Source organism: Periplaneta americana, chromosome 6 (genome assembly GCF_040183065.1).
Source record: "Periplaneta americana isolate PAMFEO1 chromosome 6, P.americana_PAMFEO1_priV1, whole genome shotgun sequence".
Taxonomy (NCBI): domain Eukaryota; kingdom Metazoa; phylum Arthropoda; class Insecta; order Blattodea; family Blattidae; genus Periplaneta; species Periplaneta americana.
Genome location: NC_091122.1, coordinates 173529049 through 173601137, shown reverse-complemented (window position 1 = coordinate 173601137; position 72089 = coordinate 173529049). Strand labels below are relative to the sequence as shown.

General features: G+C 34.8%; 1 protein-coding gene across 1 annotated transcript; it reads left to right on the top strand.

Annotated features, from left to right (window-relative positions):
- Window positions 1-39872: 39872 nt before the first annotated feature.
- Window positions 39873-70524, top strand: LOC138702057 (uncharacterized). The gene is made up of 9 exons (XM_069829580.1): window positions 39873-40027; window positions 53842-54001; window positions 54175-54209; window positions 56059-56161; window positions 60829-60998; window positions 63518-63556; window positions 63740-63938; window positions 65745-65806; window positions 70289-70524. Exons 1-9 carry the CDS (start codon window positions 39962-39964, stop codon window positions 70310-70312), a joined length of 858 nt encoding a protein of 285 aa, XP_069685681.1. The 5' UTR covers window positions 39873-39961; the 3' UTR covers window positions 70313-70524.
- The last annotated feature ends 1565 nt before the right edge of the window (window positions 70525-72089 follow it).

The following is a 72089-nucleotide window of genomic DNA, read 5'->3' as shown; positions in this document are numbered from 1 at the left end:
TATATTTATTTACTTATTTATTTAATTATTAATAAATTTATTAATTTAACTAATTATTAATTTATTTATTTATTCAATTATTTATTTATTTATTTATTTACTTATTTATTTATTATTCTTTTCACGAAAATAGCCTTAATTAATATCACGTGAGGTTTTCAATTATTTGGATAAATTCAGTAGCGTTTCGCACCCGTCAATTTATTTACAAAATGAAAACCTTTTGTGACATTATCTGCGGTGATTAATTATTTATTAATTCATTCTAAACGCACATTATTATTACCATTATTATTATTATTATTATTATTATTATTATTATTATTATTATTGTTATTGATAGGAAACGATGGCGAGCTTATGTGAGGACGGCAATGAACCTCCGGGTTCTCTAATAGTCATAAGTAAGGGTATTATTATTATTATTATTATTATTATTATTATTATTACTCCTACTACTACTGATAGGGACCGATGGCGGGCTTATATGAGGACGACAATGAATCTCCGGGTTCTCTAAAAGCCATAAATAAGGGTGTTATTATTATTATTATTCCATCAACAAGTATAATAAATTTATCATTAAATTGAATTAGCACTATATTAGGATTATATTATTATTATTATTATTATTATTATTATTATTATTATTACTACTACTACTGATAGGGACCGATGGCGGGCTTATATGAGGGCGACAATGAACCTCCGGGTTCTCTAAAAGCCATAAATAAGGGTGTTATTATTATTATATTATTATTATTATTATTATTATTATTACTACTACTACTGATAGGGACCGATGGCTGGCTTATATGAGGACAATGAACCTCCGAGTTCTCTAAAAGCCATAAATAAGGGTGTTATGATTATTATGATTATTATTATTATTATTATTATTATATTATTATTATTATTATTATTATTATTATTATTACTACTACTACTACTGATAGGGACCGATGGCGGGCTTATATGAGGACAACAATGAACCTCCGGGTTCTCTAAAAGCCATAAATAAGGGTGTTATTATTATATTATTATTATTATTATTATTATTATTATTATTATTATTATTACTACTACTACTGATAGGGACCGATGGCGGGCTTATATGAGGACGACAATGAACCTCCGGGTTCTCTAAAAGCCATAAATAAGGGTGTTATTATATTATTATTATTATTATTATTATTATTATTATTATTATTATTATTACTACTACTACTACTACTACTACTGATAGGGACCGATGGCGGGCTTATATGAGGACGACAATGAACCTCCGGGTCCTCTAAAATCCATAAATAAGGGTGTTATTATTATATTATTATTATTATTATTATTATTATTATTATTACTACTACTACTACTACTGATAGGGACCGATGGCGGGCTTATATGAGGACGACAATTGAAAATTAACGCATTTGGCTGCCTTTCAGTCCATCAAAAGAAATATGTTCTACTCGCATTTCCGATAACACACATTGGATTTCACACTAACATCTCCAAAATTTGAAGTTTTAATGAAGCATAAGGGTGTTCGAAGCCTAATTTAAAACAAAATACTTTTAGATATGATTGACATATCTTTTAATAATTATTTTCTACACTTCAAATAATTCCAGAGCACTCAATGACAAGTTTTGACACGCATATGGTCAAAAGTAGTAAAATACGTAGCTATATTTTAAAAAATTGGATTATTGTTTACAGTTTTGAAATTATGATGACCTAGTGATTGTATATCGTAGTTCTGACACGGGAGTGAGTAAAATAATCTTCTGATAATAAGTGAGTAGCCTATATTATGTAAGTGAACGAGTTGCTTGCAGCTACAGCGTTGCATGAATTAAATATTTAGTCCATACCGCAGGAAGGGGAGCAGACTCCGTAACACTCTTGTCCCGTGTTTGTAATGTACGTTATCAGCCTATCTTCCGTGTTCAGGATTGTCCAGCAGAGCGTGCCAAGTCAAGCGATACGGAGCACGGGTGTGTGATGACGAATCGTGATACCACAACATCCGCACATGTCAACCGAAGCCGAGTTCACAGTGAAGCGGAAGCAAACGGGAAATGTGGAATTAATTCATCTCCTGAAGCAGCTCAGTCTTCGATAATTTATGCATAGTATCCGTAAAGTCATGGCGAGCTTTTAAATGATTATATAATAATTATTTAATAATTATTATTTATTTATTTAATCTGACAGGATTAAGGCCATAAGGCCTTCTCTTCCATCCTACCAGATAGCACATATAAATACAAAAAAGAAATACAAACACTGATGAAAATGATACAAATTAAGTTAAAGCCCTATAGAGGGTCAACAGAGTCAAAAGTATATTATAGTGCTCTCATCGAGCTAATACAACGAAAAGAAAGTAAAAAGAGATAGCAATGATGATATTGATAACTGACAATAATAATAATAATAATAATAATAATAATAATAATAATGATAATAATAATAGTAGCAATAATAATAATAATAAATACATCACATATTAATTTTCAATTTTACAACAGCATAGTTACAATATTTACTATATGTCATGGGTTAAGGTGAAGTTGCGCAACCTGACAGGTGTTCAACAAACAGTTCCACGAACTAGAATGTGATTTTTTAAATTTAAATTTGAATTTTGATATAATATTGTAACTAACCACGATAGAAGTGTGAAGCAAACACTAAATGAAAGAACAAGTCTCCAAGGTTTTACTGTGCATTCACTGAAGTTCGATGTGAGCCTCTTGTAGTCTGGAAGACATTTCAGGACAATTTCTACCGCACATCACCAAGAATATTAGAAGTGATGTATGTAGTTTCTCTGATTCGCTATATCATTATCAATGTCATTAATGGATACGCTATATTTCATTCTATTTACATAACCCCATAAGTTAAATTACAAATTAATTAAGTCCGGAGAACGTGGTGGCCATGGTTTTATTTGCCCCTTCTGATCCATCTCTGTGAAAATGTTTCAATTAGGAATTTTAGATATTCCTTAAATAATGAGACGCCGTCCTCTTCTCTATCTGTCTGATGTGACCTGAGGACTTTTGAAACTTAGGAACTTCACAAGGAAAAGTAGGCACAATTTTGTAATAATATTTTTTTTTTAGAAAAGCAAGTGTCGAAAATAACTTCACCGTCTCATTTTTCATTCAGAGCGAATAGCTCATGTTTCATGTAACAAAAAACTGTAATATTACATTGGTGGAAAGTTCTTTTTTTTTCTCTCAAATGTTTAACACTCTCTTTTTTGGTAACTATTGCGAGTAGGATAGTGATTTTTGTCCATATAGATAGAAAATCTAATAAATAATCATTTATCCCTCTGGCGTATTTCAATAGCGTGGACGGTTTTCGAAAAACCACTCATTTCAAGCCACTGCACAATGCGAGCAGATTGCAACGTCGCAGCCAGAGAATAGCTCACAGACCGAGTTCGTTGACATCTTACATCTGTATTACGAGAAGAGAGTGTTAACGGCGATGTTGCCAGACTGCTGAAACTTTCAATTTAATTTTCTAATTAACCGTGCATTTAATCACAAAACGTAATTTAGATTTTCTATTCATTTAAGTGTACCCTATCGTCCCTTTCTATCTGCAAGGTTATTTCACTTCCACCCTGTATTTAACAAGTTTGTGCGATAAAGAGTTTATTTTAAACATCTCATAGGATAAAAAAAATAATATTGTTTAGTTTGTTAGAAGCGTAGATTTTTTTTGTTTTTTTAATGACGCTATATCAGCTATGAGCTTATTGAACGTTGATGGACACAATATATAGGATTCCAAGAACTTAGGCTACATGTTAACTTACAGTAGTTAATTGAGAATTGAAAAAAAACACCACTTTTGTGAAAAAAAAATCTGTATTGTCAACATTCATTATAGTTTCGTCGAATTAAAAGATTTCCAATTTTATGCTACACCAGGGCCGGGCATGAGAGCGGCTCAGTCTAGTCGGCCAGAGCTGCTCTCGCTCCGCAAGGCACTTCAATTCCAAGCCAGAGCAGAACGCTCACGCAGTGGCATATGGCTTCCACTTCCCCTACTTGCTGTGGACAGAGTTCATCTGCCAATATAATTAAACATCGCTTGATGAATTCACCTTCGTTGAATGTTTTCAATTCCTTTGCAATTTCGTGGAAAATTTTGTAGCTAATTCTCATAGCCGATTCACTAAGTGCATTATTGTCATCCTGTTAATACATAATATACGATACGATGTGATATGATATGATATGATATGATATGATATGATATGATATGATATGATATGATATGATATAAGATATGATATGATATATGATATGATGTGATATGATATGATATGATATGATATAAGATATGATATGATATATGATATGATGTGATATGATATGATATGATATGATATGATATGATATGATATGATATGATATGATATATGATATGATGTGATATGATATGATGTGATGTGATGTGATGTGATATGATATGATATAAAATAATGTGATGCGATATAATATAATATAATGTAATAAATTATACAAATATTATGATATATCATAGTATAGTATATTACAATTCATGATATATAATATTATATATTATAATAACTTATAATGTAATGCAAATATCAAATAGATACTCTAATATAATGTACCTGAGAAACATTTTCTTTAAGTTGCATTAATTTATGGCGTTCATTACCAACATATTTGTCATATTCAGTAGCATGTTGTAAAGAATAATGTCGTTGGATATTGAACCTCTTCATCAGTTGGAGTGTTTTATGCCAAATTAAACACTTTGCCAATCCACTGCTCTCTACGAAAAATAACTACTCCTCCCATGATACATTAAAAGCATTGGGAATAGCGGGACGCTTTAGTGTATGAGCGGAAGCTCTGTCTTCAAAGTTCGCCATCATACTGCAGAGTCACCACTGCACCGACACTGAATGACGTACAGTATGCATACGTCACAGCGCTCGCGAGACAAGCTCTTTAAATCACACAGCGCTCATTTCTCAGAATCACGTAATGTGCCCAGCCCTGTGCTACACCTTGTACTTAGGATAATGAGAAAGTAAAACTAGTGGATAAAGGCTAAAAAATACTAATTTGCAAAGATACTGTATATAGACCCAAAGTACAGATTTTGTTTTCATATTAAATACATGCAGTAATTGAGAACACAGTGTTAAAAGCTCTTCTGCAGTAATAAAGCTGTCAGCCGGCATTCCCCACCTCCTTCTGTTCTGGAAGTTAAGAGTTGATCCACCTGTTGCTTCGGGGGTTTTGATGCGTGTTCCAATATCAGTACTTGCAGCGAACAGCACAGTGGCTCTCATTGGTCCATTGTGTCCCCTCCAAATGTCATGTTGGTTCACGTCCGATGGATGGCATTAGTGAATGTGATTCTGACAGACGGGCCATTCTGCCTCAGACCTAGAACAGGATTCAATCATCAGAGAAGTATCTTATAAATCTCAGGGCGTATGAAGAATGTTCGTGGAAAAAAAAAAAAAAAAAAAAACAGGGAAATGGGAGTACTTCGAAACAGAAATGTCTATAATGAATCTACTTTGTCCACCTAGTATCACTTGTAACAAATAAATTATGACCAATTAAAAATGAGTGAACTAAAATAAATTTGTGACCAAAAATATGCACTTGCAAAAATTGTGCGAACGAAACCTATAGTGGATATAGTTTCAGTGACTAAAAGTGACGTGGACAAAAAATAAGATAAATATAAATGTTAGTGGACTACATGTTGGGTGACCAAAAAAATTGGTTACATAATGCTTATTATCCAGCTATCTGGGGATCGCTTGCGCCACGTTAAAGAGCAGTACCAGTAGCGATTTAACAATGTGGCACCAAATAACACAACATTGTTAGCTGTCGTCGTACGGACTCAGTCTTATGTCATCTTGCATGTTATAAGCAACTGAACCCAGAATTCTGTGATTTAACTCACTGTGTTGCTAAGCAACTAACGCCAGAATTGTGTGACTTAACTCATTGCATTGCTAAGCAACTGATCCCAGAATTCTGTGATTTAACTCACTGTGTTGCTAAGCAACTGACACCAGAATTGTGTGACTTAACTCATTGCTTTGCTAAGCAACTGATCCCAGAAGTGTGTCACATAACTCATTGCGTTGCTAAGCAACTGAACCCAGAATTGCGTGACGTAACTCATTGCGTTGCTCAGCAACTGAACCCAGAATTGTGTGATTTAACTCACTGTGTTGCTAAGCAACTAACGCCAGAATTGTGTGACTTAACTCATTGCATTGCTAAGCAACTGATCCCAGAATTGTGTGACATAACTCATTGCGTTGCTAAGCTACTGAACCCAGAATTCTGTGATTTAACTCACTGTGTTGCTAAGCAACTGACACCAGAATTGTGTGACTTAACTCATTGCTTTGCTAAGCAACTGATCCCAGAAGTGTGTCACATAACTCATTGCGTTGCTAAGCTACTGAACCCAGAATTCTGTGATTTAACTCACTGTGTTGCTAAGCAACTGACACCAGAATTGTGACTTAACTCATTGCTTTGCTAAGCAACTGATCCCAGAAGTGTGTCACATAACTCATTGCGTTGCTAAGCAACTGAACCCAGAATTGCGTGACGTAACTCATTGCGTTGCTCAGCAACTGATCCCAGAATTGCGTGACGTAACTCATTGCGTTGCTCAGCAACTGAACCCAGAATTGTGTGATTTAACTCACTGTGTTGCTAAGCAACTGACACTAGAATTGTGTGATATAACTCATTGCGTTTCTAAGCAACTCAACCCAGAATTGTGTGACATAACTCATTGCGTTGCTAAGCAACTGACCCCAGAATTGTGAGACATAACTCATTCTGTTGCTAAGCAACTGATCCCAGAATTGTGTGACATAACTCATTGTAGTTGCTAAGCAACTGGCATTAGATTTGAAGTTTTCGTAACTTATTCCTTTGGCATATTATGAGCACAGACGTTTCACATTAAAACGACAGAATTTGTTGGCCCTAGGGCCGAATTTAGAGTCTAAGAAGTATAGCTAATTCTTAATTTGATCCATTCATACAGATCGCCATGTGAGTAAGCTTTGGAACGGGTGTCTGGCGGAAGGACAAGGACAGCGTGTGGGGCGCAAGGACGGAAGTAATTTCTCAAGAACTGCTCTTCATCTTGAAGGGTAATTTCATCTAATTACTCTCCATTAAGGAGCAAATGGAACTGAGTCAATGCCGCTCACAAATCTAAATTCGCAGATAATTTATTTCGGTTTGCTGACTAAGAAATCTTACGACCAGAATAAGAATGAAGGTTAGAGCCGTGGCGTCTCGCGTGTATGTGCTTGAGAAAAGATAGCAGCGCCTTTTCAGGTCAAGATGCGAAATACAACATGATATATTTTGATACATGATAATCATATATTTTTCATTGTTAATCCTTTTAGTAAATCACACCTTCTTTATTTCAAGGCATATCATCACGTGTCGCTCCTAGAATCATAATAAACGTTAATATGCTCCAATACCAATAACGGATTGCTTTATTTAGGCTTGTTTTATTAAAAACAGTTATTATTTGAATTTATTCATAAAATATACAGAAAACAGCTATAGGCCAATATGTTTATATTTTATGATAATTTATATTTTTATGCTCGACCATGCCGAAATGTAGTAATTATGCACCTGGTGGCAGTCCTTTAATGCATGTCATTAAAGTACACCTATTCATTAAAGTTCAGGTTTTCGATTATTCTCGGATATGCAATCGAAAGACAACTAGCAAAACGTCACGCAGATTGGAAATCCAATACTGTCGCAGAAGATTATGTTCTGTTACTATAATAATTAGCGTTAATTGTAAATAATATTCAAATAAATTCAATTTGTCATCTCGTTTATCAATGTCGAATTCAATTTCAAGGTTATATGAAGTTTAACGTTTATCTTACTCTCTAAATTATATCAAGGTCGTCGACATTCGTTGCCCGGAAAAAATCAATACTTTCGCGTCTGCGCACATCTCACAATTTACGAGATTGCACAAGGTCAGTTCGCTCCCCAGTCACATGAGAATAACATGAATACTTATGAATAATTTCAAGTTAGAAATATGGTCGAGCATAAAAAGTCGTATGAAACTTGTCTATAATGGTAATTAAGACGCTCGTATGAAAATTATGAAACTCGCTTGCGCTCGTTTCATAAACATCCTCGCGTCTTAATTACTATCATCATAGGCTCGTTGCATAATGTACTATTGTTTTATACTTTAAGTACCACCCAGCAGTGGCTTACGTACCACCAGTACGCGTATCATAGGTTGAGAACCACTGTACTACATATTGCTTAAGATAACACAATCTAAACACAAAAGAAGCAGATACTGAATCTCTATAAAAGCAAGAAATATCATCTTCTTGAAGGAAACAACCACAAAGATTTTAAGTTCGTAGGCAAATCTTGCAACTTGAGTTACAGAGCAGAACTTCATGTAATATAATGTAATGTAATATTACATTAATGTGGAAAGTTTAAGTAGGCATCTATTCGGGAAAAATGTCCTTTGCTATTTCTATAATATTCTACGCGAGTCTTACTCAGCGGGGGTCGCGCCGGAGCAATACGCAATCATTGCCCCTAGCGAGAGAGACCAATTCAACCCGCAACATATGTTCGATTACTGAGAAAATAAAAATGAAGTTTGGATACTAGCAGCCTGAGCAGCGAATGCTACATTTATTGTCTTGCACTTGTTACAATATTATTATATTATATTATATTATACTAGTGGCTTGTGCAGCAAATGCTGCTGCAAACTAAGTTCGTTAGACGTTCAAATAAAAATTTTTCAGATTTATTTTCAATGAAGAATACTTTCTTTTTGATAGTTATTTGCTTCCATAATAATGAAACATACTCCCTCTGAATGGATTTCTTTAGGCCAAATACTTTTTCTTGAACCTATCCAACTTCAGTTTTTGAGTTTCAATGCGAAAACGCAAGTATCAATGTCAGGACGATAGCAGTAGCTATTTCAGGTCATTGTGGATTGTAGGCGAAAGTTAAAAAAATGTCAGGTTTGCTAAGCTTTCGAACAATAGCATTTTCGTATAGCTGCTGCATGTAGAACTTGAAATGTGGAGCGTAAAATCATTTTATCCTACTAAGAGATCTTGCTGAAATGATCTTGAGACTACAACATTTTCTAGGCCTCTTATTTTATCAGTAAGTAATACCTTTTAATCTTTCCTTAGGAACTGTAATTTTTGCTCTCTCTCGAGCCAATACTGAAGACAATGACACATATCAATATCTACACTACACCGCCATTAAGTATATGAAAAAGACCCAACCCCACTGGGTTAATAAGTATAAAAATATTTGATTTTTAATAACAATATTATTATCTTACTTAAGTTTTGTAGTTTTATATATAACAGCCACTCAGTAAATTATAGAAATGAAGATTTAAATTAAGATATTCTCTACATTTACTTACATAACCTCAAAATGTTTCACTTTCATGTCATCAATATTATGTACAATTAATGAAAAATAGACGCCTCACGATATTAACTATAATAATATTTAATTTTTAATGGTAATAATGTCATCAAACCACCTCAGGTTTCGTAGATTTGAATATCCAATACACAGCTGTACTCAGAAAATTATACACTGCAGAATCAGTTTTAATAACAAATTGAATTGAGCTCTAAATATGTCGGTAATCCTGTAGGTCATGGCCTTCGTTTAATAACCTATAGTTTATTGTAGTGTGTATTTTGTTCTGAAATTCAGCCGAGTCGGCCGTGATTCAATAAAATTAGTTCTCAAAACTGACAACAGATGGATTTTTGAAAATAGGAAAATTATGTAGGAAAATTGACATTTCACTCAAAACTACTATTTTTCCCAAAAACTTTGGATGCCAGGCATGAAAATGAGGGGTCACTAATTAAAATCCGTTCAACCGTTTTCCCGTAATTTCCATTACCAGTTCAAATTATATATATAGATTATATTATATTATATTATATTATATTATATTATATTATATTATATTATATTATATTATATTATATTATATTATATTATATTATATTATATTTTATAAACTTAAGCCTATAACAAAATATTTTTGTTCTTTATTTACAAATTCGAATGAAAAATTATACAATGTAAAGAAATAGCATACGTGGTTACTTTAATTAAAATATATTTATTTATTTATTTCTCATCAATCTTGACTGGACATGGCGGATTTGATGCATTCCAGTTCGAATCCGTCATTCCCATATCAAATATAAATATAACATATTATAATTTCACTACGTAATATTATGAATAACTGATTTTAACCAGTTAGAGTTTAGAGTAGTTTTATCTAGAAATACAATACATTTTTTTCTAAATCGATGTATTATCCCTCAGCACAATGTTACATATATATATATATATATATATATATATATATATAATTTTTATTTCCAGGATTATTTCTAGGCTACTATACATTCCCATCTCCAGTCTTGTTGCCAAATTGGACGCGTTCCATGGTACACTTAGAAACTTTTTGCTCAATTTAACTCTTAATTTATCGATATTTTTTTTATACTAGTCTCTCTATTATTCCATATTTCAACATTATATAATATTTTCGATTCCATTAATGTCCTATAGTCTACACATTTAGAAAATCCTTCACTCCCAAAGAATTAAATTATATATCAAAATTGAAAAATCCGAAAAATTATTATCATATTGCCTCGTATTAAATATCACGCGACGTTTGCATTTCTTTTGGATCAAAGTTTGCAATGAGCATCAAAAGCAGTAGCGGTTAAAATAGCCTACGTAAGGCATTGTTTTGTAAGCCAAGTACTTGAGTAGTGCCAGTACCAATACCCGAAAGACTAACGTTATAGAGTAAAATATTATTGAAACTGTATAATAAGTATTTTTAGATACAACAAGGTTTCTTAATTGGAGTAGTGTCTAACACACACAGAATCAATATACGATGCCCAAGATAAGTTACTGTCTAAATTGATACCAAGTAGCTTTGCAGTGGATTGTGGATCAATATTACAAGAAATGCTTAAAATAAATAATAATCTCTGTGTTTTATCATCATTCAAGCAGAACGCATTAGCAACAAAGCAAGACTTTCCTCCTTTAAAAGCAGTGTCCATTAATAATGCCAACGCATTAATGTCTTTAGTGACGACAAAGAAGGTCGAGCTTACAGCAAATAATATGGGTTAGTTTTACATCTTACAATCACAGATTAATCATTGAACATAATCAAAATTAACAGGAGGCCTAATACAGATCCTTGGGGTACACCAAACCCGCGAAGTAGAAAAGATAGACTTTAGCAGTTATTCAATGAAACTGAATGAACTGCACTGTTATTTGCCGTTGATGGATTTGGTTATGACGAAATTTTGGTGAAACGAGTTCCAGCAGTCACAGTGGGATTAGCCCTACTTGTCATTCGCCTTACAATTGGGAAAAAACATCTGAAAAGAGCGCAATCAGTAAATCAATTCAAGTGGAATTCAAACCCATGCCCGGGCAACATGATGATGGTGGTGATTATGATGATGATGAGGACGACGACGATGTAGTCAAGTGTATGGCATGTAATGTTTATTTGGCCATTTTTCAGTCTATTATTCAATATGGTATTATTATTTGGGGTGGAGGTACAAAAATTAATCTTAGTCCGTTAAATTGACTACTAAAACGAATAATTAAAATTTGCTTGAAGAAACGTTTTGACTACCCAACTAAATTAATTTATTCTGAATTTAATGTATTTAATATTGAACAAATTTATAAATATACTCTGTTAAAACTGTATCATAAAAATCGTAATAAGTTTATATTACAGGCACATAATCATGACACAAGACGAAATAATTCAACATTAGTAGAACCTAAATGTTTCACATCTGCTGGTCTAAAGCATAGCATTAATTTTGGCCCTCGGTTGTATAATTCTTTAGCTAAATTACATCCAGAACTTCTAACATGTAACCCACTAACATATAACAAGAAAATGAGAAACGTGTTAATGTCTTCAATTTGATTAAATAAATTTATAGCCTATGTGTATGAATTAATCAGCCTACATTATATTTGTATTCTATAATTTTGAAAAAAAAAAAAAATATATATATATATATACAGTATATATTTTTTTTCTAAAATTGTCCCACTTTATTCACGTACGATATTATTCTTCTCTATGTTAATATTATATTATATAATTTCATTGCCGCTGTAATTTTAGTTTTATTTCCTATATTATTTTATTTTATTTTCTATATTCCTCATATATTAATATATTATATTATATTATATTATATTATATTATATTATATTATATTATATTATATTATATTATATTATATTATATTATATTATATTATATAATTTCACTGTAGCTGTAATTTTAATTTTAGTTCCTATTCCACTTTACTTTGTATATTCTCTTATAGACCTATTAATAATATATCTGAACTGCGACCGAACACGAGCGCTGCTCATTCGGTCCTCAAATTGTGTTAATATTACTGTATCTCCTTTTTTATACCGATTGTATTATTTTATTTCTATTTGTCTTGTAATTATATTCTGTATTCTGTATATATTTAAATTTGAATAATAAATATTTCAAATGTCCTTGAATCCTGTGGTAAAATACATACTTTATCGTTAATATCCTTGAGACTGTGGATTATCCCATAAAGACATTTTATCTACATGCCGGAACAAGGCCAATCTAATGCACTGGAAAGTGAATGTTTTTCTGCGAATGCAGAATGGGCGGGGTGCATTTCCTGTAGACCGCGGTACGCCTCACGCGAATTAATGAGAAGGATCTCTCAGAATGTGGGGCACTTGCGCGACACTGCGACGCGCAGCATGACCGTCGAATTGATTATAACGTTCACCGACTTAATTAAACTTCCCATCCGACTCTGCCACTGGATTTCAAGAGACATGTTACATCTGCACGCATTTTCATAAACACAGGGAGTTTGTGCTTAAAAGTTACGTTACAGTGTAAAGGCAAGAATGTAACTTGGTTACCCAAACCGAAACTCTAGAAAATTTAACTTACAGTTTGTCCCCTGTGGTCGGACCTCCAGCCTGTCCGAGTTCGAGTTCTGTTCAGACCTGGGATTTTTCTCAGTGGCGCTTATGGAGGACAAGGTCGTAGTTAGGGGTTTTCTCGGTGTTCACCCATTTCCCCATATTAGGCAACTACATCACTCCGTCAACATTTCGTCATCATTCCATAGTATTCTCCTAACTCCCGGCTGGCGATGCAAGGAGGGGGCTGACCTAGGAACGATGAGAGTTGCCTACTCGAAACTTAGGTATGTAGCGAACTTTAGTGTAGTCAGCCGGTGTGTGTTTTGGAATGCACCTGGCTTGAGGCTTAGCACAATAGATCGTAAAAGGCAGCAGTGCTGGGTTACAGTGTCTCCATCCAGAATATTCCATTCTGTAACTTAGGGTTTTCCAACGAACACAGCTCTACTTACAACTGCCAATGTTTAAGAAAGTACTGAGAATGAGGTGCAGTCCATATAATGTGAGGTTTAAGTTTTTCAAATAAACAACGTACGGTATATTCATTCATTGAGATGTAATATGTGAATAGAATAAAAAATAATAGGAAATAGATGGGTATTTAAACACTACGGACAGTGCTAGAAACAATGCTTGATTATTGTACGTTCATCCTATTGGCAAGTATCTATTTACGTTCATCCTATTGGCAAGTATCTATTTACGTTCATCCTATTGGCAAGTATCTATTTTACGTTCATCCTATTGGCAAGTATCTATTTACGTTCATCCTATTGGCAAGTATCTATTTACGTTCATCCTATTGGCAAGTATCTATTGTACGTTCATCCTATTGGCAAGTATCTATTTTACGTTCATCCTATTGGCAAGTATCTATTTACGTTAATCCTATTGACAAGTATCTATTTTACGTTCATCCTATTGGCAAGTATCTATTTACGTTCATCCTATTGGCAAGTATCTATTTACGTTCATCCTATTGGCAAGTATCTATTTTACGTTTATCCTATTGGCAAGTATCTATTTACGTTCATCCTATTGGCAAGTATCTATTTTACGTTCATCCTATTGGCAAGAATCTATTTACGTTCATCCTATTGGCAAGTATCTATTTACGTTCATCCTATTGGCAAGTATCTATTTTACGTTCATCCTATTGGCAAGTATCTATTTACGTTCATCCTATTGGCAAGTATCTATTTACGTTCATCCTATCGTATTGACAAGTATCTATTTACGTTCATCCTATCGTATTGGCAAGTATCTATTTTACGTTCATCTTATTGGCAAGTATCTATTTACGTTCATCCTATTGGCAAGTATCTATTTACGTTCATCCTATTGGCAAGTATCTATTTTACGTTCATCCTATTGGTAAGTAACTATTTTACGTTCATCCTATTGGCAAGTATCTATTTTACGTTCATCCTATTGGCAAGTATCTATTTTACGTTCATCCTATTGGCAAGTATCTATTTTACGTTCATCCTATTGGCAAGTATCTATTTTACGTTCATCCTATTGGCAAGTATCTATTTTACGTTCATCCTATTGGCAAGTATCTATTTTACGTTCATCCCATTGGCAACTATCTATTTTACGTTCATCCCATTGGCAAGTATCTATTATATGTAAATATATTGACATTTTAATGAAATTCTTTCGTTTTTAGATTTTTATTAAAATGTCCAAGAGAGAAAATAGCATGGTAGCGACTTCTCCAAGAAAGAAAGTGCTTGAAAGTATTTTAAGTATGCTATACATTTTAAAGTGGTGTTCTGTTTTTGGAATTCGTACTAATCATTTCACTTGATAAAACTACGTTTTTAGGTTAGGTCTCGTGAATCGTAAACTGTTTAGTTAAAGCAATGAATTTGATGTTGCCAGACAAAATAAATTTTAATATTAGATCATACTAATCCTAATTACCAACATAATATGCGAGAATTCCAGAAGAAAAATATACTATTTCATAAATTATTGAATCTTGTAGAAAACGCCTCGCAACATAAAGATGAGATGTGGTAAATAAGTAAGACATGTAATTATTGTTAATTACTGTATTATTATTATTATTATTATTATTATTATTATTATTATTATTTCAGTACGTAGCATTGTGATTTTTCCTCTTTACTGATAATTAGTATTAGTTGGCAACACTGAAGAGACGGCCAAATTAGACTTTTAGGAACTGCTCTTACGTGATCCTTACTATAACCAGAATTTGAACCTCGCCCCGCTCGTTTTACGGTCAGACATGCTAACCGTTACTTCATAGCGGTGGACATCATGATAAAGGAATTGAATTATGGCAAAATCGTATGAGAAAATGTACGCCATTTTCCTGGCAGTCTCACTTTTTAAACCCACCCACTTGGTAAGGATTTTTTCCCTCCCGTAGTGTTAAGCAGTAAAACTTAAAATATAAACGACGGCGTTATATCCGAGGAGTTTGTTAGCTGGCTGCTAATCTATTAGAAGTTGGATTAATTTTGCTAGAGTTTTAACACAGAATACAAACAACCATTCTGCTGGAAATTTAACAAGAAATTTTCAGTCAGTTTGTTGAAGGTTTAACATAGGATACAAAGTCATTTTGCAATTAACATTAAATACAAACAGTTATAAATAGGGTTATTATAACAACAGTCAACCCACTACATAGCCGATTCGAGTGTCCAGTTAACGCAGCAGATAAAGTCTTCTCAGAAGAGATCTTCACGCCCTTGTCTGTGCCTTTCGAGGAAAAGATGTTGAAAATAATAGTGCTTGAGGTCGCAAGTCCTGGAAATCTACCCCTAACCCATCATTAGATTAGTCAGTTAATTTGAAAAGCTGTTATCGCCACCACGTGTTCAGATGGCGACTGAGGGAGGAAGCAGTGAACTTAGCCAGCCACTTGCGACAATTACCCTGCCATTCAAACCATTATTGCGCGTTCTGTCCTTCATGCAAGAACGAGTCAAGAACAGTAACTCGGAGACACTGTGATGGTAGGTTCATGATCAGCCGGGAATGATATGGGAGTTATAGAGTAATTGGCCAACAAGTTTTTGGTAACAAAGACAAAATTATAATTTTTGCTTTCTCATTCGTGGCTCCATATGGGTCTGGGTAACGATAGGAGATTTTAATTGACTTTTTCATAATGGAATGACATGAAGCTTTACAGTAACTGGTCAACAAGTTTTTGGTAACAAAGAAAAAATTATAATTTTTGCTTTCTCATTCGTGGCTCCATATGGATCTGGGTTACGATAGGAGATTTTAATTGACTTTTTCATAATGGAATAAATAGAGTTATACAGTAACTGGCCAACAAGTTTTTGGTAACAAAGACAAAATTATAATTTTTGCTTTTTCATTCGTGGTTCCATATGAGTCTGGGTTACGATAGTAGATTTTGACTTTTTCATAATGGAATAAATAGAGATATACAGTAACTGGCCAACAAGTTTTTGGTAACAAAGACAAAATTATAATTTTTGCTTTTTCATTCGTGGTTCCATATGAGTCTGGGTTACGATAGGAGATTTTAATTGACTTTTTCATAATGGAATAAATGGAGTTATACAGTAACTGGCTAACACGTTTTTGGTAACAAAGACAAAATTATAATTTTTGCTTTCTCATTCGTGGCTCCATATGGGTCTGGGTTACGATAGGAGATTTTAATTGACTTTTTCATAATGGAATAAATAGAGTTATACAGTAACTGGCCAACAAGTTTTTGGTAACAAAGACAAAATTATAATTTTTGCTTTCTCATTCGTGGCTCCATATGAGTCTGGGTTACGATAGGAGATTTTAATTGACTTTGTCATAATGGAATGACATGGAGTTATACAGTAACTGTCCAACAAGTTTTTGGTAACAATGACAAAATTATAATTTTTGCTTTCTCATTCGTGGCTCCATATGAGTCTGGGTTACGATAAGAGATTTTGATTGACTTTTTCATAATGGAATGACATGGAGCTATACAGTACCTGGCCAACACGTTTTTGGTAACAAAGACAAAATTATAATTTTTGCTTTCTTACTCGTGGCTCCATAAGACGCCGGGTTAGAAAGATCACGATCGGAGATAGAATTGGCTTCTTCGTCAATGAGATGATATGGGAATGACAAGGTAATTGATCAGTACGCCTTTGATAATATGGAAAAAAATATATATATAATTTTTACTTTATCTTTGGTAGATTCATAAGAAATGTATGAAATAGGCCTATGCTTTTCACACTCATTTCCACTTGAATACTCGATTGTTTTAATAAACAATAAAAGGGAATAACATTAAAAACGACCTTAACATATTTCTGTCAATTTTAAGTATGTATGTTACATAAATTGTTAACGGATGTTAACTAAAATCTTTATAATAATTTAACAGACCGTTACAAATAATTCGTTTCATCAATCTCTGTCAGAACTTTGCTAGCCTACCTGATTATTAAATCATAACCATCATGGTGGAGTGTACGACTCTAAGAGGTCTTGAAGGGTTTCTGAAGGGCTTGGGGCTCCGGGTCTTGGGGTTTAGGTACTGGTCTGAGGATATGACTGGGTTGAAGTAAGATTGCCCACCTGTCAGCATCGCATTCACGAATGCCACACACGTCATCTATCGGTCTTGGACAATAATTGAATATATAGGGCTCACAACGGGCCAATGTAAGCTTAAGTGCAAAGAACCGTCTTGGGTTAGATCTTCGAAAACCCAAGCGAATGCAGTCTAGATAGCTGCAAAATAGAGCTTACAACCGGTTTTCATTCGACCAATCAGAGAACATACGTCAAGGTAGAGCATCCGACGGAATGTTCGAATTTCAACCGATTGCCCCTGATGTTTTGCAGGCTAGACAGAACACTGACATTTTCTGAGTACACAAACGGAGTAACAATTGAAGAAAATTTACCATGTGTAATTTAAAAAATGCATTCGCTTAATATAGGCCTACAGTATCAGTGAAGAAGTATGTTGTGTCAGTGAAGTGTGTTGTGTCAGTGAAGTGTGTTGTGTAAGTGAAGAGTGTTGTCAGTGAAGTGTGTTGTGTCAATGAAATGTGTTCCTGTCAATGAAGCTTTATGGTTTATAGTGGTAGTACAAAGTATTTGAACAGTGAAATGTTTTTGAAGTGTTAGTGAAATCAGGATAGAATCAGTGAAATGTGTCGTAGTACCAGTGCAGTGAGTGAGTTCACAACATCATACTCGTGGGTTTTAGTTCGAACTTAGGGTTAAGATACAAATTAGATTACTTTAAATGTTATTTTAAGTGATTGTGCTTCATTTAATTTAGGATGTTCCCTGTTATTAATAGTATTATTATTATTATCATTATTATTATTATTAACTATTGTTAGTATTAATTATTAGTATTATTAATTGTATTTTTTATTAATTGTGTTTATTATTGTCATTATTGAGTATAATTAGTTACCACTGTCACCGGGTATATACCCATTGCAGTATGAACACATACATACATACATACATACATACATACATACATATAATTGATTGCATACTTTATTACACTTATTTTCATAACATGTATAGATGAACAAATGAACACCGGTAACAACAAAGGAAATAAGTCTAATTTATAATATGAAATCTGGTGCATAAAGAAATTCAAGAAGAGAATAAATTACAATTACTTACTAAATAGAAGAGAAAATAAGTACATACTTCTATTGTAATGTTTACACGTTAAACTAAAAATGCATAGCTCTAAAACAGTAGTTGTCAATGCCTTTTAATGACTTTAAGCAGATACATAATTTCATTAACAAATCATTTTTAAGAAGATATGTCTTGCTCTTGACGATACCATGTGATACATGAATGAATGAATGAATGAATGAATCGATCAATCAATGAATCAATCATTTTAGTGAATCACTGAATCAATCAATGCATCAATCAATGAATCCATGGATGAGTGAATCAATTATTCGATGGATGGATGGATCGATTGATTGGCATGGTTGTCGGAAGAAAAATAAAGAAGGTAAACGTGCGAATTAGAAATGAGGCAATACAAGAAGTGGACATCTTCAAATACTGGGGGTGTACTAAGCAGTAACATGAGCTGCTGCCAGGAAGTCTAAAGGAGGATAGCAATGACCAAGGAAGCTTTTAATACAAGAAGGAGTATCTTCTGCGGACCACTGGAAAAAGAACTAAGAAAGAGACTAGTGAAGTATTTTGTGTGTAGTGTGTATTTGAATGGGGCTGAAACATAGACATTACGACGAGTGAAAAGAAATTACTAGAAGTTTTTGAAATGTGGATATGGAGAAGAATGGAACGTGTGAAATGGACAGACAGAATAAGAATAGAAGCTGTGTTGGAAAGGGTGGGTGAAGAAAGAATGATGCTGAAGCTGATCAGGAAAAAAAAAAAAAGGAATTGGTTGAGTCACTGGCTAAAAAGAAACTGCCTACAGAAGGGTGCACTGGAAGGAATGGTGAACGGGAGAAATGTTCGGGACACAAAAATTTATCAAATGATAGATATATGGATCGTATGCGGAAACTAAGAGGAAGGCGGAAAAGAGGGAAGATTGGAGAATGCTGGGTTTGCAGTGAAAGACCTCCCATTGCGCAGAAAATTAACAATGAATTAATGATAAAGGAACTAACTGGCTGCAAAAAACATAAAAACATGTTAATACCTTCATGAGATTCATTTTATACTTACTTACTTATTGGCTTTTAAGGAACCCGGAGGTTCCTCACATAAGCCCGCCATTGGTCCCTATCCTGAGCAAGATTAATCCAGTCTCTACCATCATATCCCACCTCCCTCAAATCCATTTTAATATTATCTTCCCATCTATGTCTCGGCCTCCCGAAAGGTCTTTTTCCCGCCGGCCTCCCAACTAACACTCTATATGCATACGTGCTACATGCCCTGCCCATCTCAAACGTCTGTATTTAATGTTCCTAATTATGTCAGGTGAAGAATACAATGCGTGCAGCTCTGCGTTGTGTAACTTTCTCCATTCTCCTGTAACTTCATCCCTCTTAGCCCCAAATATTTTCCTAAGAACCTTATTCTCGAACACCCTTAATCTCTATTCCTCTCTCAAAGTGAGAGTCCAAGCTTCACAACCATATAGAACAACCGGTAATGTAACTGTTTTATAAATTCTAACTTTCAGATTTTTTGACAGCAGACTAGATGACAAAAGCTTCTCAACCGAATAATAACAGGCATTTCCCATATTTATTCTACGTTTAATTTCCTCCTGAGTGTCATTTATATTTGTTACTGTTGCTCCAAGATATTTGAATTTTTCCACCTCTTCGAAGGATAAATCTCCAATTTTTATATTTCCATTTCGTACAATATTCTGGTCACGAGACATAATCATATACAGGGTGCGTCAGAAAGAACGGATGGATTTCACATGGCAAGAAAATTGTAAAGATTCATCAAATCAAAAATTTATTGTTAGCAACATATTCACCAATACATGCAGTTTATTTATGGAAAACAACATTATCCATATGATGTCCTTGGCTTTCAATACAGGCATCGAGGCGTTTTCTGATGTTCGCCATCACTTTCACAGTCATAGCTGGTGCAATTGCCACGATTTCTTCACGAATCGCTGTCTTCAGTTCGTCCAGTGTATGTGATCGATGTTTACAAACTTACGCCTTCAAATGGTCCCAAAGAAAGAAGTCGCAGGGCGCGAGATCTTACCGTAGCCTCGGACAATCTCAGTGCAATAGAATTTCGTCCAGGTGATTTCTTCTTTAATGTTGAACCTGTGATATGAAATGAAGCCTCCCACCGCAAAATTGTATTCCGAGTTGGAATCCTAGCGTGACATCCGATGTCGAAATGAGTCCTGAGTGGCGATCACAGACTCTTCATTTTTCAAAAATGTCTCTACGATGAAAGCACGTTGTACACCAGAACAACACCATGTTCTCAACTGAAACTGCATTCTCTGGCTGACCCAACAGTCGTGGTCCCCCTCACTATATCTCTCTCCTCGTTGCGTATCGATAGTTTGAAATCCATCCGTTCTTTCTGACGCACCCTTTACTTAGTCTTTTCGGGATCTACTTCCAACCCTATCGCTTTACTTGCTTCAAGTACAATTTCCGTGTTTTCCCTAATCATTCATTTTATACTACACATATAAATATCTCAGGAGTTGTAACTTTCTTGTGTGGTTTGTAAATCAACTCAACTCATCCTAATATGTTTAATCTAATTCTGCCCATTTTAACATATGCCATTTTTCCACGAGGCTGAGTGCATTGCCTTGCACGGCCCGACAATTGACCAGTCATACTCGAGAGCTCCATTAGCTGACAACTATTTTAAGGGGAAGCGATTTTGCAAAGATTTTTAAAGGAGTGGGAGAAGAGGAGAGGAGATCAGCTATTTTCTGCACTCAAATGTTGGTGCACTTAATTAATATACCTGTTCTATGTAAGACTTTCTTACCGAGCCAACAACTTCAAAATACAGTGAATGTCTTAATAGAATAAGTCGTTTATCCGTGTCAATTCCATGAAAACTCATCAACTCTAAGGAAATACCTACTAAAATCATTTTCTTGAGTGGAGATGGTTTATTTAGTATATTGCTTACTGTAACCATACTTCAATAGGCCTACGCAGGCGCTGGTACCAACTTCAGGGATTCCCACGGTTGATTGTTGTGTTGAACTTTCAGCGTGACGATTGCGTGGCGCTAGTCACTTGGAAAAAATGGTACCGGACATTAGTTTGTGGACGTCATTGTACCGATGAAAATGGTGGGAGAAACGACAATGCACCACAAGAATCTTAACACCTTTTTCACCATAAATTCTACTTGAGAATCTATGGAGTATGAACTCAAGTCTTCACCTGAAAAATACATTAAAGAAAAAAGTATTCTATAAAACAGAGTTGAATTTTAAACCCATGAGGAATATATCCCACCTTACGTTAGTAGATACATATTATTACAACCAACATTTTTACAAATGCAATATATTCCCAAAGTATAATCTACAGGGACATCATTTTATTTTTACTAACATTTTTAATATTAACCTGTCTATACCTTTAGAGAACCGGAAACACCGCTTGCTCCCCCCTCCAAGACTGGAGTTCGATGATACTGGCGTAAAACACAAATCACTCTACTAGGTATAGGAAGGAAGAAAAGTAGTTCATCCATTTACGTAAACTAGGAAATATCGCGATTTTGAGTTTGATAATTTTCATTAGGTTTTTCTTTCATCAAAATACAGTACTGTATTAACAATAAGTGTTTTTACTCACGAAGTGAGTTATCCATGTGAACGTATTCATTATGCAGTGTATATTATACTGTCTACAGCACATTAGCGTACAATATAGAGAAAGAAGTTAAATTGAAAAATAATCATAATATGAATATTTAAAAACAATTTTGAAAATGGTGGCCGTTCATTTCGATACAGGCTTCAGTTCTTTTGTGCATATTATCGCACTATAGACTATTGCATCTAATTCCAATTGCCAGTTTCGTCCTTCGTACTAGTAACTCATGTTGAAATAATTCTGTACCTACTCTACGTACTGTAAATTCAATCTTCACTTCTGCCCGACCCGAAAATATAAAATTACTCAGACATGCTATCTACTGTCCGTCCAAGTGGTTATGCCGCAGGATTGTAGAAAGGGAGGAAATCACGTGACAGTTAATTACTTAACGAGGCCCTTTTATTTAAGTTAAATTAAACAGCTGTATAATATTACGTAAACTTCCAATTCCTAAGAGAAATTAATGTTTTCAGAAAAGAGCTAAAACAGCCCAGCTATTACAGAGGGGCGAGCAGAAGCAGGTGGGGGAAATCGGGATGCGACGTAGGCAAACGGACAGTACCTGTGCGAAAATATGATTCAATATTGAAAGCTCTTTCGTCACTGGAAAACGCGAACATATTTCTGGAACGTACTATACTCAGTAACTCAGTACTGCTTACTATCTGCGGTCTTGGTTCTGTGTGGAGTTGGAACTTCCTTAGTAGAAGGGGTGGGAGTGAAGTACATTAAAAAAACTCAGGTACAATAAAAATTGAAGTAAAAATAAAATTATGACCCTGTATAAGTATTGTAACACATTTGAATTTCCATAATGAAAATCATTAACATGTCCTCCATCGGGAGGGAAGTATATCCGATATTCCGTGTTTTAGTTTTGAGAAAAATAAAAGAACGCTATTCCTGGATGAATAGAATCTAGGCAAATGTTACCGCAAGTGAATTTGAGATTCTGTGTTTTAAATTTGAGGCACAAAATGAACCATGTTCTCTTTTATTTATTTATTTTATTGGGTTATTTTACGACGCTGTATCAACATCTAGGTTATTTAGCGTCTGAATGATATGAAGGTGATAATGCCGGTGAAATGAGTCCGGGGTCCAGCACCGAAAGTTACCCAGCATTTGCTCGTATTGGGTTGAGGAAAAACCCCGGAAAAAACCTCAACCAGGTAACTTTCCCCAACCGGGATTCGAAACCGGGCCACCTGGTTTCGCAGCCAGACGCGCTGGCCGTTATTCCTCAGGTGTGGACACCATGTCTCTTAATAAATATGTTTCAGGCAAAAGTTATCGAAAGTAAGATGTGAAACCTGTTCACCACTGGGAAGTTAAGGCTCATTCAAAATGAAAATTAAACATAACGTAAGCGTTAACTTAAAAATGTATACGTTACGGTAAAATCAAGAACATTCACGATGGGAACATAAACATAACCGCAAAGATACTTAGTAACCATGGAAACATAACAACGACGCCATTTCCTCATATTCTGTCGTATACTTCAGCGCTCCACGATTGTGTACTGTTTGCAAATCACGTAAGCATAAGCATGAAAGTTTGGAGTTTGCAAACTTTCATGTTAACGTCTAACGGCAATGTTAATGTCAGTGTTTATGTGAATCATTGTGAATGATCCCATTTGATAACCTGGCCGCAAACTTGTGTGTTTATGTTACGGTTATGTTTAATTTTCATTGTGAATGGGCCTTAACAGTTAGCACTTCTAACCGTAAAACGAGAGTGCCCGGGTTCAAATCATGGTTGGGACAAGTTACTTGGTTGGGGGTTTTCTAGGGTTTTCCCTCAACAACTGAAGTAGAATTGTTGGGTAACTTTCGGCGTTGGAATTCAGACTAATTTCGTCATCATTAATTCAACCCGGACTGAGACAAGTGGTCAACAGGCTTGGAGTTCACATATTCAGTTTCTCTCAGCCCCGAACTCACTTTTTTTATTTCTCCTACCATTTCCCCTCTGTTTCAATTCAATTCAACATATCATCACTATCCATACAAAATGGCAAAATTTTCCTTTGTTAACCGCACAATAGTAGACTGAAACAGCTTACCTGCGGCAATCTTTCAGGGTGGTCCTCTTAAAATCAATACATTTAAGGAAAGGTTGAGAAGATTAGACTGAAAATTTAATTGGAGGTGCAGTGTAATTATTTAAGTTGTGTCATGTAATTAATTGAGTTGATATATAATTAATTAAGTTGATATGTAATTAATTAAGATGATATGTAATTTAGTTGATATGTAAATAAATTAAGGTGATATGTAATTAATTAAGATGATATGTAATTAAGTTCGTATGTAATTAATTAGGGTGATATGTAATTACTTAAATTGGTAATAGTTGGGTGAAATAGAAGTACTTATAAGTTAGATTTACTTTTACTTATCGTAGGCATTATTATAGAATAGTTTTTATTTATAGTCCTAGGTTTATTGCATCTACTACTTATAGATTTACATTTATTTTACTTTATTTTATTTCACTTACGTTTATTTTATTTTATTTCATGTAATTGTAATTATTGTATATTATATATCACTACCACCGGATGTATACCCAATTGTAGTGTTAATAAATACATACATACATACATACATACATACATACATACATACATACATACATACATACATACATACATACATACATACATACATACATACATACATACATACATACATACATACAATAGAACGGGCTAAATTCATGGTGCGGCGTGCTGTAGGTCCTACTTGTACAAGAGCGCGGCCGTTCAGTTATACGTATCGTTTTCAAAGAGAATGAGAAAAAAATAATTGAAATGTGTAATGGCGAATGCCAATCAACAACAAACGGAAGCCGTTATTCATGTTTTCATATTCAATTTAAGAAGAAAATTTGTTTTGATTGCATTTGTAAAACGACCTCGAGTGTGCGTAACAATACGGAAACAATATTATTGCACATCCTCACTCAATGGGCCCAGAAACCAGAACTGTTTGTCGAGGTCAATGACTGCAGTCAAAGGGGATGTCCGGCTTCATTTCCGGCCAATCGTATAGAAACTACGCACCGCAGGTCTCTATCGAAGTCAAGAGGATCACACATACTTTCTCATTGTGTTTTATGTATTTTGCAACAATCCAATTCTGCATAGTGTCATTAAAATAATTCCTGGCTACTTATGTATTAACGGTAGGTAAGCAAGCACATGATATGAATACGGTATAGAAAATGTCGAACATATGTATTACAAGGACAATAAAAGTCAGCGGAAGTTAGTGTTTTTAATAATCGATATTGAATAAGCTGTAATCGATTACCGGTATCGTTAAGATGTAAACGCTACCAAAATAAAGAAATTGAATAATATAATTTTTATATTCCTCGTATTATATTTTTGGTCCAGAGAAAATACTCATTTACGAAACACTTTAGTATTTTTGGTCCAGGGAAAATACTTTTCTTTTACGAACATACTTTCGTATATTTTGGTCCATGGAAAACTCGTCTTTTACGAAAGCAACCAAACATTGTGTTAACATGCAAATCTAGCTTTCAGGTAAAGCTCCCTATGAAGCAGACTTGAATAATTTCAAGGGAAAAATTGTTCCTTGGCCGGGTTTCGATCCCGGGACCTTTAGCTTAGCGCGTCAACGCTCTAACCGACTGAGCTGTTCAGGAACCCGAGACCGCCTCAATTTTTACCTTTTAATCCACATACCTCGAGTGGGCTAACAAGACGCCAGAAACCCACATCGAGTGCACATAAACTCTGTGTGACTTGAAATTGTGGTTTTCCCTTGAAATTATTCAAGTCTGCTTCACAGGGAGCTTTACCTGAAAGCTATATTTGCATAATATATACATTACTGTAGGTACGTTAACAGAAAACCACCATTTCAAGTCCCATAGAGTTTGTGTTTATTATTATTATTATTATTATTATTATTATTATTATTATTATTATTATTATTATTATTATTATTATTGTTTGATCGAATATTAAAATGTATTTTGTCTCGCAACATAAATTCATTGATTTGACTAACAGTTTTTATTATACACGAGACCTAACCTAAAAATTTATTAGTTTGAATACATGAAATGATTAGCACGAGTTCTGAAAACCGAATACAACTTTAAAATGTATACTGTTTATTTATTGTTATTGCATCTTTCATTAATATTAATATTATTAATCAAATTCAAATTGCAAATAACACTCGCTAGTAACTTTCGTTTCACGAATGTTTGCAGTTTCTTAAAAAAACAAAAGATGCTGTCAACTAGGGTTGCCAACCCTTCCGTATTTCCAGGAATCTCCCGTATTTGACCCTAATTTGTAACAGTCTCCCGGCTCCCGTAATTTTCTCCTCTTCGGGCATTTCTCTTTCTTATTTTTGCATAATGTAAAAATCTTTATTCTAAACTTTGATTTTGCCGTGAATGATGATTGTTTATATGATGGGTTTTATTGTTCAAGAAATGCATTGAAATGTGCAAACTTTTTAGAAGGTAATGCTTACATGATATGGGTTTTATACTTGCTTTTTTGAAAGATGGGACATGAGAGCTAAGCGGCCGAGCTTGAAACTACAGTGCTATGTTGCCAATATGGACTACCACGCTGCCAGTTGATGGAAGTTAGCAATTGACGTTAAGATGGCTGACGTTAAAACATTAATTGACAATTGACGCGAAGGTAAGAAAACAAAACAAAAATCGACAGAGAATCAAATCCGAAACGTAGTAATGCTAACATTGTGTGCACAATAAATGTCGCTAAGAGAGCTATTAAGCATTCGCCACGTGGGAACGGTAATTTTGGCAACTCAACCGTTGTTACCATAGCAACAGGCCTACCACGCTATGTGACATTCAATTGTTTTTCCGATCGCAACGCCCGTCATGCCCCATCTTTAAAAAAAAAACAAGTATAGTACCCACCTGTTTAAAATCAAACAATAGAGTCTATTAATATTATAAATTTGTTCTAAGCATACCAAGTAGTAATACTCATACAAAGAGGATGTTTTATCTTATGAACAATAATTGAACAGATGTTAGAAAGAGGAACACGATAGATTTAATCAAATCAGAACTGCAAACTGTAGTCTAATTCAGCTATTACGCGAGACAAAATCTGTCTCAAGATACTCTTATTTAAGCCTAGCTGGCGAAATGTAGAGTAAAGTTGTTTTTTAGTAACTGAACGGAATAATTTGTCAATTTTCTATATGACATTTTGTCGATTCTTTAATTTCCCAGTGGAGTAACGGTTAGCGCGTCTGGCCGCGAAACCAGGTGGCCCGGGTTCGAATCCCGGTCGGGGAAAGTTACCTGGTTGAGATTTTTTTCCAGGGTTTTCCCTCAACCCAATTTGAGCAAATGCTGGGTAACTTTCGGTGCTGGACCCTGGACTCATTTCACAGGCATTACCACTTTCATCTCATTCAGAAGCTAAATAATCTAAGATGTTGATACAGCGTCGTAAAATAACCTACTTAAATAAAAATTTAATCTCACGTATTCTCTTCAAAAAAAGTTGGTAACTCTCTGTCAACATAACAGAAAATAATTGCCATTTGTAGTATTTTTCAGTAGTACCAAAATTCGAAACAAAGTTGGTTAAAAGAAAATTCAACCTGGCAATTACAAAATCATTATGATCCACTAGCGTATGTAGTAATTGTGGGGGAAATGGTTAGGTTTCACTCTTACGGTATAAAGTGAGAAGATTCGAATTATAGAGGAAGCGTAATTCTCGTCACCGGAACCACCTTGTACCACCTAGACACTGCTATTTGGTCACCCGATATTTTGGTCACTTCGACTTTTTGGTCTCCAGTACACATTTTGTTAAAAATAATAGGCTGCTCTATTTTGACAAATAAACTATCCATAGGTATACTGTATAAAATGTTAAGTGATTAAAGTTTCAAAATTGCCACACAGCATAAAATGTTACATGATTTATGTTTCAAAATTACCACCAACATCACCATCTTCTTTATAGTCAGGGTATCATTCTGCATCCTACTAATCCTTCTATCTAAATCCTCCACTTTCTTCTTTTTACGGGGTGGGAAGTGACCTTCGCAATACGCCTAATACTTCGAGTGAATCGAAATTCCTCTTCGTGGTGCTCTATCTAATTTGATAACTGAAATAAGTAAGAACGTCACCTTACACCTAAAAGTGTTCGCCAAATACTTATATGCGTAACCACGGAAACAACCTTACAATGACATTTAAATCTCATTAAATTTTACCAATAACACATTAATACATTATTAAAAAATGTAATCGGCGACGTGAACGCGGGGGCTAAAATGTAATCCGTGACAAGAAGGCATAATGACATCTCCGGTGACGAGAATTCCTAGATCCAAATTATAGTACTAATCAATTATTAATTTTTTTTGTGTGCGAGATCGTGCGTATTTGCTTGTTTTCCGCACAGAACCAATACGCGGTAAGTGTGAAATACCACATTCAGTATTCCCAACGTAACACACATAACAATTTCCCTCTTCTTACCGCTTAAGCGCGACATTCATTTTACTGCTTTAGGCTTTTAACATATTATTTTTAGAGACGTTTAACATAGTAATAATTATAAATTGGAAACTTACCACTGCAATTTCACCTAAATTGCAATGTTAATTATTCCTTTTAAATATTTGCAAAAATTAAGTAAAGTCTATTACTCCACGAAACTTATTGTATTCCTGATACAAGTAACATTAAGGAAGCCGTGAAAAAATCAACAAGATTCCAGATGCGGATGTTATTACTGCAATATGTTATATAAATAATATTGTTAAAATATTAAAATGAAAAATAAATAATTACATAACCTTACCGTTTGTTTTAAGTTCGCATTTATAGACCGGGGAAAAATAAAGATAGACGTATATCACGGCCTGCTGGAGTATGGTAAACACAGAAAACATTTTATAGCAACAATGTTGAAGAAAGATATTTTGGTTTTCCGAAGTTGCCGTCATTAAACAGAAACCAAGATGGAGATAGAGATTTCATTAGAAATTCGTCTTTCAGGTATGTAATAAACGATCTTCGCACAAAATAATGTACGATACACGAGCGGTATGTTTGTTTTCATGTTCTCGGAAATTAAAAAAGCTCAACTACTTTTCGCTTTTTCAATCTTTTCCTCGAACATGAAAACGTCAACATACCGCTCTTGTAACGCATATTACTATTATTTGAAACTCGGGGAGAGGCAATTTGCTGTCCCTCTTCCTAAATTACGCCTCTGGCGAGAATATACCAATCTACTGGTAATCGAATCGCGTTCCACAGCGGGAAGCTATAATTTGTGTCTGAAAATGTCTCAGACATTATTTTCCAATATATTTCCTATTCCAGAAAAACAGCAAGGACACAGAATAGACAGAAATCAATCGGAAGTTGATGCTCCTTTGTTACCGGAACTGTCAATCTTCAGTGACCTTTAGGACGAGAACAAAAACAGTGGGATCGCAGGAGAACAAAAGAGTGGCCGTGGGAATCGACCCTTTCGGCGCAGTTTCCCTGCCGGCCACACCCGAGCCCGCAACAAAGCGACCTGTGACGGTGTGACGAAATCCGATCAGCAATGGAGATGAGTCCTCGTTCCATTCCAATTGCCGGTTTCGACACCTCTGGCTTCTGTTTTACACGTTTACCACGCCGCTTCCTCAACGCCATGCACGGTCCGCGGTCTTCCATGTCGGAGGTCCGGTTTCGAATACCGGACGTACGAAGGTGTGGGGCAGTTTTTCTGGGTGTATCTCCGTTTAGACTGTTTCCTTTGACCAAATTCCCAACATAATAATACGTACTAATATTCATCATCGTCATCACTAGACACTGGGTATTTATTTATTTATTTCATCAATCTTTGTTCACGTCATGGCGGATTAGATGTATTCCAGTTCTTAATCCGTCATCACTCTTTATACAAACATTACAAGAATTAATACATATTTAACCTATGAGTATCCTCTGTACACCACCATAATAATAATACTTACTTACTTACAAATGGCTTTTAAGGAACCCGGAGGTTCATTGCCGCCCTCACATAAGCCCGCCATCGGTCTCTATCCTGTGCAAGATTAATCCAGTCTCTATCATCATACCCCACCTCCCTCAAATCCATTTTAATATTATCCTCCCATCTATGAATCGCCTCCCTAAAAGTCTTTTTTCCCCCGGTTTCCCAACTAAAACTCTATATGCATTTCTGGATTCGCACATACGTGCTACATGCCCTGCCAATCGCAAACGTCTGGATTTTAAGTTCCTAATTATGTTAGGTGAAGAATACAATGCGTGCAGTTCTATGTTGTGTAACTTTCTCCATTCTCCTGTAACTTCATCCCGGTTAGCCCAAAATATTTTCCTAAGCACCTTATTCTCAAACACCCTTAACCTATGTTCCTCTCTCAGAGTGAGAGTCCAAGTTTCACAACCATACAGAAGAACCGGTAATATAACTGTTTTATAAATTCTAACTTTCAGATATTTTGACAGCAGACTAGATGACAAAAGCTTCTCAACCGAATAATAACACGCATTTCCCATATTTATTCTGCGTTTAATTTCCTCCCGAGTGTCATTTAAATTTTTTACTGTTGCTCCAAGATATTTCAATTTTTCCACCTCTTCGAAAGATAAATCTCCAATTTTTATATTTCCATTTCGTACAATATTCTCGTCACGAGACATAATCATATACTTAGTCTTTTCGGGATTTACTTCCAAACCGATCGCTTTACTTGCTTCAAGTAAATTTCCGTGTTTTCCCTAATCGTTTGTGTATTTTCTCTTAACATATTCACGTCATCCGCATAGACAAGAAGCTGATGTAACCCGTTCAATTCCAAACCCTGCCAGTTATCCTGAACATTCCTAATGGCATATTCTAGAGCGAAGTTAAAAAGTAAAGGTGATAGTGCATCTCCTTGCTTTAGGCCGCTGTGAATTGGAAAAGCATCAGATAGAAACAGACCTATACGGACTCTGCTGTATGTTTCACTGAGACACATTTTAATTAATCGAAGTAGTTTCTTGGGAATACCAAATTCAATAAGAATATAATAATAATAATAATACTAATAATAATAATAATAATAATAATAATAAACTAATAATAAGTATAGCTCTTGTATTTAAAACTCTTACTTTAGCCTTTTCACTTCTATACTCAATCTTTTAAAAAACTAGACACTGGGTATTTAGACACAAGAGATCATGCTGTATGTGCTAAAAATCGTATTTTAGGCACTTAGAAAATATTTTTAAAATTCTACGCCTTATGAAGGATACGGGAGGCAAAGAATAATTGGGATTTTCCGGTCTTTTATTAGGCCAAAAACCTGACAGAACTGATATTTAACCCTTGCGATGAATTTCGGCGAAGTCCGTAGGGCCTAATTGGTCAATGATGAAGAATCGGTGGAGCGGAGAAAAATTATCTCCGGCACCGGGATCCGAACCTGGGTTTTCAGCTCTACGTGCTGACGCTCTATCCACTAAGCCACACAGGATTCCAATTCCGATGACGGATTTCCTGCACGGAAATATCATATGTACTTCGGTACATCGCAATAATATGACATGCGTATATAATTACTTAATGATTTAAGACGGCGTTCATTCCGTCGGATCCCGGCCACTTAGTGATTCGTAATGAGTGCACCTCTGCACATAGTGTGTTCGACATTGTGCCACTGTCACACATCTGTGACACATTGCATGAGGGTTGGCCACTAAAGGGAATCTAAGAGGTGGAGCTTAAACTGAGAGGATTCAATCCGGCATCGGAATTGGAATCCGGTGTGGCTTAGTGGATAGAGCATCAGCACGTAGAGCTGAAAATCCGGGTTCGAGTCCCGGTGCCGGAGAGAATTTTTCTCCCTGCTCCATCGATCCTTCATCATATGACAAAGCAGAATTCCTGCACGGAAATATCATATGTACAGGGACATCATTTTATTTTTACTTCAATTTTTATTGTACCTGAGTTTTTGAATGTACTTCTCTCCCACCCCTTCTACTAAGGAAGTTCCAACAGTCCACACAGAACCAACCCCGCATATAGTAACAGCACTGAGTTACTGAGTACAGTACGTTACAGAAATATGTTCGCGTTTTCCAGTGACGAAAGAGCTTTCAATATTGAATCATATTTTCGCACAGGTACTGTCCGTTTGCTTACGTCGCATCCCGATTTCCCCCACCTGCTTCTGCTCGCCCCTCTGTAAAAGCTGTGTTGTCTTAGCTCTTTTCTGTGAACATTAATTTCTGTTACGAATTAGACGTTTACGTAATATTATACAACTGTTTAAAATAACTTACATAAGAGGGCCTCGTTAAGCAATTAAATGTCACGTGATTTCCTCCCTTTCTACGATCCTGCGGAATAACCATTTGGACGGACAGTTGATAGCATGTGTGAGTAATTTTATCTATGCGGGTAGGGCAGAAGTGAAGATTGAATTTCCAGTACGTAAGGTACTCTTTTATAGAGTATGTACAGAATTATTTCAACATGAGTTACTAGTACGAAGGACGAAACTGGCAATTGGAATTAGATGCAATAGTCTACAGTGCGATAATATGCACAAAAGAACTGAAGCCTGTATCGAAATGAACGGCCACCATTTTCAAAAATATGTTTAAATATCCATATTATGATTATTTTTCAATTTAACTTTATTCCCTATATTGAACGCTAATGTGCTGTAGACCGTATAATATACTCTGCATAATGAATACGTTCGCATGGTTAACTCAGTTCGTGAGTAAAAACACTAAGTGTTAATATTGTACTGTATTTTGATTAAACAAAAATCGTAATGAAAATTATCAAACTCAAAATTTCGATATTTCCTAGTTTACGTAAATGGATGAACTACTTTTCTTCCCTCCTATACCTAGTAAAGTGATTTGTTTTGTTTTACGGCAGTATCATCGACCTACAGTCGTGGAAGGGGGTAGGAAACGGGTTTCCGGTTCTCTAAAGGTATAGCCAGGTTAATATTAAAAATGTTAGTAAAAATAAAATGATGTCCCTGTACTTCGGTATATCGCAATAACAGTAATTAGTCAAATCTACTCTCCTCACCTCCACGTTGGGGCCTCCTGGGATTTTTTAAAATGCGAAAGATAGAGTGGTGTGCGGAAAGCAACGGGAAGCTACTGCATTTATCTTTCCCAAAAAAAACAGCAAATAGGAAAGACTGGAGAATGCTGGGTTTGCAGTGAAAGATCTGCCCTTGGGCAGAACACTATGACTGAAAATAAATGAGGGATAACCAGCACGAGGAAATTGTACTTATCAGCACTTGTTTCCTAACCAGTTTTAACATTTAGTAAAACAAATGTGACAATGGCGCTTGTTTTGGAGCCAGCGGCATTGACACAACTATCAAAGTTCAGTCTATCTACGGCTTTCGTTTGATAAGGTGATGGCTAATGGGAATACTGTATGAATAATACAGGGACATCATTTTATTTTTACTAACATTTTTAATATTAACCTGGCTATACCTTTGGATTAACGGTTGAGAACCGGAAACACCGCTCGCTCTCCCCTTCCACGAATGGAGTTCGATGATACTGGCGTAAAATACAAACAAATCACTTTGCTAGGTATAGGAGGGAAGAAAAGTAGTTCATCCATTTACGTAAACTAGGAAATATCGCAATTTTGAGTTTGATAATTTTCATTAGGTTTTTGTTTAATCAAAATACAGTACAGTATTAACAATAAGTGTTTTTACTCACGAACTGAGTTATCCATGCGAACGTATTCATTATGCAGTGTATATTATACTGTCTACACATTAGCGTACAATATAGAGCATGAAGTTAAATTGAAATATAATAATAACATGGATATTTAAACACAGTTTTGAAAATGGTGGCCGTTCATTTCGATACAGGCTTCAGTTCTTTTGTGCATATTGTATCACTATAGACTATTGCAGCTAATTCCAATTGCCAGTTTTGTCCTTCGTACTAGTAACTCATGTTGAAATAATTCTGTACCTACTCTATAAAAGAGTACCTTACGTACTGTAAATTCAATCTTCACCTCTGCCCGCTCCGCACAGATAAAATTACTCAGACATGCTATCTACTGTCGTCCAAGTGGTTATGTTGCAGGATCGTAGAAAGAGAGGAAATCACGTGGCAGTTAATTACTTAACGAGGCCCTTTCGTTTAAGTTATTTTAAACAGTTGTATAATATTACGTAGACGTCCAATTCCTAACAGAAATTAATGTTTTGAGAAAAGAGTTAATACAGCCCAGCCACTAGCCTTTACAGAGGGGCGAGCAGAAGCGGCTGGGGCAAATCGAGATGCGACGTAGGCAAACGGACAACAATACCTGTACGAAAATATGATTCAATATTGAAGTACATTAAAAAACTCAGGTACAATAAAAATTGAAGTAAAAATAAAATGATGTCCCTGTACATGTGCAGTTCTTGAGGTTGTAAGCAAAGGAACAAAGGAGGGAAAAATATAGCGGAAAGTTTTACATTAAAAAAAAAATCCTTCTCTCATCACTAGTTACTAGTAGACGTTTTGAGGTGTCAAAATTCTTCCTCAAAGCACACATAAGAAGCAAGAGTTCAAGGCTTTCAATCGAGTACAGGAAGACAATTGGACGTGCAGGAACAACGCGTGCTTTTGGCTGAATCACGCTGAATTATGGGGTGTCATAATACCGTACCTTTGTGGTATATCGGGCGGGCAATGCGCAGTATTCTGTTGGTTTAACCGTTTCTAATTTACATAGTGCAACATACCGTGACGGGTCACACAAGCAATTTCCTCTGTGAATCAGATCTGTTGAAATCAGTGGCAGCCCGCCCTCCTAACGCCGCACAAACACTGGGAAGCTGCACTCGGCACGCTAGTGTCCGTCCACAAACTAATGCTGCCTATACGTACAAATATGTATATCGCTTTTCAGGTCATCCAAAACTCCTTTTTATTCATTCTCCTTTTTTCAGGTCTGGATCCAATGCCCTTCGGCGATATTGTCTTCCTATAGTATATTATGATACTAAAGTCCACGGCAATTCGGAAGGCGGGTTGTCTGCTAGCGTTTGCGTCGAGAGAGACAGATAGAGAGAGCAAGGCAGCGTACAACATTGCCACATCGTACTTCACGCACGTGTAATACAAATAGCGCAGGAGAGAATTTAAATGATCAAAAGACAATAATGACCTTAGCCGTTGATTACTGTAAGCATGACACCAAACAAACCCTCTTTCCTTCACTAACAATATTCTTTGCACGTTTCTCAATCCCACACCACATGCTTCTGCAGTCGTTTCTTGCACGTTGGCAACGTTGCTGCCAGCATCAAGATGGCCGGCAGCGTTCTGCTCGTTAACGTTTTTATAATAATTATACACCTTAAACACTATTTTCCGCGTCTGCTTGTGTAATACTTGTGTTTTTACAGTCTCTTCTTCCATTTATTTACCTTACATACACACAGTAAATGTTAGTTTTACTTATTCAATATATTGAAACACTCGCACGTGAACAAACGAACTCGGGAAGTGCTTGTTATAGACTGATTCTGATTGGTTCTACTGTACAAGCTTGTGACGTCACATACCAGAAATGCTACGGCGCATATACTGGGTGTTCATTTCAAAGTGTGTCATGTTGGGTCAACGATTTGAAGCGAGTTTCAGCTTATATGTTAGAGAAGTTGCCTATTATTTAAGGCGTTCTTCAATCTGAACTTGAGAACGTGTACGGTATAACTTGAACGTCGTAGCAACAGATGGCGGTCTGTACGGTCTGTGTGCTACCATAACCTCTTTCGAACTGTGTTTTGCGCCGGCAAGTCGTACGCAGGGTATTTGTTATCATCGGTTGCGTACGGTAACATTCCACAACACAAATCAAATGCTCCGTGTCCATGTTGACCGTCGAAGTTAATGTCAACATATACGTAAGTAATCGTCTTAACCCTCTCCCCCTTTTCCCGACAGTACGTATTTCCAAACAGTTCACAATCCTGCCACTACCGGCGTTACCGTACGTATCGGTACTATTCTTCAGAATGACGCCGTACTTGTTAGGCAACTTTTCTGCCTCTTAGGTTATACACCTCTGCGGAAGTGTAGGAAGATTGAATTCTCTAGGCTCATCGGCTATCCACATGACGGCATACAGCGAGCCATGACACATTTTGAACTGAACACCCAGTAGAAGTTAACCGCCTTCCGAAATGACGTCTAGTCTAGTGTGGTAAGGCATTACAAATAGGAATGAATTTCTAGGTGCTAAAAATAGATTTAGGACTTTATAAAATCCAATTTAGGACTTTTAGCAGTTTATATAAAATTAACAATTAATAATTTCAATTAATTTTAGTAAATATCGACGTCGTACAAAATTTTGTCCAATATTCTTTTGAGAAGATGACCTCCATATGTAGATGAGATTATTGGGGATCATCAGTGTGGTTTTAGGCGTAATAGATCAACTATTGATCAGATATTTTGTATTCGACAGATAATGGAGAAAAAATGGGAGTATAAGGGTACAGTGCATCAGTTATTCATAGATTTCAAAAAGGCATATGACTCGGTTAAGAGAGAAGTTTTATATAATATTCTTATTGAATTTGGTATTCCCAAGAAACTAGTTGGATTAATTAAAATGTGTCTCAGTGAAACGTACTGCAGAGTCCGTATAGGTCAGCTTCTGTCAGATGCGTTTCCAATTCACTGTGGGCTAAAGCAAGGAGATGCACTATCACCTTTACTTTTTAACTTCGCTCTAGAATATGCCATTAGGAAAGTCCAGGATAACAGAGAGGGTTTGGAATTGAACGGATTACATAAGCTTCTTGTCTATGCGGATGACGTGAATATGTTAGGAGAAAATCCACAAACGATTAGGGAAAACACGGGAATTTTACTTGAAGCAAGTAAAGAGATAGCTTTGGAAGTAAATCCCGAAAAGTCAAAGTATATGATTATATCTCGTGACGAGAATATTGTATGAAATGGAAATATAAAAATTGGAAATTTGTCCTTTGAGGAGGTGGAAAAGTTCAAATACTTGGGAGCAACAGTAACAAATATAAATTATACTCGGGAGGAAATTAAACACACAATAAATATGGGAAGTGCCTGTTATTATTCGGTTGAGAAGCTTTTATCAAAAAATCTGAAAGTTAGAATTTATAAAACAGTTATAGGGTAAATTAGGGTCTGTTGGACATTCGGGCATGTTGGACACTTTGTACTTTAACGTGTTACCTCGCCACTTGTGGGCACCACATTCTACTAGAAGTCAATGACGGAAATAGCCCCACTCGTGGCTACTTCCGTCATTGACTTCTAGTAGAATGTGGTGCCCACAAGTGGCGAGGTAACACGTTAAAGTACAAAGTGTCCAACATGCCCGACTATCCAACAGACTCTAATTTACCCTATTACCGGTTGTTCTGTATGGTTGTGAAATTTGGACACTCACTTTGAGAGAGGAACAGAGGCTAATATTGTTCGACAATAAGGTGCTTAGGAAAATATTTGGGGCTAAGAGGGATGCAGTTACAGGAGAATGGAGAAAGTTACACAACGCAGAACTGCACGCATTGTATTCTTCACCTGACATAATTAGGAACATTAAATCCCGACGTTTGAGATGGACAAGGGCATGCAGCACGTATGGGCGAATCCAGAAATGCTTATAGAGTGTTAGTTGGGAGGCCGGAGAGAAAAAGGCCTTTGGGGAGGCCGAGATGTAGATGGGAGGATAATATTAAAATGGATTTGAGGGTGGTGGGATATGATGATGGAGACTGGATTAATCTTGCACACGATAGGGACCGATGGCGGCCTTTGCAATAAATGTAGAATTAAAATACAGTAATAGAAAAATTGCAGACGACTATATTAATATGGCCAAGTACCAAGTCCAAAGACTATTTTTATGGAGAAAATCTCTCTTCTTAAAGCTATAGATAGTGGAAATTCTGTAGAGATGTTTATTGTTTCATAAATGTACACAGGTGACTATATTAATATGGCCAGGTACCAAGTCCAAAGACTATTTTTATGGAGAAAATCTCTCTTCTTACAGCTATAGATAGTGGAAATTCTGTAGAGATGTTTATTGTTTCATAAATGTACACAGGTGACTATATTAATATGGCCAGGTACCAAGTCCAAAGACTATTTTTATGGAGAAAATCTCTCTTCTTACAGCTATAGATAGTGGAAATTCTGTAGAGATGTTTATTGTTTCATAAATGTACACAGGTGACTATATTAATATGGCCAGGTACCAAGTCCAAAGACTATTTTTATGGAGAAAATCTCTCTTCTTAAAGCTATAGATAGTGGAAATTCTGTAGAGATGTTTATTGTTTCATAAATGTACACAGGTGACTATATTAATATGGCCAGGTACCAAGTCCAAAGACTATTTTTATGGAGAAAATCTCTCTTCTTACAGCTATAGATAGTGGAAATTCTGTAGAGATGTTTATTGTTTCATAAATGTACACAGGTGACTATATTAATATGGCCAGGTACCAAGTCCAAAGACTATTTTTATGGAGAAAATCTCTCTTCTTACAGCTATAGATAGTGGAAATTCTGTAGAGATGTTTATTGTTTCATAAATCTACACAGGTGACTATATTAATATGGCCAGGTACCAAGTCCAAAGACTATTTTTATGGAGAAAATCTCTCTTCTTACAGCTATAGATAGTGGAAATTCTGTAGAGATGTTTATTGTTTCATAAATGTACACAGGTGACTATATTAATATGGCCAGGTACCAAGTCCAAAGACTATTTTTATGGAGAAAATCTCTCTTCTTACAGCTATAGATAGTGGAAATTCTGTAGAGATGTTTATTGTTTCATAAATCTACACAGGTGACTATATTAATATGGCCAGGTACCAAGTCCAAAGACTATTTTTATGGAGAAAATCTCTCTTCTTACAGCTATAGATAGTGGAAATTCTGTAGAGATGTTTATTGTTTCATAAATCTACATATAAATACGTACTCGTATAATGGTCTCATAGTCAGCAATTCCAATGATAGCTGACAGAATTGTCTGATTACCGATTGGAGTCGAAACAAAAGCCTGCACATCTTATGCACATGACCACCCTCACCTACCATCAAGACCTCCCACCACTTCCTGTTGTATCTGGAGAATGGGTCTGGATTTGCTCCAACGTTTCAAATTGCGTGAATACAATGCCCCCTCCTACTCCCACTTAAATGCATTTAGCGACAATTGAATTGACCTGTCCACTGTAACAATGCCATGCAGAAGGTCGTGCTGCCCCCCTCACCCCTCGGAACAACAGCTGAACCTATATAAAAGCTCGCCACTACAATAAATTAGCCCTGTTTCGCTGTGTTACTGTGCTGTATAGGTAACGTGTGTGACAAATTTGCGACAACATGAAAAACCTTATTATTATAGCTTCAGTGTTGTTCCTGCTACATCTCGTCTCCAACAATGTTCTGGTAAGTGTGTGAAATTGTTAAGAAATCAGTGGTTTTTCAATGTGTGGTACGCGAACAATGCTAAACCAATATTAAAACAACAATTATTTAATTTTTTAATTTATTTAAATTTAAATATACAGAATAAAGGATATAATTACAAACAAACAAGAGAAATAGAAATAAAATAATACAAACAATATAAAACAGGAGATACAGTAGTATTAACAAAATTTGAGACCGAATGAGCAGCGCTCGTGTTCGGTCGCAGTTCAGATATAATATTAATAGGCCTATAAGAGAATATAAAATAAAATAAAATAGGAAATAGAATTAAAATTACAGTTACAGAAATTATATAATACAATATTAATATAAGAGAAATATAGAATAAAAATAATAAAAATAAATAAGTAAAATAAAATAGGAACTAAAATTTAAATTACAGCGGCAATGGAATTATATCTATACTAATAATAAATCTGTAGCCGAAATTTTTCTGGTAATTTTCGATTTTCCAAAAATAATTGGTCCTAACATATATAATTAACCACCCTGAAACCGAAAATCGCTTTTTTGAAATTTTTGTTTGTATGTCTGTCTGTCTGTCTGTACGTTTGTTACCTTTTCACGCGATAATGGCTAAACCGATTTCGATGAAAATTGGAATATAAATTAAGTTCGTTGTAACTTAAATTATAGGCTATATGGCATTCAAAATACTTTATTTAAAAGGGGGGTTATAAGGGGGTCTGAATTAAATAAATCGAAATATCTCGCTTATTATTGATTTTTGTGAAATATGTTACATAACAAAAGTTTCTTTAAAAATGATTTCTGATAAGTTTTATTCTCTGAAAAATTTTGATAGGACTGATATTTAATGAGATAAATGAGTTTTAAAATTAAAATAACTGCCATCTAAGGCGGTGTATTGAAATAAAAAACAAATGACTTCGTCTATAAGGGGCCTTGGACACAACAATCGAAAGCTATGAAACATAGCCTACAGACAATGTTTCTGTGTTTGTATGAAGTAATATCAGAAGCTAAATTAACCGATTTGTATAATTAATTATTATTTCATCATTGGAAAGTGTAGTTTCTCTGGATGGACATAATGCTATAATGTAATTACAGTAACTTGTGAGTGAATTGAGGACAAGTAAGATTAAAATAGCTTCTTATGCACAGAAAACTTGATAGGTTATTCTGTATATTCATTTCCTGTATTTCTTATAATAATGTTTATGAACATATTCATTTTTATCTCAGAGAATTAACGAACAACGAGAGTGTATTGATTTAGTATGCAGTAATAGTACGTTAGCTTAGCAATCCATTATTTTATAATTCAAATTTTAACTATGCTCAATTGAATCGTGTTAAAATACATATGCAATAAATGCAATGCAAAAAAAAATTGGGTAATGAGCCAAGCAGATTATGTTGCGCTGTTGTAAAAGTTGTTCCTCCTGAGATTCAAGAGCTCCCACAACAAATTAAAACTTTCTAATTCGAGTACATCCGTTATCAACACACTTTTTCATAATATAATATAATATAAACATAATAATAAATCTGTAGCCAAAATTTTTGTGTTAATTTTCGCTTTTCCAAAAATAATTGGTAATAACAATTAAGAAACATGTTAAAGGAATAATTGTCATTGCACCAAATGAGTGGTCTCTGGATCAAAATGATCGCATTTTAATATTTTAAATACAATTTAAATTAAGTAACATATTAAACGATTTATCCTTCTATCAAACACGAATGTTCCCTGGATCAAATGTTCTATTTTAATTATGTAATTACTTTATATTTATTTCTAATGGGTGCAGCGGAGCGCACGGGTACGGCTAGTAATATAATATTAACACTAGAGAAGAATAATATCGCACGTCAAAGTAGGACTATATATTTCAAAATTATAGAATACAAATATAATATAGGTTCTTAAACTGTTTTGGGCTATGGAACACTCGCTTTTGTGAGGCAGTTTAAGAAAATTTTGAACTAAACTGCTGTAAAATTCTGGTGAGAAAGAACACTGATTGTTGGTATGTATTCAATTATAAAAATGAACTCATATATTTAGCTTCATAGGAGATTCTGATACTTGGTTTTGAATATATTAAAAGAAATTATTAATCGAACTTCTGTAGGGACATCAAGTCTCTGAAATTAGTTCATAATGACTGATAAAATATGGAAATCACGCGCATTAACAAATTTCACTAATTTGTCAATCATCGATACAATAAATTTATAATTTTTCTCATAGAAAATGAAACAGCAACTTCTTTCTTAACGGTATTACTGTGCTTAGTTGAACAATATAGTTGTTAATTACAAAATATATTTTATCTATTATTCATTCTGACACAAACGTCAGTTTATAATAATGTAAATGAATTTTAAATAGGTACATGATTATGTGGCGGAAACATTTTAGACATTGACATTGTAAGACATTTTTTTAATGTTAATGTTTAACATTCTTTGTCTTTGGCACAAAGTTGAGGAAGATTATGAAATTATATAACAGGTTAACCCTTAAATTGGCAAAACTTCATTTCTCACACTAGTTTATTAAACCTTGTTGGACTGTAAAGAAAACAACTATCGCAATGTCCATATTTTATATGTTGTACAATATTAGCTATATTCAAACTTATTCATTGTTGAAACAAAATTTATTTGTGAAATGCAAGCTGTGGTTTATTTTTAAACATTGGTTTTGTTGGTGGTATAATTATTACAAGTATTTCTTACTTCGATAGGAAGTATAAAGTAAATTGAAAAATAAACTCCAACTCTTTGTCGAATAAACCTTTCATATCGAATTATATAGTAACTAGTGGCTTGTGCAGCAAATGCTGCTGCAAACTAAGTTCGTTAGATGTTCAAATAAAAAATTTTCAGATTTATTTTCAATGAAGAATACTTGTCTTTTTTATAGTTATTTGCTTCCATAATAATGAAACATACTCCCTCTGAATGGATTTTTTTTAGGCCAAATACTTTTTCTTGAACCTATCCAACTTCAGTTTTTGAGTTTCAGCGCGAAAACGCAAGTATCGATGTCAGGACGATAGCAGTAGCTATTTCAGTTCATTGTGGATTGTAGGCAAAAGTTAAAAAAATGTCAGGTTTGCTAAGCTTTCGAACAATAGCATTTTCGTATAGCTGCTGTATGTAGAACTTGAAATGTAGAGCGTAAAATCATTTTATCCTACTAAGAGATCTTGCTGAAATGATCTGGAGACTACAACATTTTCTAGGCCTCTTATTTTATCAGTAAGTAATACCTTTTGTTCTTTCCTTAGGAACTGTAATTTTTGCGCTCTCTCGAGCCAATACTGAAGACAATGACACATATCAATATCTACACTACACCGCCATTAAGTATATGAAAAAGACCCAACCCCACTGGGTTAATAAGTATAAAAATATTTGATTTTTAATAACAATATTATTATCTTAAGTTTTGTAGTTATATATAGCAGCCACTCAGTAAATTATAGAAATGAAGATCTAAATTAAAATATTCTCTACATTTACTTACATAACCTCAAAACGTTTCACTTTCATGTCATCAATATAACATCAGTATTACGTACAATTAATGAAAAATAGACGCATCATGATATTAACTATAATAATATTTAATTTCTAATGGTAACAATGTCATCAAACCACCTCAAGTTTCGTAGATTTGAATATCCAATACACAGCTGTACTCACAAAATTATATACTGCAGAATCAGTTTTTAATAACAAATTGAATTGAGCTCTAAATATGCCGGCAATCCTGCAGGTTATGGCCTTCGTGTAATAGCCTATTGTTTATTGTAGTGTGTGTTTTGTTCTGAAATTCAATCAAGTCGGCCGTGATTCAATAACATTAGTTCTCAAAACTGACAACAGATGGATTTTGGAAAATAGGAAAATTATGTAGGAAAATTGACATTTCACTGACAACTACTACTTTTCCGAAAAACTTTGGGTTCCAAGCTTCAAAATGAGGGGCCATTTATTAAAATCCGTTTAGCCGTTTTCCCGTAATTTCCATTACCAGTCCATATTATATATATAGATAGTGCACAAGCGGGAAAATGATTAAATAGTATTGTTGATGATATATTATATTGCAAAATATGTAACTGACAACTGAGAGATCTGGTCACTATTCATAATAATAAAATGATAAACACACATCCAATTTGATTTTCAACAATACATTCTTGTTTATACAAGCAGTTAAATATAAGCAGTTTCATAGTATAATAACGTGATACCGGCATTACATTACACTACGCAGCTGCACACTTTCCTTTTACTCTCGCCACGATCACGACAATGCGATAACAAAACAATATCCGACTTCCACAAGATGTTCAAGAACAAACTTCAGAAAATATTTATAAACCGGTGTTTTAAAAACAAATTTCACTGTAAAATAAAAATAAAAAGAAAGAGAAAATGTCGCCCTCGGCAAATGCCTAGGTCAGGGGTCGTCAGCACAGAGCACCCTGGGGCTAGCGTCTCTTGCCCGCGGAAAACGCAGTGCACCATGGTGCACTCGTAGCTGCTAGCGGGTATGCTCTCTATCTCTTCCTGCTGCACGACGGTGCACACGGGACGGCACCGCTTACCCTTTGCACATTTCAGCAAGTGCTGACGACCACTGGCCTAGGTTGTCTAGGCCTAAATCCGGCACTGCGCCTTAAACTGAACAACCTACGCTAGGATAGGCTTTTCCAAACGTGTACTTGGTTTCCAGGTAATTAGGTAAAATCTTCTAGCTTCCCCTTCTAAGACCAATATGGAACGAACTTACCAGATCAGTATGTAAGAGAATTTTTTTGTTTTACATTTTAAATACGATTTTTGTAATTTTTTGGGCAAATTTTGTATTTTTAGTACCGGTATTTGTATTTTAAATATACGCAAAAATTACTAAAAAGGCGCTTTTCAGCACAAATATAGATTTTAGGCATTTATAGGAATTTATGACTCATTTAGACGTTTTAGGTCCTATAGAATTTTAATGTGAGGATCCTGAGACGCAGATATATCTGAATAACATATGTCTAGAGCGAAGCAAACAAAATAGGTACAGAACTAGAAACCTGTTCCCTACCGATTAGTGTAATATGTTACAGGTCAGCGATGTATACAATGGAAGGGGGAAGGAACTGGCCACCCTACCTCATTATCTCCTGGCCCAGTTGCCTCATGAGTGATGTCTTATTGGTGTCACTTATGAGGTTCAACTATAAGCAGTAACATGAGCTGCTGCCAGGAAGTCAAAAAGGAGAATAGGAATGGCGAAGGAAGCTTTTAATAGAAAAAGGAGCATCTTCTGCAGACCTCTGGAGAAAGAACTAAGGAAGAGACCAGTGAAGTGCTTTGTGTGGAGTGTAGCATTGTATGGTGCAGAAACATGGACATTACGACGAAGTGAAGAGAAGCGACTAGAAGCATTTCAAATGTGGATATGGAGAAGAATGGAACGTGTGAAATGGACAGAGTAAGAAGCGAAATTGTGTTGGAAAGAGTGGATGAAGAAATAATGATGCTCAAATTGATCAGGAAGAGGAAAAGGAACTGGTTGGGTCACTGGTTGTGAATAAACTGCCTACTGAAGGATGCACTGAAAGGAATGGTGAACGAGAGAAGAGTTCGTGGCACAAGAAGATATCAGATGATAGACGATATTAAGATAATACGCGGAGACAAAGAGAAAGGAAGAAAATAGGAAAGGCTGGAGAATGCTGGGTTTGCAGTGAAAGACCTGCCCTTGAGCAGAACACTATGAATGAATAAATGAATGAGATCGAAGAAATTTGCCAATGCATTTCTCTGAAGATAAATTAAACTTTTATACGTTTCTGCAAGCAACACGAAATTAAGAACTGTTAGGAATTTTCTTCATTCACTTATTACTTCTAACAACCATTTTGTTCATCACACAACCCACTTCCGAAAATTGCGAAGGACAGACGTACAAGGTTAGGACAGTGGGCTTCTCCTTGGTGTAGCCTCAATGCCGCGCCACTGCGCTTTACAAAATGAGCCACTCAAAATTAAATGTGGGTGTATGTTCTTGTCTCTTGTCAAGAACAAATTACGCAGTAGGACATCACTGAGACATTAAATGGAAGGACATGTTATTGCAGTTCTCTGTTCAATGCACGGGATCTAGATTCGTACAGTATGGTTTTTAATAAGTCACTACATATATATTTTTATACTGCATTAATCGCAAAGTAGACTTTTACTTAAGAGCTTATAGTATGTAGAGGAAACATTAAAAGTAGTTAATCAAAATGCTTTATATCACTGCTTTCTGGTGAAATGAAATACATTAATTTATCACATCATTAAACGTAACAATGGAAACTGAATTAAGGGATACATTTCACAAACTTTTACTTTATTACTACACGCTAATGTACTATTTAGGTTACCGTACTGTTAGACAAACCGACAAAGTTTAAACTATGAGCTGTTGTGACATAACTTCAATTGGTATTTATTAACTTATAACCAGGGCTAGGATTTTCATGCTTTAAATAAGGTCAATGAGTTGCTAAAGTGTACATAAATCCATTTAATGAAAAAACTAATTAAATTAAGGTACTCATACTTGTCTTTGTTACAGGATATTTGTGCATATTTGACAATTTTATCCTGATAAACCATATTTTAATGATTTATTGTTCATATTCAACATATTTTTACCTTCTGAAGTTTCTATACACTTGTCTACATCCAATCTAAATTTCCTTCGTTCTTTGAATTTTTTACAACTACAGGTTGATCCGTTTGAGTATGGATAAAATTAAAACACCGTAAAACATTTACTACTGAACTTTATTTGTTGAAACTTTGTGCATACAACACTGAAAGGTGGGAGATCCCTCAGAGCTCAACATGACCCCCATTGCGCACCCTGCACAACTCATAATGGTGATGCAATTCAGTCCATGTCCGTTGTAACATAAGAGGGGTGATTTGTTGAAAAGCTTGAGTAATTTTTACTCTCAGATCATCAATGTTCCTGGGTTTCTGTGAATAGACAATGTCTTTGACAAAACCCCACACGAAGAAGTCAGGAGGGGTTAGATCTGGAGAGTTTGAGGACCAAGCCAAGAGATAGCTGCTTCTCGTACTGGGTTTCGCCTCCGACCTCCTGCATATTTTTTAACACAGAACCTGTTTCTATAAATGATCGATATCACAACATTATGGAATCGTATTTAGGTACATTACACACACCACACTCACGTCGAAATTCCCTTTGAACTCTTTTAACACTCTCAAATTTAGCATACCAAAGAACACATTGTGCCCGCTGTTGATTTGTATAGTCGCGACGTTGTTATTCCCGGCGTGACTCCTCCTCTTTGCTTACGTCTTAGGAAGTGAAGGCTCTATAAAGTCTAGGTAGGTAGTATCGTTCGCCATTTTTGTTCTTTCGTTGCCGAGCTACCATACGAGGAATCTATTTGCCACACCGTTAAACATTATCATGCCGTAGCTCCTATGATAATAAAGCAAACGCACTGTAATTCAGCAAATAATTGATCGGCAAATAACGTCTTCGTGTGCTTTCTGCGAACGCCAACGAAAGAGCCAAAATGGCGGGCGATTATATTAAGTATTTATCAAGCCTTAAGAAATGAATAACGCCTTCATCAGCGAATCACAAGACGCACACATTTAAATGTAGCCGACCTGCAACGCGATTGGCAGTCGGAAATTAGAGCGACGGGACTATAGTAGACATTTTAATCATCTACGATTTTCATTTGTCCTTTCAGGTTATGCATTGTTGACTGTCATATATGGAAACTCCCATCTTTTAATCATAATATAACCAGCAAGAAATTTTTCCTATCATCATAATAGCTTTATAATAATAAATTAATATTATCCATACCCAAACGGATCAGACTGTATGTTCTCTCATTTTTCCTCTGGTAAAATTAGAATATTTCCTTCTCCTCCATGCCGTGGAATGTAAAAAATGGACTTTACCCTGAATGGTCACGAGTCACGACAAAATTTTGTCTATTCTTTTCACGCAGGTAGAGAAAGGGGTGGCTAGGCATCTCACTTGAAGCAACTGGACGTGGAAGTAGGGAAAATTACTTTTTTGCCAAATTTTAGAAAGAGGAGGATGTGCGTGAGAGACAGCGAGAGGATTAGCGCCAAGCGATATTGTTCATTTTAAATTTGCTCCCAATTTATCAGTAGAAGTAGAAAGAGCTTTTCTACATATATAGCTACAAAGCTTTGCTAGCTGACAATAGACAGTCATTTTCAGTTGAAAATTTGCTCAAGGTATTCATTGTATATTGCAATTCACGTCTTATAATTAGGGACCGGATTTTTTATGTAATATCAAGGTGTGAAATGTGTACAGATTTATGTAAGAAAAATAAGCTGAATATGTACCAAAATATGTAAAATCATGAAAATATTTAATGTTAATATCTGCGCTGGTTTGTATTGTTAAGCCTAGATATTTGTAGTCTGGTACAATTTTTAATTTTCTGTTCTTCATGACGATTTCTACTGTTTCTGGTGCTCTTCCGCCGTTTCTGAGTATCATCATTTCTGTCTTGTTCACATTTATATCAAATTTGTTTTTATTGCACCATTTTACCATGATTTCTATTGTTTCTTTTAACTTTGTAAGATCTTTAGACCCTACTACTATGTCGTACGCTTATGTGTATGAGATTATTCCCTTCTTGATTTTTATAATACAAACTGGTTGTATGAGAAAGGTTGCCTTTTGTTCATTCATATTTACAGTGGGTGGTATGGGATGAGTGCCTCTTTTACTTCCTGGAACTTAGATGTTATGTTTCGTCCCGAAATATATCCTTTCTCGGGTAGGTAAAAAGGCTTATTTCAAATTGTAAACTTCCCCAGCAGCAGTTTTCTTTTTCCTTTTAAAGTAGTAAAAATGAATAAAACCCCTAAATATGTAGATTTATGTAATACCAAGCCATAATATGTAATGTGGGGTAAATATGTAAAAATATGTAGTATCAAATTTTAATATATTAATGCTGATTAAAAGATTCCCAAAGATTTGTTATTTATATATGGTTAGGTTCAAAGGAATATAATATGTAATTACATAAAAATCCAGTCCCTACTTATAATACAGATAAAATGAAAGTTTATGAAAATAAGTTAGCATTTTCTGTTTTGAGTAAAATTAATACACATTGAAATTCCTTAAATTTCACTTTTTTCTCTTCTGATTGTCATTCTAGGTATAATTTATACCTCCAAAGTAAACTATAAAAATATATTTTAATTTATGACATTTCTTTTTTACATTGCAGAGCATATTTATGGAATTTTTATGTCATAAGTGCATATTTTGTAGATTTTTAAGGCATAAAAATCTTAGTCCTACTTACAACCATGATAGCAGGAAGTATGCAAGTAATGGACAATCAATTTGCACGTACAATGTCTACAGTGGATTTGTACATGGGTAGACCTATAATTTTAAAGTATTACAATTTTTCCAAGTCATTATTATTATTATTATTATTATTATTATTAATGAAAAATAATGTCACTCACCAAACAAGTTACTATGCTGTGAGTTTGTTTCAGTAACTGTTTCATTTTTATAAATCAACGCATATTAAGCTCGACTGAAGAAGCTGTTGAAATTCCCCTGGAAATATTTTTCAGATCGCTGAAGCTGTCAGTAGACCATACTGTTCTGTCTCTCACTCTTTTTTTTTTTTGGCAGCAACAAGCACGATCAACAGAAAAGTTTATTTCGCACACATTACCAAAGACTCATTTAGGTTGTTAAAACCAGGATGCATTGAAAGCTCACGTTTTAAGATTATCTTTCTGAAAAAACTGTCTGTAATGGCGTTGGTCTGTCTTAATTTAAAACTTCGCTCCTTTCAATATTATTTCCTCTCGAAAAGGATATGCTAACAATTTATTACAATTATCATCATTACTAGGGAGCGGATTTTTATGTGCTAAAAAATTTAAATATATTTATTTTTTATGTGCTAAAAAGTACGAAAATATTTGCTAAAAATAAAAAAATATATATATATTTTTTTAAATGACAAAAATACCTTACTTAGCTTGAAAAAAAATGTTACTGGGTACTCACCAACCACACTTGAGTGCTAGTAGTTGGCCGAGAATTGCAGTGAACAACAAAGGTCATCTCCAAATTCTCCATCACAAATGCATGCCGATTATCTCTGAACAACTACTATACTGTGAAAACGATCTTTCCACATCACAGGATGTCAGACGTGCATATTTAAAGAGAGGAATGTCACGAACACCTACACCGTCAATTTCACCTACAGGCACACCCTCCAATACTTGAGCAACTTTACACATTTTTTTATATCCACTGTTTTTCCCAAACACATTCTGGAATTTGTCCCTTAGTACTTGTACTTCTGAACCTGGTAGCGACTCTAGTTTAATTTCCATGGCACGCACCTCCCTGTTTCAGACAACAGGTTTTTGGATGTTTCGAGTTTTTTATAGTGTCACACAAAAAGCTTAGATTTGCTAATAGGAAAGCCAAATCGTTTTTTTAAACAACCATCTTTCAGTATATCTTTAAGGATATCGATTGACGAAGGCCGATAACAGGAAGACACAACAAGATATATTGCCTTACTTGATAGACATGAGCGAGAGGCGAGAGATTTGTTTAAATTAAATAATGTTCATACCCGAGCTCTTATCTGTTGTGTTTCACAAACAAAGCTGGAATGAAATCATCTTCAGCAATAATAAACATTCCTGATTATGTGTTACAAATCTCTCCTTCTTGTCCACGTTAATTTATTCTCTGATAATAACACTTATATGCTGCCTACCAGTTCTCAGAACTTGAGGCGATACTATTACAAAAATGGATCATGGATACACCACACAGCTCTTAGAAACACGAAGCAACCAAGAATTCTTAAAAAGATAACATACTTCTGAGTGATATAATTGATTTAGTTTTAAAATATTTAAAAGTTCTTGTAAAAAAATTATTTAAGTAAAAAATCTTCAAGATTTATGTATTTATAATACGTTTCCTGAAAATATGTATTTACATAATTTTTTTTGTGAAAATATGTGTTTTTATGTGAAATAAAATTCGGGTTTTAAACTTGAAACTTCATGTTTGGAATGTTTAACTTTGTTAATTGTGTTTTATCACACGCAAAAATAATATTTAATTACATAAGAATCGGCTCATTAATCATTACTTCTCACATCTCTTTCGATTTCTATTTTTCCGAAACACATAATCATACTGAACTACACGACGGTTCACCTCTGTTATTCTCGTCTCATCCCACTCTTGAGACCAGCACTGATAAAAAACCAGGTTCTGAATGGGGGAAGTGAAGGCTGATGGGTGGACGAATACCTGCTAGGCCACGAGGCACAAGAAATGTGCCTCAGTTTCAGCTTTTCGAGTGCAACCCCAAAACCCATGGAAACATACGAAATGCAGAAGCCAGACCTGTCCAGAACATTTCGGGCCTCAGGAACAAATTTTACTGCAAAACAGGTCTATATACATCACAAAATTTTCTAATACTTCTACAACGCTACCGTATATGCTTCATTCAAATAACTAATATAATATGTTACATAAGACTAAAAAAAGTACAAAAAATTTTTAGTTTAAGAAAGCCAAGTGACTGAGGCCCGGCCTCACTTGCCTCAGGCGTTGTATTGATAAAAAATTTCTATAAAGAATATTCAATTAAATTCATTTGAAGTCAAAGATTCACGAGCACTCGAGTCTGAGGCTAGTTTTAAATGTTACCTAGATTACATTTTACAAATATAACATGTATATCCATTCACTGTATTCTACCCAAGTGCAGGTCTTTCATTGCAAACCCAGCCTTCTCCAATCTTCCCTCTTTTCTGCCTTCCTCTTAGTCTCTGCATACAGTATGATCCATGCATCTTAATGTAGTCTATTATCTCATATCTTCTTCTGCCCGGACTTTTCTTCCTTTCACAATTCCTTCACCAGTGTATCCTTCAAAGGGCAGTTTCTTCTTAGCAAGTGATCCAACCAATTCCTTTTTCTCTTCCTGATCAGTTAGTTAGCATTATTCTTTCTTCACCCATTCTTTCTAGCATATCTTCATATTTTCTCACTTTGTCTGTCCTTTCCATATGCGCCATTCTTTTGCATATCCACATTTCAAATGCTTCTAGTCGTGTCTTCTAATAAAAAATAACCCTACCGATAAATATATTTGCATAAAACTAAAAATATTTTTTATTGGAATATACTATTGGCAAATTTAATCTGACTTGAATCAAGTTTCTTCATGGGCGAATAAGTTCGGACTTAGGTTAAATGCTAGTAAGTCACAAGCTATAATAATTGGACATAGGAGGCTACTGAACACAATGAACAACAGACATATCCCAATTATTACAGTAAATAATGCCACTATTCCGTGCCATTCCGTTGTCAGAAACCTTGGCATTTTCTTGGACGAAAATTTAAATTGGGAATGCCAAATAAAGGAAATATCCAAGAGAGTATGCTATACCATGCATTCTCTTAACCCATTCAGAAAATTCCTCCCGCCAGAATTAAAACAGACTCTAGTGCAAACTCTCATACTACCACTGTTTGACTATTGCGACGTAAAACTTACAGACTTGACAACTGATCTTTCGAACAAGCTGCAGCGTGTGCACAATATGTGCGTCAGATTCATCAGCAATGCTCACAGATTTGACCATATTACACCCTAGTTCAAATCTTTATTCTGGCTGCAACTTAATAACCGTAGAACACTTCATTTGCTATCTCTTCTGTTTCGAGTTCTCCACACTTCTACTCCAAATTATCTTCGTTCCTGGTTTAACTACTTATCCTCCAATCACAATCTAAACACCAGGTCACAGGAGAGCCAAATCCTAGCAATTCCTGTCCATAGAACATCCCACTATTCCATCCTCTTTTACTGTCTCAGTCCCCCATGAATGGAATTCTCTACCTCAGAAGATTAGGGGCTGCCAGACAATAACCACTTTCAAGAAAATGCTAAACGATTTCTTACAGGCGCAGTCAAATTGAAGTTATAATTGAGGGGCTTAGAACAAAAAGCAGGTAAGTGGCGGAAACCTAGTTTTGAGGAAGTTACAGTTAAAGTTCTACATGCAATGAAATATTATACACTAGTTTGGTGAAATGATGCCCATATAGCAGCACTGCACAGTGTGATCACTTACCTGATTTTATCCCAAAGAAACATCCTTTTGGGCTATCACAACACGCATTTACCTAATTTTTTTTAATAATGTCACTTACCTGCTTTTTGTTCTAAGCCCATCAATTGTGATCGAGTTTAATAATTTAATTTAGGTATGACTATTTTTATTATTATTATTATTATTGTTATATAATGATTTTATTATTGTTATGAAGATGAAAAGAATTGTCATTGTATTATATTAATTATGTATTATATTGTATTGTAGTATTGTATTGCTTTGTACTGTATTGTATTAATTATGTTACATTCATAGCAATGTAGTAATTTTCTATCATACTGGTTGAGTGGAAGAGAAGGCCGAATGGCCTTAACTCTGCCAGTTAAATTAAATCATTATTGTTATTAAATCATTACTTTGAACACTGTCACTGACCAAAATTCCATTCTATAGAAGAAATGCGCTGATCTTGTAGATCTTTCACTTACAGCATTGTTCCTGGTACATAATGGGAGGACGGTTACATACAGTATTTCCTTCTTGTATTCTAGGCGCGGCCAGACCAGAAAGGGATGATGACAACAGAGGAACCAAAGACAGAAACAGAACAATCTGCAGCGATGACAACGAACATGACAGACAGTGAAGGGGGCTCCGAAGAAGACGACAGCAGCATGGAATCAGGTGAAGATGAGACAGAAGATCAAGAAAGTAAGTTCACCCTTGATATATAAAAGTTGTTTCTTCTCCTTTTCTTTTGTTGTAGTTTTTTAATATTGTTTTCGTAATTCACTACTAATTAATGGATATCCAATATCAAGCAAAGCTTTATATAACTATTTTTTGTTAAAAGACTAGTTAATAATATTCTCATTTATTTCCAGGTGGCGAAGACGATAAAATTAACATAGATTCAAAGGTAAGTAGCTTATATTTATAAGAGAACTTATTATGAATTTTTTTTAGATAAGGAATATAAAAACATATTTTACATTTGCTGAATATTCAAAAGTAGGCCTATATCAAAGTTAAAAAAAATCTTTACATGGTTTCATTCGGAAAGCAAGAAAGCTCTGGTCCCATACCATAGATTTATGGACATTAGATCTGTGGCCTGTAGGAAAAAGGTCTTAAGTAAAAATTTTATACTTTTCAGGAGAGCAGTAGAAAGACTGAAATTGGTGTCAATTATAGAGGTCTTTTAATTAAGAGGTTTTTCCTGGATATTATTTGTTTATATTTCTTCTAAAATAGGTAATGTTGCTCATTTAACAATTTTCTTGATTATTTCCAAAAATAGCCGCACTTAAGCCCTTTTAAGACTACAAGTCAAACTGAGAAGAAGGGACTATTTAAACATAAGACCTTTTTCATGTCAAAATAAATAGGAGATATAAATTATTAGGAATGCAAAATAGGTCTTAAACAATATAGGACTGTTTACCTAGTGCTTAAAGTTTCAAAAGGAAAGGGCATCAGTACGTGATAAAATAGCTAAAATACAAGTTAGACCTTTTTAATAGGGAAGCATGGAAAGTAAACATATATGATGTTTGTAAGGAATAACGTATTAAATATTCTTAAGTCTTTTATTCTGTGTGTGCTCGATTAAAAAAATACTTAGGACATTTGATAACGTTTTATAAATCCAGTCAGGAGTCTTATTTGACTTTAACCGTTTTACCAGATTCTAGAGAATTGTTTCCGCTTTCAGAATATATAAAAATCTCCTTTTCACAAAAAATTGACTTGAGACCTTTTTCCTCCTGGCCACAGAAATAATCCAAACAGTCGATTAGGCAGTATAGGGAATCCAAGCTAAATTTATCTGCAGTTTTTCGCCCATGTCAAAATTAAACTATGAAAATGTCTAGCATTGCTACATCATCATCATCATCATCATCATCATCATCATCATCATCATCATCAACAACAACTATGAAGATAGGTCATTTAGACCTATTTCGTTTCAAAGGTCATCTTTCCAGAGACATCTAGGTCTTCCTATGTCATGTTTTCCTTTTGGCTTATAGTGCAATACTTGTTCAGTCAAACAGGTAAAGTGATGAAACCAGCTTTATTTGTTCTCCAAGATTCTATCATTTAAGTTGAGCTGCTCTCTAATTTTATCACTTCGTATGTGGCCTTTGGGGGAACATCCAGTAATGTGTCTTAACAACCTCATTTCAGCCAATTCCATTATTATTTTATCAGATCGATTCATTTCAAGTAAGCTTACTTACTTACTTACTGGCTTTTAAGGAACCCGGAGGTTCATTGCCGCCTTCACATAAGCCCGCCATTGGTCCCTATTCTGAGCAAGATTAATCCAGTCTCTACCATCATATCCCACCTCCCTCAAATCCATTTTAATATTATCTTCCCATCTACGTCTCAGCCTCCCCAAAGGTCTTTTTCTCTCCGGCCTCCCAACTAACACTCTATATGCATTTCTGGATTCGCCCATACGTGCTACATGCCCTGCCCATCTCAAACGTCTGGATTTGATGTTCCTAATTATGTCAGGTGAAGAATACAACGCATGCAGTTCTGTGTTGTGTAACTTTCTCCATTCTCCTGTAACTTCAACCCTCTTAGCCCCAAATATTTTCCTAAGCACTTTATTCTCAAACACCCTTAACCTATGTTCCTCTCTCAAAGTGAGAGTCCAAGTAAGCTTAGTACTATAAAAATCAATTCGTAGCAGTTATCAAATATAAATGGCAGAATAGGCCTACTTGTATTCTAAGTGTACATTCATATTACAGGTCGCTATGGCCTGTCCATCAAGGCCAACAGAAATTACAGATTATGAATCACAGTGTATGGCGGAATATAAGGCCATGAAGAGAGCAAAGTGTAACATGACAGGTAAGAAAATGTGAACAGTCAACAGATGGAACAAGAAAGGTGAAAAGATACTACTGATGGACAATAACTGATCTAATCTGCTCATAATATAACATAATCTACTATTACAATAACATACTGTAGAGCTGAAACTAACATACTACCCTAAATTAACTAACCAATTCTAGGAACTAATAATTGTTTACAAAATAATGATGTAGAGTAACATAGGCCTACCTATTATGTTGCTAACCTAACCTAATCTAGGGTTACCATGAGAAGAAATTCTATAGGAGGACATGGAATATAAAATAAGAGGACATTCGATGAAAGAGTAATGAAACGGAGAAAAATTCTCTATGGAGCCGGGATTTGAACCCGGGTTTTCAGCTCTACGTGCTGATGCTTTATCCACTAAGCCACACCGGATACCCACCCCGGCGTCGGATAGAATCATCTCAGTGTAAGTTCCAACTCTTGGGTTCCCTCTAGTGGCCGCCCTCTGCACTACGTCATAGATGTCTATGAACGTAGGACTGAAGTCCACACTTGTGCTGAGGTGCACTCATTATGAGTGACTAGTTGGCCGGGATCCGACAGAATAAGCGCCGTCTTAAATCACGAAGTGATTTATGCATATCATATATATTATTTTAATGTACCGAAGTACATATGTTATTTCCATGCAGATATCCTGTGTCATCATGCGATGAAAGAGTAATGAAACGGAGAAAAATTCTCTCCGGACTTCAGTCCTATGTTCATAGACATCTATGACGTAGTGCAGAGGGCAGCCACTAGAGGGGACCCAATAGTTGGAACTTAAACTGAGACGATTCTGTCCGATGCCAGGGTGGGTATCCGGTGTGGCTTAGTGGATAAAGCATCAGCACGTAGAGCTGAAAACCCGGGTTCAAATCCCGGTGCCGGAGAGAATTTTTCTCCGTTCCATTACTCTTTCATCGTATGATGACGCAGAATATCTGCATGGAAATATCATATGTACTTCGGTACATTAAAATAATATATAAGAGGACATTGCTGAAAAAGGAAGACTTTTTAAAAATTACAAAATTAAAGATAAAACAATGGTTCACCTTAGTTAGTTTTCTCACTAGTTGCTGGATCAGTATTACATCTGTACCCTACTTATCGGTGGAGCCCACTTTGTGCACAAGAGCCTGAAGAGACCAACTTAGACTATATCTTGTAACAAATAACTATGGAACTGTTCACAGGACATGTCCTTGAAATTATATTTCACCATGATGATACCTCTGACCGTCTCCATTTTCGTTCTTTTGTCCATTGAGCAGATATTAGGGAAAATACTCTCTCAGCACTTCCATTGTGACTTGGGATAAATGAATAGAATTGCCATATTTTTAAGAGTTCTGAGAAAGTGTCAATGCTCGCAGAACTATTGAAATTGAAGAATTTGTTTATCTAAACTTAAATCTTTGTCCAAATTAACTTAATTAGCATATCTTTGTACACTGCAGAATAAAATTGATAAAATAGCTTGGAATCATGAAGTGATATTTTTAGAGGGTAAGAATTCAATGCATGTCAATAGGTCATAACATTTTATGTTTTTCTTATATGCTCCAGTTTCAACAATTGAAAGCTGTTAAATTCTTTCATTCGTTGTTACCATTTATTCAGATATTCTATGCATAATATCGCACATTATTCAATATTCATATTAATTCTAGTTGAAATGCGAAATGCCGGACATTTCAATTTTTTTTTAAATGTCTGCCAGACAGGATAAAATGATTAAAAAAAGAGGATATGTCCTCCTTTTGCCGGACTGATGGTAACCCTAACCTAATCTAATATTAAGCTAACACTAAAATAAAACTAATCCTAATTTAATGTAATCTATTACACCCTAGCTTAAACTAACCCATCTACCATAATAAACTTCTAAAACTAAATAAACTACCTAACCTCACTTAAACTAACCTATCATAATAAACTTCTAAAAAATCTAGGACTAACCTAACCTCATCTAATCTTATCATAGATTTAACCTTTCTTGATAAAATATAAAAATAATGTAATAGGTAAGGCCTAGTATAATTTTCTTACTTTTCTTAATGTTAAATTGTTTATCATTTAATAGCAGCTGCTTAAGCAATTGGCTGAACTACCTTTCTGCTTGCTTGCCTATCATTCAATTGCCCCACTCTATGCACTTGCAGGTCGCTGGAAGTTGTCCATTGCTCGTTGGCGGATGTTGACTAGCTTCTCAACCTACAGTCAACAGCGCAATGGACAACAACTCCAGGTCACAGAGAGTGAGTAGGTTGGCTTCATGTTATATTACCTTTATAGATCTTGATTACACAACTTTTAACACTGTATCACTTCGGAATGTGTATGGTAAGACATACTAATACTATACAAAGAAACAAAAGACAGATCCAAAACCTACATAAACTAAATACACCCAAAGCTACACTACACATTAGAAATTGAAAACAACAAATCCATAAATTTTACAGACATCACAATAACAAAAGTAAACAACAAACACACATTCAAAGTATACAGAAAAACAACAACAACACACATACACAACACATCCAACCACCCCACACAACACAAACAAGCTGCATTTCTAACAATGTTACACAGACTACTCAACATACCAATGAACCAACAGGATTACAACGAAGAGCTAAACACAATCAAATGCATAGCACAAGAAAACGGATACAACCCTAACATAATGGACAACATAATACGTAAGACAAAACATAATCACAAAAAACAACAGAAACACAAAAAAATACATCACACTAACATACGAAAACAAAAACACACACAAAATTGCAACCTCATTCAAGAAATTAAATTATAACATCGCATACAGAACAAATAACAGTCTACAAAAACATCTCAACACACAAACAACAAACAAACAAACAAACAAACAAATACAACCACACAGGCTTATACAAACTCAAATGTAACACCTGCAACAACTTCTACATAGGACAGACAGGCAGATCATTTCAAACAAGTTACAAAGAACACATCACAGCCATAACAAAATTACAAAACACCTCCACATATGCAAACACATCACAAATGCTAACCACACCCACAGAGATATCAACACAGACATGGAAATACTACACATCGAACCAAAAATCCAGAAACTAAACACACTAGAACAATATTAAATATACAGACACACAAAAACACACCCCAACGAAATTCTCAACACACAACTCAATTCAAAACACACACACTCTTTGACTCTACACTATACCATAGGAACACACCCTCACAGGAAACAGAACAATTGGCGCCAAGACCAACAATGACCAGTTCTGAAGATGACCCATAAATAGGTCGAAACATGTAAACAAGGTACGATGAAATTTAACACAGGAAAAGTCTTACCATACACATTCCGAAGTTATATTACCTATTAAATCCACAAATGCTTGCTTGCTTTCATACTGCTATTTATGAGTGGTATGAATTAACTAGTGTAGCCCTACTCATTTTGTATTTATAAAACTGTGAAATTTTATATATTTATTTTAACACGATAACCCAGTTTTATATTTAGTAACATTTTCAAAATATAGAGATTAATGAGGTGGTAAAGTGATGACAATTACAGTACTATATAATGGATAATCTATTGTACTGTAAACAGAATGATGAGGGTTGGGAAAATGAGCGCTATATTCTTTACTTATACTTTAATTAACTGGGAAGATATTATTTTTAGAATCCATGTTCATTAGGCATTTTTTTCTTGTTTTGAGGACCCATATTCATTAGATTTTTTTGTTTTGAAGAAACGCACGCACGCACACACACACACATTCATTTGCATCATACATAGGTGTGTGGTGCACATCTTGCACACAGATTTCACATCTGGTTGGTATTCCACTACCAGAAAAAATGTTACGTTTCTCGTCTGAATTAGACTAGAAAGGATTGTCAGATTACAGATTATAGAATCAATTCGGTATTCTTTGTTTCTAAGCAATTAAGTTATTAGTATTAACAAAACTGAAGATAATATTTTTAAGGATGAAATCGACAAGAAAATTTTATAACATTTTTTCCTTAATGAATTAAATTTTTATGGTAAATTAAACTTTATTCCTGTAATGACATCATGCATAGACAGCGTGTGGGAGAAGTCATACCAGAAATTTAATTTTTTCAATATGTATAATGCTCACCAGGTGTATTTACAAGTATTGAAATTGATAGGCCTAATCGACATTTTGAGCATTGTAATGATGTTTAACATATTGTATGAGAAAACAAAAATTCACCGAAGAACATACAGACAAGTGTAGATGAAGTAAGTGTACAGAAACTATAAAGGAAGACAGAATGAGAAAAAAGGGAAAATTTTAATGGAACACGAAAAAAAAAAAATTCTCTTGTGTAGCCTATAAATTGTATTATTTATTACAAACTACCCCCCATTGAGGGTAGCCCTTACAGATTCTGTATATCCTCAAAAATAAATATACATATGTAAACATAGATAATTAAATTAAAAAAAAAAGAAACAAAGAAAAGGGCATGAAAAATTACAAGTATTTTACAAAGAAAGCAGATTGAGAATGCACATATTTTAGAGTTTAATTGCTATGTATAGATATCGAGATTTTAAGGAAACTTTTTATCTGCTCAAACAGAAGAAGAGAAGATGAAAAAGATGAATGTTAATGCTATGGAATCAATGGAGAGTGGGACACATGCTTCACATATGAGGAAGAGGGAAACTCCCATGGGAGAAGAAATGATGAATGCAACAGAAATAACAAACACAACAAAAATGGGAAATATGCGTCATCGTAAGAGATCGGTAAGTTTGAAATAAATATTGGAGGGGTGGGAGGGGGGGGGGAATTCTGGAAATGTAAGATTAAAATTTTATTGATGATTAATTGTACAGTGCCAAAGATTGGTTTCTAATTTGTTTATTTATTTAATAATAATTTCAATTGTAGGGAGAGGAAAAGATAGTACTGTATGAAAGGAGGGAAACTATCATGGAAAATCTGACTTGGAGATTTAAATTCCAAGTCACCTCACAATACCTGCTGTCAGTCTATATAATACAAGTGACTTATACACATCTTCTAAAAGCAACATCTGAAAAAACGGCTTAAATGAAGTGATTTCCTCAATGCATGCAGCATTATCAGTCTTGGCAGATATTTTTATACCTTAACTAGTTGCATAAAAGAGAAACCCTTGCTTTCAAATGTCATAATATTGTAATCAAATTTTTGACCTTATCAAAAGAGAACTTATTATCAATTCTCACAAATAATTTTATTAGCCAAATGGGAGCAGCCATATTATGGAACTAACTAGACTGACTGCAATGATAAACAAGCTTGTTTAGAATTGGTGGGTTTTAACCTCAGGAACTGTGATACAACCATATTTTTATCTAGAAAAAAAAATACATATGAAGAGTACATTGGAGAAACAATGAAAGTCACAATTCTGTTAAGAGTGATATTATCATCTAATTCAGTATAGTACTGCAAACTTTAGTGTTTTTCTCATCAAACTGGTAAAGGAGAATTATCACTATGGATACAGTCATACTTTTCTTCTTTGTCATTAGGAACAGCAATAAATTTTGCAGTAATATTACTGAACTAGCCGTACCTGTGCGCTCCGCTGCACCCGTTAGAAATAAATATAAAGTAATTACATGATTAAAATAGGACATTTGATCCAGGGAACATTCGTGTTTGATATAAGGATAAATCGTTTATTATGTTACTTAATTTAAATTGTATTTGCATAATTAAAGTGCGATCATTTTGATCCAGAGACAACTCATTTGGTCATAAAAATTATTTTAGGAAATACAGGAAACGAATGTACAGAATAGCCTATCAAGTTTTCTATGCATAAGAAGCTATTTTAATCTTACCTGTCCTCGATTCACTCAGAAGTTACTGTAATAATATTATAGCATTATGTCCATCTAGAGAAACTACACTTTCCAATGGTGAATTAATAATTAATTATACAAATCGGTTAATTTAGCTTAAGATATTACTTCATACAAACACAGAAACATTGTCTGTAGGCTATCTTTCATAGCTTTCGATTGTTGCTGTCCAAGGCCCCTTATAGACGAAGTCATTTGTTTTTTAATTCATTACACGGCCTTAGATGGCAGTTATTTTAATTTTAAAACTCATTTATCTCATTAAATATCAGTCCTGTCAAAATTTTTCAAGGAATAAAACTTATCGCAAATTATTTTTAAAGAAACTTTTGTTATGTAACATTTTTCACAAAAATCAATAATAAGCGAGATATTTTGATTTATTTAATTCAGGCCCCCTTATAACCACCCTTTTAAATAATGTATTTTGAATGCTATATAGCCTAAAATCTAAGTTACAACGAACTTAATTTATATTCCAATTTTCATCGGTCCGTTCAGCCATTATCGCGTGAAAAGGTAACAAACATACAGATATACAAAGAAAAATTTCAAAAAAGCGATTTTCGGTTTCAGGGAGATTAATTATATATGTTAGGACCAATTATTTTTGGAAAATCGAAAATTACCAGAAAAATTTCGGCTACAGATTTATTATTAGTATAGATTAGATGATGACATCACTCTTAAGAGAATTGTGACTGATCGTTTTTCCCGTGTTACCGAGTCTTTCCCGGGGGTAAAAGGCGGTCAGAGCGTGGTGCCAACCACACCACCTCATTGTGGTGCCGAGGTAATGGAAAGCACGGGGCTCTACCTCCATGCTCCCCAAGTGCCTTCATGGCATGTGATGGGGATACTTTTACCTTTTACCTTTACTCTTCATATGTAATCTGTAGGCTAAACTTGATATGCCGAACTTAATGCAATATTAAGAAGAAGCTTTAATCTTGCATTCAAGCTACAGCTAAAGGTCAGCATCATTTTAAGCCCATACTCATATGAATCAAAACATTTGTGTTCAATCGAGCAAAAATTCCAGACTGACTTACTTTCGTTTTTCAAGAATGGTATTGTTAGGAGAGGAACACTGTTTTGATATGTATAGGTTTATAGAATTAATTTAAATGCTATTACTGGTATATTGTCGATCTAAATATATTTATTTTGTCTATTGATTAAGATGAGGACATTACACACGAACTGTCTAAAAAATCATGTAATTCAAGGCAAGTTTTCCGACGAATGTGAGAATACAATCTCTTCTATTACATAATAACGTCTCTTAATACAATTATATCAATTATTTGGTACTGTATGTGTTATAAAATAGTCAATCTTGTGTTTAAAGAATCAGATATAAAAGTGTGGCGAAAATTTAATACCAACATTTTCTTCTCTGGTTACAGTGCCACTACTACCAATGCATTTTGAAGAAACTGGATGTGGTAAGAACTCTAAAGAAGTGTTTCTATTATATGACAGTGTTCAAATTAGTGTCAACCACAATGATTGATATCTAGATGCACAGAAGTGGATTTACATGACGGTAGTTTAGAAGAAACAAAAGTGAATTTTATGTTGACGGGTGTGGAAAATGAAAAAAGCTTCATCTGCCCCTTATCTTATAGTTGGACGAGGCAACAATGCTGCCAAACGAGGATATGTTCAAGACTTGGGTAGCCAATAATGTTACTGACGATGCAGAAAAGACACGGCTACAGGAGAGGGTCATGGAATGTTTCAATGATCTGCGTGACAATGGATTTTACAACACGGAGAGCTCCAAGTCTGAGGAAGTTTCAGGAGAAGCACCCAGTGTTAAAAAAGGTAACAATACCATTTTACAGAATATTTTCCAAGAAAACACGGTCTAGTCCGAACTTGAACAATAATTTCTACAGACTGTGTGCTACAGAAAATGCATACTTTTTGTCAGGAAAGATAATTTACCAGCTCTTTGAAATCAAATTCTATTTTTGATGCTGGCTTACTTAAGGTGCATTTCATAATCTCCAATGATAATGGAACGTAATGGTAGGGACTGGGAATTTAGTTTTATATAGGTTTTAGAATGATATAATATAGTGCCAGATGAATAAAGTGCGAAATAGATGAAGGCAGTGGCAGTGCATCAATAAGAGCACAAGAGCACGCATGACTAGTTTTATTATTTAATACCGTATTGATGTAGTGGAGATGTACAATATCAGAATCGAGTATTTTAAACTTCCCGCATCTTGCATAAACTTATGTAAACTTGGCAACATGCGTTCACGTACAAGCTGTGCTCTTTTCAAGGAGGTTACAGGAATTTCACGCATGTGCAGGAGAAAATTGCCTTTCGCTGGCCGCTTATGACTTGTCAAGAGCACAAAGCGTTAAGTGAACGGTGAATCTATCCTACAGATGTCAGATGCATCGATGCCTATTGTTCACGTGCTATATATCTCGAGGAGGAAATGTAATAGTCTGTATTTTAGCCTATAGGTGTCAGCATTTCTCACTATCGGAACGTTTACTTTATGTGGGTTTATGTACAGTGCTGCTACAAGAGTGTAGTTTGTGAATTACTATATTTTAGTGTTAGCATAATAGCATAGTTCGGCTTTCAAACACATGCTGGCTGAATGTGATAGTGGTATGAATTTAAGTATTGGTATGGTAGTGCATATTATTTAAGAATAATATTTACTGGCATGTATTCATAGTAATTAATCTATGTGAATGGGATTACAGTACTGGTATAGGCTATAGTGTATCAGTGTGTTGTGAACCAAAATATATTACTGAACACACACTTTTATAAATAACAGCACTGTGATATGTATTACTTTTTAACAAACGTAAACAATGAACTCTATTCAAGCAATTTTGAACAGTAAAGAACTGGGTAAACTGACTTACCAGGAAAAATTGGAAATAAAAGACTGGGTTTCATTATTATTATATATTTTGAATTTATATACGGTTTTTTCGATAGTGAAACATTGGAATCACGACATTGCATATTAGGCTAAACATACGATTTCAAATTCTCTTCGGTTTTGGAACACAAAATTATGAACACATGTAATATTTTATCACGAGCCACCACTGGATGAAGGGATAAGTAAATGAATGGACATTGAATAAAGGAAGATAAGTGCATGAGTCGTCCACTAAGTTTAAAACTGATGTAAGTAATGTAAGAATGGGAATGCTGGCCCAAATACTGGAATGTGAAAGGCCAGAAGGACCAAACGGTTGAGTCACAATAAATCATATATCAAATCCTAATTCCTTTCAGAAAACAAGTGACTGCATAAGCCTTCTCAAAAAGTAATTAATTCCTTACTAAATGTTTACCACATAGAAGACTGCATTGCCAGAAACTATATGCTTGGTTAAAGAACACCATGTATTATAGCAATTTATTTTAGTGATCATAATGAAACAAACGTAGTGTTTAAGAACATAAATTTCACAGATAATTTTGAAGGCTTTTATTACAGTATTAAAACAACATTAAAAAACTTTTCCATAGTTCTCCTCAATCAGTGAGTTGAGTTCAAAATTTAAGTACAGTGTATGCAGGCGAAATAAATGTGTGTCGAAGGAATAAATAAAATTAATGGCTTTGTTTTCTTTGAACAGGTAAAACAAGTTGTAATGCAGCACTGAAACTTCTCAAATGTCTATCCAAGCAGGATACAGAGGTATGTATAGCAACTCAAATACCACAAAAAAATATAATAGAAAAAAAAAATTCATTGGTTTTAATAATTTAACAAAAATATTGGTCTTGTAAACCAAAGATAAGGTGTACCTTTTAAAACTTTAGAAAAAAGACTGGTGAATAATTCAGTCATTAATATTCCTTTTATGTTTTTTATTTATATATATTATTTTAATGTACCGAAGTACATATGATATTTCCATGCAGATATTCTGTGTCATCATACGATGAAAGAGTAATGGAATGGAGAAAAATTCTCTCCGGCACCGGGATTTGAACCCGGGTTTTCAGCTCTACGTAATGATGCTTTATCCACTAAGCCACACCGGATACCCATCCCGGTGTCAGACAGAATCGTCTCAGTTTAAGTTCCAACTCTTGGGTTCCCTCTAGTGGCCGCCCTCTGCACTACGTCATAGATGTCTATGAACATAGGACTGAAGTCCACACATGTGCTGAGGTGCACTCGTTATGAGTGACTAGTTGGCCGGGATCCATCTTTTTACACATCGATTGGTGGTCCAAGACAGCAAAATTTTGTAATATTTTCCATGGGGAATGAGATTAAGACGAAGTGTTGACAAATTGCATAGAGCAACAATACAAAGTCCATAAATTGTAACAAATTCAGATTTTCTTCTGTTACATAAGGTGGTATCCACAATATCACAGATTGGTGCTGACATTTGGTCAAAAACTAACTCTGGGTCTGCGTTTCTGCCTTGATCACCTCAATAGTGTCAAACTGGTAGTCTCCAGTTTCATCTTCAATGGGGAAAACAGAGGTGGCCAAGTCAGGAGAGTAGGATACTAGAGGACGAAAGTCATGTTAACAAAGTTCCTTTCAAACATCGACATGGTGCTACTTCTGATCAGCTGTCTGTCAGGATTCTGGGCACAAATTTAGCGGCAACACGATGCACGTCCAATTCAGCAGTCAGAATCTGTTAGCATGTCCTATAACCAATACCCATCTGACCAGCATGGTCGTGTTTGCTTCAACGTCAATCCTCACAAAAAAGCTGTTGAAGTTTGGCAACAATCTCTGGTGTAGTGCAGCTGATGGGTCTTTCTTTGTGTTCGGTGTCTGCAATGAATGTCCGACCAGCCATTTAAACACGCTGTATGGCTCTTGCTTTCTTGCCTAAACACTAGTCTAATCATTACCAGAGTATCCATTGCACCTTTTCTAAGATTTGCACAAAGATTGATGTGTACTCGCTGTTTTTTCTCGGATCCATTTTGAAATTGCCTTAGGTCAGATACACAACTTCAAATAAAAGGACGTAAAAAACAAGCACGTTCACCCAGCTGCGTAAAATTTTGTACAATGACTCCCAAAATATGCTAATACTATAATCTACTCTTGTATAGTGCTACTACAACTGTTCTGATGGTAGCACCAGTCTAGAAAATTCTGGATACCACCCCGTATCAGCCACATCTATACAAATCCATCATTTTATATTCTTTACAGTAGAACATAAGTTTTCATAAAGCTCTGGTTATTTTATCTATACATTTATTATTGACGATGAATAGAGGGTCAGTACTTTAAACATGGCCTGGGAAATCGAAAGTCTTGTATGCTATCATGACAAGATATTTACAGGAATTATTGAAGTTTTATATTAAACTATTTGTTTAAAATTATATAATTATTTACTTCGTGACACACTGACATTCCTACGGCCGTTAATTTCTATTGAGGAACAATATTCAATATTACATATGCATGCAATATTACAAAATTTTAATAATGATTTATAGTCATTCATTCAAGAGACACATCAGAAGTTGTTCTGTATATGCAATTTACAAGATGTAATAGTGGCTGAAGCACATCAGGTGTCTCTTTCATCAATATTACAAATACATACTGCTACTCAGAAAATATATGAGGCTTATTTATCTGACATTACACAATGGACTTAAAATAGTTAATATTGGTGAAGAATTAGAGAAATAGCTTCAATTTCATCCAACATGTTTTGTAACTTTGCTATACCAGTGTTTTTTGATGTCTTGCATGAGTGCACAATATTGAAATCTTCTCATGTGATGCAAATTTGATATTCAATTTTGAAAATGATTTTGAAAGCACTTTAAAGTATCACAGTTGTTTGGTTGTGTAAATGTTTTCTTCTCAAAACAATGACAAGTCCTCACAGCTTCAAAAATTATTACAGAATAAAGACAATAATAATGTATGTATGTATTTATTCACACTGCAATGGGTATATACCCGGTGGCAGTGGTAACTAATTGCACTCAATAATGACAATAATAAACTTATTAATTAAAAATACAATTAATGATAATACTAATACTAATAATAATAATAATAACAACAACAGGGAATATACTAAATTAAATGAAACGATCACTTAAAATAACATTTGAAATATTCTAATTTGTATCTTAAAACTAATATCGAACAAAAACCCACGAGTATATGTTCATATCTGCACAAGTACCTTTCAACATTACACTCATTTCGCTGTCAACTCACTCACTGCACTGGAACTACGACACTTTTCACTGATTCTATCCTGATTTCACTAACACTTCAAAAACATTTCACTGTTCAAATACTTTGCACTGCCACTATAACCTATACAGCTTCACTGACAGGAACACGTTTCACTTATACAGCACACTTCACTGACACGACATACTTCTTCACTGATACAACACACTTCACTGATACAACACTTCAATAACAACATATCATTTACACCCTTTAAGTACTGTGTATAATTACCGTCTATTAGTAAGGTCCTTAAGCCTATTTTTAAATACATTTTTGGGAACAACTGGATAATACGCACGGCAGACCAATATCGATAGTCGACTCTACTCGCTGGCCACTAGTCACCGGGCCGTACCGAGCCGTATCAAACAAAATATAATCGAAATGGTGGTAGTCAAATTCGCGACTATATTCTTAAATAATTCACTCCATTAGTCAAGTTCAAGGTTTTATGTAGTACAACGGCGGTTTTTTGAATGCATTAAATGAAAATGAAGATGTAATAAGATAATAAACTAGGTTATCACAAGGAAATTAACAGGAAAAAAGATGTGTTTCACGGAATACAATTAAAATGATGGAAAGTAAATTTCCGGTTAATGTTCGCCAAAGCGTAAAGTACGTAATTATGACGGCGTTGCTGTTTTATTTCTGGCCTATAGAAAAATACCTAGCCTTTTACGAAAAAAAAAATTTAAGGACCATGAAATTATTCACCGCTTTCATTATAGGCCTATTATTTTTTTAACAATATTACGAATCAAAAACTGTCATATTATATAATTTTAACTACTACATGGACGAACCAAATCAAGCTAACCTAACCTAACCAAAGCTAACCTAACCTAACCTAACCAAAGCTAAGCTAACCTAACCAAAACTAATCTAACCTAACCAAAGCTAATTTAACCTAACCTAAGCTAACCTAACCAAAGCTAACCTAACCTAACCAAAGCTAAGCTAACCTAACCAAAGCTAAGCTAACCTAACCAAAACTAATCTAACCTAACCAAAGCTAAGCTAATCTAATCTAAGCTAAGCTAACCTAACATAACATAACCTTCGTAAATGCAAGGCCTGTAACCGGAGCAAGAAGGGATCTCAATCATTTAATCTGCAAGTACACGCAAAAATAAATTCAAGTAAGGATCACGCTCCCACTGCATGAGAGGTCCGCGCATGCGCTACAGCAAAACTGTTTCTGTCCCGAGCCTCTCATCTAAGGCACTCGTCATAATTTACTCGCAATATTTACGCAAATACACATTGTCGCTAACAGTGGTGCTATCTCTCAATAATGTTCAGAACGAAGGAGGTAGACAGAGAGAGAAAAAATTTCTCCCGCCAACTACGCCACACACCAACGTCACGTTCTTATGTTGGTGACATTGTGTATTTACTTAAATTTGGTGCTAAACGTAACGGCACGGTTCAAAGTGACCGTGCTAATTCTCCAGTATAGCGCATTTTTGGTTGTTGGTAAAGCCTTTAGTAAGTCTGCAGGTAAAGCATTCCAGTCCCTGATAGTACGATTGAGAAAAGAAAACTTTCCAGTGTCCGTCCTCTGCCTTCTTTCCCTCAATTTATATGAGTGGTCGTTCCTTGAAGAGTAATTTGGCTGCTGCAACCTATTTTTTATTTCTTTCCAGGCAGGCTCACAGGCATAATAATAATAATAATAATTATTATTATTATCATTATCAACTGACAAGTATTAGGCCTTAGGGGGCCTGTTACGGTCTTGAGCCATATTTCTGGGGTCTGCCTGTGTTTCTACAACCTTTGGGGTTATATGATAGGATCTGTTTTGATGTTATATTGGGCTTCATTCTGCCTAAATATTGTTTTCATTGACTTTTCTAATTATGGATGTACTTAAGTGTTTATTACCCTTTCAGATTTTGATGACGAAAATTATTTCTGTTTCAGTGTCCTGCCTTCAAGTTCCCTTGATGCAAGTGTACAGAGATCAACATTATATTCCTACACAAATCTTAAAAGTTCTCATACAGTCAACAAAGTTACTACTCATGAAATTAGAAAGATAACTATTTTCATACATATGTAATCTAGTACCTTAACACATGTGATAGAATATTTTGTGAAACAAATTTTATGTACCATTCGAACAGTGATGTTTTAAATAAAGATATAGTTTAAGTATTCATGATCACCTCTTGCAGGTAAATGGTATTGCTACAAAGATAGATATATCTCAATTGTACTACTCAATAAGGAAAGTTAAGGGGACAAAAACGTAAACGACATTTCATACAAGTTGAGAGGATGCGAAGGCATTTCTTTCCCCTTCTATTTGCCCAGAGTCCGTCAGTAACAGAACAGTAGCTGTTACCTCTTATACCTGCACCCCCCTCCCCAAGTTGTACACACAAGAAAATAAAATATTAAATAAAGTACATAAGTGAATAAAAAAAATACAGTGACACAAGTTTGACAATTACATGTTTGTGTATATTTTAGTGTCTTCCTTACAATATTTCCAACTAATAATTGAATTAATAAATGTTAGTTTGTATTATGTCAGTGGGGAGTGATACAGTGCAGATTGTCCCGTTGTGTATGCTGTAGAGTAGCAACTAGTGGTGAAGAAAACATTTACCTTCTGCTCTCAGTAGCTTTCTAATGTGCCAGTTGATATAAACAATAAATTGAAATATTAACGAAATATATAGCCTTTCAAAATATAGATTACCGGTACACATTTTCAATAATTAAATTGTCACTGTGTTGAAAGTCAGTTAGTCGAACGTTAGTAAGATGGACAGTAGCAGCTTCCCCTTCACTGATGGTAGAGAGTGTGAGTAGAGGCAAAAGCCTACCAATCAAACTGAAATAGGGTTTAGTAATAGTAGCCTCTATTGCGCAGACTCTTGGTTGGCCTTCACTTTTCTTTTAGTATAATATTTTGCTGTTGAGTCCAGATGGAATAACATCAGAGTTGGACATTTGTATAGATGTTGAATTGAATTTTCCTCGCTCCACAAAACACAGTTCTGCAGTGCATATATGGAAATCGTGTATAGATGTGCCACAAAACAGTTATGAGCAAGGGCATTGCTACAGATTCATATCTAAATGATACTGGTGCCACAGATTTATTTAGCAGAATCGCCCATTATTTATTCACACTTCCAGATTGGAATTTTTCAATCATTTCCGTTTACGATTAATTTTGCAGACTTATAGGCAGTGTTTTATTTTGATTTTGTAAAATTTTGGTAACCTTTTAGCTGAAGCATCTGCCTGTTCACTCCCTTGAAGACCAATGTGTAGATATTCATTGTATTATAATGAATTTTTGTAGGACAGTGGGAATTCTGAGTTTTTTGGATTTCTAATATTTTATGGCTAATTGGTACTTTACATGATGCTATAGCTTGAATAGCAGAAGAATCATTAAAGATTACAGCTTTCTCGAACATGTTTATCCCATTTGGTAGTTGTAATAAAGTCAAACCTATTGCCAGGATAAAAAATTACATATGAAAATGTTTTGGTTTAGGTAATTAAAAAGCAAAACAACAACTGAGCTAGACCAATTGATTCATTAATGGATTTACGTGTACAATTCATAATGTTTTCACATTTAATTGCTATATCTAATATTAACAAATATTATATTACTGGTATATAAAAGTACCATTAATTGAAAAATAATTGAGTGGCAGATAAGCTTCAGGAGTATTAGATCATCATACTTGGTTGCGTT

What these genes read in the sequence shown, in the direction of transcription:
- LOC138702057 (XM_069829580.1), top strand. Translation starts at nt 39,962, where the DNA reads ATGAAAAACCTTATTATTATAGCTTCAGTGTTGTTCCTGCTACATCTC. An exon ending in AAATTAACATAGATTCAAAG is followed by an intron (nt 54,210 to 56,058) that starts GTAAGTAGCTTA and finishes TTCATATTACAG; the next exon opens with GTCGCTATGGCCTGTCCATC. An exon ending in AGCAAAGTGTAACATGACAG is followed by an intron (nt 56,162 to 60,828) that starts GTAAGAAAATGT and finishes CTGCTCAAACAG; the next exon opens with AAGAAGAGAAGATGAAAAAG.